We start from the raw sequence: 65,898 nt of genomic DNA on the forward strand, positions 1-65,898 counted from the left end.
TGAAGCCCTCTCTCGGCCTCCATTCGAGCCCATTGAGGAGATTTCAGATCGCTTCCTTACAATTAAGACGGCGCTGCTGTTGGCTCTTACTTCTCTGAGGAGAGTAGGAGACCTTCAGGCCCTCTCAGTGGCCCCTTCATATATCGACTTTGCGCCCGGTTTGGCCAAAGCGTTCCTCTACCCTAGACCAGGGTACGTACCGAAGGTTCCAACAGCAGTACCACAGCCAGTCACCCTACAGGCCTTTTATCCTCCTCCATTCGTGGAGAACGACCATCGGAAGTATAACTGCATGTGTCCAGTGCGAGCACTGGACACATACGTCCACAGAGCTGCCCTGTGGCGAAAGTCAGAGCAATTGCTAGTTTGTTACGCTCCCCCTAAGAGGGGGCTCCCGGCAACTAAGCATACTATCAGTAGATGGATTGTAGATGCAATAACTACTGCTTATGAGTCCTCTGGCCTCCCATCACCGATGGGCGTCAAGGCTCACTCAAGTCGAGGCATGGCTGCCTCCAAAGCTCTGCTAGCAGGTGTCCCCATTCAGGACATCTGCAGTGCGGCGGGTTGGTCCACCCCTTTGACCTTTGTAAAGTTCTATGAACTAGACCTAAGAGCTACAAGCTCGGCTGTCCTGAGCTGACAGCGAAGGCGCTATCCCTCGTGAGCCCGAGGGCCGAGGTAGATGTTCCCTCTTGCGCTGGGTGCTCCCCAGGCAGAGATGTAATTCCACTCACGTCCTGGCGGTTTTCCAGGCGGAGTTAATTTAGTGTTCTGGCCAGAGTTTCCAGACACTTCTCGGGTCCCTGTTGTCCGGGTACGCCCCGACAAAGGGATTACCCTTCCTCGTGTGCCTGAGGGCCGAGGATGCTTCTTAGTCTGGCTGGTCACCAGACGGAGGCCTATCACCTCGGGGCCTGAGGGCCGAGGTGGATAACTCTCCCTCTTCGCTGGGTGCTCCCCAGGCAGAGATGTTATTTCGCTTGCGTCCTGGCAAATTTCCCAGGCGAAGCAACCGAGCGTCCTGGCTTTCTCCCCAGGTGCTACCTGTCCCTCTACGTCTGGCTGGTCCCCAGACTGAGGTAGACACTTTCTCCTCGTGAGCCCGAGGGCCGAGGCAGATCATATCCCTCTTCGCTGGTACTCCCAGGCAGAGATGTAATCCCACTCGCGTCCTGGCAGTTTTCCAGGCGGAGCTAATTCAGTCCCTCTCGTGCTGGCTGTTCCCCAGACAGAGTTTGGACTACTTTCCTCGAGCGCCTGAGGGCCGAGGTTCTTGCTATGATTCCTCGTGCGCTGGGTACTCCCCAGGCAGAGATGTAATTCCACTCGCGTCCTGGCTGTTTCCAGGCGGAGCTATTTCCCGTGCTCTGGCCAGAGTTTCCAGGCACTAATTGCATCCCTCTTGATCCGGGTGCGCCCCGACAAAGGATTGCCCTCTCCTTGTGTGCCCGAGGGCCAAGGAGGACCCCTCTCTGGCTGGTGACCAGACTAGGGTGTATGACCTAACCTCGTGGGCTCAAGAGCCGAGGTTTACTCAATCCCTCTTCGCTGGGTACGTCCCAGGCAGAGATGTAATCCCGCTTGCGTCCTGGCACTCTTCCCAGGCGAAGCAACCTAGCGTTCTGGCATACTCCCCAGACGCTACCTGTCCCTCTACGTCTGGCTGGTCCCCAGACGGAGGTAGACACTTTCCTCGTGAGCCCGAGGGCCGAGGCGGATCATATCCCTCTTCGCTGGGTACTCCCAGGCAGAGATGTAATCCCGCTCGCGTCCTGGCAGTTTTCCAGGCGGAGCTAATTTAGTCCCTCTCGTGCTGGCTGTTCCCCAGACAGAGTTTGGACTACTTTCCTCGAGTGCCTGAGGGCCGAGGTACTTGTTATGTTCCCTCTTGCGCTGGGTGCTCCCCAGGCAGAGATGTCATCCCACTCACGTCCTGGCAGTTTTCCAGGCGGAGTTCTTCTGGTCCCTCTTTTGCTGGTGTCCCCAGACAGAGCGACCACTTTCCTCGTGAGCCCGAGGGCCGAGGTATATGCCACTTCCCTCTCGCTCCGGCACTATTCCCGGACGGAGGTGTAATACTTCTCCTGTCCTGGCAGTTTCCCAGGCGGAGAACCGTCAGTGCTCCTGCAGGTATGTATCAACGAGCACTGCCCTCTGATTCCGGGCTGGTCCCCCGGACAGAGGTGTACTGCCTCTCTTGCCCTGGTAACCCCAGGCAGAGAGCTTTTCCTGGCTTGATCCACCAGAAGCAGCGCTTCCCCTTTTTTCTTCCCAGACAAACACCACTGGGTAGGAATTTGGAATTCTGGAGACGTGGGCATATCGTTCCCCAGAGCGTTGATGACGCAGTGTAGAGTTCCCGAAAGGGAACGTCTCAGGTTACGTATGTAACCCTGGTTCCCTGAGGGAACGAGACACTGCGTCATGGGCCATAATTCCCGCATTCCTACCGCGCATCGCTTCATTCCTGGAAGCTGAAGCCGGTTTGAAACGCACGTGCTTATATACTTCCTGGTCGTATGACGTCATCACGTTGGTGACGTCACTCCCGTCATCCTATTGGTTGCAGACTGATTCAGAGCCGGGTTCGCCAATGGCATTCCCCCAGAGCGTTGATGACGCAGTGTCTCGTTCCCTCAGGGAACCAGGGTTACATACGTAACCTGAGACGGTTTCAGCCATGAATATCTGATTCATTGATTTTTTTTCTTCTGTAAATCATAACAATTTCCTGAGTCCCATCGCAACAGATCCTTATATGATACAGAGCAGTAATGATCTTAATGTCAGTTTTGAACTCTTGAGCAACATCTGGAGTATTTCACTCTGAGACATTCCTTCATGCACATATTTCATGTGCAGTTTAGTTACATGTTTTGTTCTATGTAACGATATTACATAACAACATTGTTAAATTTTAAAATCATGTTAAATGCCACTAAAATCAACAAGATCACCAGCATTATGCCATTCAACAGATTTTTTTTATTCCTTACGTTAAGTATAAATAGTCATACTATACAATTGAATCTCACAAAACCTAATCAGAACATATTTTACTTCAAAGACATTAGAAAGAACAAAAATCATCTTTGCATCAGGAAATTAAACCAAATTTAGTTTTGGTTCTGTTTCATCATCTTTATGCAAAATATGATTCTATTTATTTCTTGAGTTTGGGGAGAAATGTTTCTTGAACATGTTTTGTGAGATCCAAAGCAGGTTAAAAGCAGGTATTTTTTCTTTCATGGTCAGAGTCTTTGGCATTGACATGAGGATCATTGTCCATGAGTGTCTGATATGTTCCTGTGTGCTGGTTTATTTGCTGAGTTTGAGCCAGTCTCTCCAGGGCGTCTGGTTCTGCTTTGGGCTGATCTCTGATATCGTGGAGGGGGAAGAGGATGGTCGTCTGGACTTAGGCAGGAAGACGATCTGCTGATCTATTCTGAGGCTTTTATTTAAAAATAAAGAATGTTTGTCAGCATTTAGGAGTACAAAGTGCGTTGTTTATAATATATCTCAACGACTTAATATTGCAACTTCTGTTGGCTGCTGGATGAGAAGAGGAAGTATGTTTTGAGGACAGACAACATATTCAAGTTGGGTAAACATTTTTTTTTTTTTTTAATATATTTATAGATCATTTTTTAAAAACCAGATAACATTTAAATATAAATAATAGGAAAAATGTCCTGATATATATTCCAAGGGATCACCATTTCCAGGATGCTACCGTATATTTACATTTAGTCATAGTCATCAACATGAAGGATCAGTGAACAAAACTGTGACCAATGAATGAAATGTGAAACATTATTAACTTAAATGAATGATAGACAATAAACAGCAATAATCGTTCACAAATATAATTTGAGGGTTTCACTGATATAAAATGACTCTGAGCTGTTAGAAAAATAAATGTATACTGACATTGCGAAATGACTTAAGGAATCGGTTCATTGAGCCGAACTGTCCAAAAGAATCGTTTTGCAGAAATGAGTCTTTGTATCACTAACACAGATCACAAATAAAGGCTTTGTAACATCACAACAACAGGGAGGGAATGTATACTTCACGAAAAGTGTGGAAATGTGAGTCTTTTTATAGGGTACCTGAGCATGTGTATAATCAGTAGTCCAACGATAGAGTGCCGCCATGTATGTGTATTATGGGTTACAGCCTACACAGCAAAGTCTGTGAGTTTGAAAAAGTTTGAACGTTTGTTTGTGTTTCATGTTTGTGCTTGTGTTTGTGTGAGTGTTTGTGCTTGTGTTGAGACTTGCAACTAAACAACCAAAATTCACTAAAATGAAACAAGTTTTTCACATGCAATAGAAACACTGTGATGACTGTCTTCCAGAAAAGGGGAAAACAAGTGAACCTTTTATGTTAAACAATATTAGAAAAGCGGTGATGTATTTAAAAAAAAAAAAAAGATCAGACACGATCATTAAGCAATAAACAAAAATGTATCAGACACGTCTGTAAAACAAAAGCATAAGATAGTTGTTAAAATGTTGTAGCATTACAGTTTTACAAAGGTAGAGTTTGTTACAAGTAAGAAAATAAAATGAAAAGAGTTGACCATCTCATCCTGGTCTAAAACAAAAAAATATCAGATGAGAAAGTTAGGCAACAGAATAAGATAGGCCTACTTGTCAAAATCTATGTTGTCCTTACAATTTAAAAACTAGATAGAGTTTGTGACAAGTTAGAAAAAAAAAGAAGAAAAAAAGAGATTTTAACTTCAATAAATCATTGTAATGCATGTATTGTACACAATACCAAATTATCTTTCATTTTGCTGTGTAGCATTCATCAAGACCATTTATTCCATATCAAACAAGGGCATATTGCCTGCATGCTAATACATTTGATAACTTCATTTACTAAAGGCATATAATGCATAGATTAAAACTCCAACGATTACAAAAAATGCATCAAGCATATAAAAGACATGAAAACATATGACTCATTGATACTGTTGCTCTAATAGCAATACTAATAAGTTGATTGTCTCTTAAAGATTATCTCTGCAGTGTGTTCTCTGTTGAGAGAGGGGGTGCATTCGGTATGTCAGAGGAGAGGGAACGGGATGTCCACAGGGTCACAAGAGTCATGCTGGATGGATCCTGTGCCCTGCAGGTTCATGCAAATCTGTCTTGTCTCTGTTTATGCAATTATCATTTATGTTGGCAGGTCAGTGTGCCACTGGACATCTGTTTCTTGGGTGCTCTCGGACATAGGGGAGTTTCTCCTCTCTGGTTGCGTAAGTCACCTTATCACTGTTTTAGTGTCCTGTGAATTACTGACTTCCTGTGCTTCTGACATGGATTAATGTTGAAGGGATAGTTCACCCAAAAATGAAAATTTTATGTTTATCTACTTACCCCCAGGGCATCTAAGATGTAGGTGACTTTGTTTCTTCAGCAGAACGCAAACGAAGATTTTTAACGAAAACCGGTGCAGTCTGTCAGCCAAATAATGGAAGTGGGGCACCAGACCATTAAAAGTAAAAAAAAAAAAAACATGCACAGACAAATCCAAATTACACCCTGTGGCTCGTGACGATACATTGATGTCCTAAGACGCAAAAGATCGGTTTTTGCAATTGATACACAGCCACGTCCATCTTTCCTGAGCACGAGCTCAGCATCTGGCACGTTACATGTGTGCTCGCTCTGGTGTAGTATACGCAAACGCCGGAAATGATCTGTCCCATGTATACAACACTCATTGTTTACACAGTGCACAAAGATTGTGGGTATAGCGACTATTCAAAATGGTAATTACTTGCGCTTATCCTGATTGTTCAAACCGATTTAAAGCTAAAAGATTACGTTTGCACAAACTCATCTGGGACTTTTCACTGATTTCCCCTTATGGCGTTTGCGTGTACTACACCAGAGCCAACACGTCTAACGAGCCGGATGATGAGGTCCTGCTCAGGACAGATGGACGTGGCTGTGTATCAAAGGTAAAAAAATTATATAAATACTGTTCAGTTTCTCACAAAAACCGATCGTTTTGCGTCTTAGGACATCAATGTATCATCACGAGTCGCAGGGTGTAATTTAGATTTGTCTATGCATGTTTTTGTTTTTACTTTTAAAGGTCTGGTGCCCATCCACTTGCCTTTTTTGGCTGACAGACTGCACCGGTTTTTGTTAAAAAAAAATCTTTGTTTGTCTTCTGCTGAAGAAACAAAGTCACTTACATCTTTTATGCCCTGGGGGTAAGCAGATAAACATCAAATTTTCTTTTTTGGGTGAACTTTCCCTTTAACCGGGTAGGCTAGTGAACTAGTAGACTATCTGGTGTCATGTGGGTGTCTCGATTGGTTTTTATGACCAGCAACTGTTTGGGAGAGAAAATCTTTTTTAATTCTTCTGACATGTGGTGACTTAAGAGTTTATCTACGGTTCGCATGACTGACACCCTACACCGTTATTCCCATTAATGTTGGTAATGTAGACTAAACCCTTTTCTCCAGGCCTTTATACCAGAGGTGGGACTTTCAAGTCACAAGCAAGTCTCCCAAGTCATAAATCTCAAGTCATCAAAGAGTTAAATTTAATGGGATAATTGACTAATTAAGTGCTGATTGAGCATTAGCGATGAACACCTGCTGTTAACAATCAGCATCACTGAGGAAAAGAGAAACAGGAGAACTACATCTGACTAAAGCCACAGCCTTTAGATGGAATCAGCTGAAAAATAAAAACCACACACAAACAATGCCACCATAATAGTGGTCAAGGTTTGCTTTAGTTAGTCTCTTGACCCTTTTGCTAGATCAAAACAAATTGCTTTTAAGCAATTGTTATATTGTTTGACAGCATGCATTTGTGCTCTGCTGAATCAAATATTTTTATAATAAATTTTTTCACTCTTTTTTTGTTTGTAACTCGTGATGAGTGAACATCATGAAGTGGTTTTTGGTTTATTGACCTATGTTTAGCCATTACTGAACTGCTATTTAAAATTTTTTACTGAACAACTGCCACCATTATGGTTTAAAAAAAAAAAAAACTTGAACAGATTAGGCTTTTAGACATGAACACTTGTCATATGATCCTCAACAGTGGTGACAATAATTACTGCAGTGCATGATGGGAGTTTTTAATAGGAAATGTTGTTACCCAACATGCATTGCAGCATGAAGTGTTTTGTTGATTGTGACCATTATTGAGATTCATATGCTGTTTCTTGATGTTTGCGTGTGCCTGAAGACTGGGGGGTTAATTTTTCTTTTATATGCATTGCATAGTACGTAAAGTTATATACAACAAAACTAACTGAGCATGCTGTATTAAAGAACTAATTATAAATACCGTAAATATATATATTAAATTTTATTAATCATTCAGATTGTTTCCCATTTAGCTCAAGACTATTTCATCAGACAAACACAGCTAACATATCTTCACAACATTACATGCAGTGTTGCAAGAGTCCAACCAAATGCAACACTGATCTTCATGATGGTGGCTTCATTTTAACCAATAAAACATCGACATCTGATCCTCTGTAATTCTCAATAACAGCAGGTGTTCATTACTAAAGCTCAATCATCATTTAATTAGTCAATAATCTCATTAAATTTAACTCTTTGATGACTTGGGTTTAATGACTTGGGAGACTTGCTTGTGACTTGAAAGTCCCACCTCTGCTTTATACACATTATACCCACATGAACACACACTAACATTTGTAATGTAACATTTGTATGTTTGTTTCCTTTTTAAATAAACTATTTCTGCTGCTGATACTTTGTTTAAAAAATGTCTTGCAGTGTCAATAAAGGCAGAATAACCACCATTTTTTTAATGAATAAAAATGGATTTATAAATGTTGGTATTGTTTGTAGCAAAATACTACTGTAATTTACAGACATGTTTACAGTTAGTATCCAGATAAAAGTTTAAAAAATCTCCTGAATGTGCAGTTTAATTATTTATTTCTTTTCCCCACACATTCTTATTTTTACACATCCTGTGGTTCTGACTGGTGTGTACAAATGTTGCCCCTAGTATTCACAAGGTGAGAACTGTGGTGGTGTTAAGAGCTAAATATGTCTTTAGAATTGAAACAAGTGAAACAGTAAACCGTGAAGCACAAGAATAGTGTTAATGGTTTTGAGAAATCTTTTAGACAATGGTCTGTTAATAATAGATAAATAATAAGTGGCTAATATAACATTTTTTTATTGTCTAAACCAATTTTTAAAAAAAAAGTATTTTCTGTCAATTTTCTTCACAAAAATTATATTTTACCCATTAGGAGATATTATAATTTAAGACAAATACTTTGCACACCCCGTGTTTCAAGTCAAGTCACACCAAGTCATTAAATTTATGTATAAAATAGAAATAAAAAAGGTTTCTTTAAAATGAGTCTAGAAGTAATTTTCTCTAAATTGGCAATGTTACCCATCAATAAAAAATACACACTCGATATGACCCTACTGTGTGACTGCCTGCTGATGATAATTATTTGTTTGCCATTTGTGTGTCAGAGGAGACTGTGTCTGTGTGTATGAGCTAATAATGTGTGCAAAACGATTAAATTTAGTTTCTTAAAAAGTACTAAAAGAACTGTTATTTGAATCTTTAAGTAGATTAATATGAGCAGGCAGATATATAACAGGTAGAAATATATCAGAGCCAAATATATCAGAGTTAAATATATCAGAGCAAAACTCAACACATCAGTGTCAGAGAATAGAAACAGACAGAGGTGAGCTCATAGTTGTGGTTTTGAGCTCAGTGGCAGAGGAGCAGTTGATCACTAGTTTCTGCTTCTTAATTTTCACTATAGATAGCAATTAAGACTGTCAATGAATATTTCTTTTTTAATCTTAATAATTACAGTTTATTACTAATTACTAGTTTATCACAAATAATTATTTATCGATATTTGCTGAGAAAAAACAACAACAACTTATTTTAGACAGTGATGTTGAATAGACACCACAAAAAAGTAGACTTTCAAAACGTTGATATTGTATGTTTTAATAGGTTATGTTGTATGTAATAATAATATGTTTTTAGCCTCTGCATCAAATTTTAGTCTTCAAAGGGATAGTTCACCCAAAAATGAAAATTCTCACATCATTTACTCACCCTGATGTCGTCCAAGATGTTTATGACTTTCTTTTTTTATGAACGCAAGCAAAGATTTTTAGTCTGTATATTGGTGACAGGGTCAATTCAGAAAGTGAACGCGACGGTCAAGTTTAAAATATTAGTATTTGTATTTATCGCTTTACTTAAGAGGACACTGATTCATTAACAGGGGTTGTATGAGTCTTATTCATTTGTGGACGTCCTATACACTTGCATAATATGAAGAGATTTATTTTATTTTATTTTTTTAACTCCTCCTTAAAACTGTTAGTATGTTTATTTATTAAATTAAAGTCATAAAATTTAATGGCATGAGGGTGGAAAAGATAGCATTTTTTAATACTTAATTCTACAATTTAAAGTTGTATTTTTTATTATTACTCAAGTATGTTTTTGGCCAGATATACTTATAAACTTTCACTGATTATCTGTACTTTTACTTAGTAAAATTTCTGAGTACTTTTTACACCTCTGGTATCAGGAAGTCTTGAGGCTTTAACACATTCTGTGTCTTTAACCATCTGTCATTATTCGGTCAGGATGGAGCTCAGGCAACTTCCTCTTGTGCTCTGTGAGTATTGCTTTCTCTCGATGTATTTTAGTGAATGTTAATTGCTCATATTTTCAAATATAGTCAGGGTCAGTCTGTTTGTTCAGTCAATCACATTTTTTGTGCTTTGTAATAGAGTTTGTTAAATCAGTTCGGTTGGTTTGTTTTGCGCAGATGCTTTAACTACATATTCACAAGTACGCAGTTAGTAAGAGTTACTTTTATTCCTCTTCTTGTGATCAGACTGAAACAGGTCCCGAAACATGTCTTTCTCTGCTATGATGGTGAAATCCGTAAAATGTGAAGCTGAGAAACATTTAAGAGTAAAATCATGGTGTTTTACCTTCATATGGCTAATGTAATACACAATATCAGCTGAATGCTCACATTTGTGTTTGTGTGTGTGTGTGTGTGTGTGTGTGTGTGTGTGTGTGTGTGTGTGTGTGTGTGTGTGTGTGTGTGTGTGTGTGTGTGTGTGTGTGTGTGTGTGTGTGTGTGTGTGTGTGTGTGTGTGTGCGTGCGTGTGTGCATGTGTGTTTAGCGCTGATTTCAATCATCCACTCTGGACAAACTGAAGGTGAGTGAATTTCATTACATATTCACATATGAGTGATTCTACACTGTTACAAACTAGCTGTGAAAAGGAGTTGTATGATTGTTTTGATTATTAATAAATAATTTTTACCAAGTTGATTGTGTTATGACTAGAAAAACTAATTACAGTGAACCAATAGCATGGATATATATATATTTCCTCACATAATGAACTGCTCTGAGAAATTAGTGAAAATGTTTCATAGAGCCTAAATAAGTGACTATACTGGCTATAGAACAACGCTTCAGTCTAACCTGATATAGCCGGAGTTTTTGCAATAAACTGTTTAAATAATAAAAACAGCAAATTTTTATTATCACATTATTTTCCATTTTGAATTGTTGTCATTTTACAGAAAGACCAAAACCCAAAGTGACCATTAAACCTGCTCAACATGTATTCAGAGGAGAGACAGTCACTCTCAGATGTGACATAAATGGTGAAGGAGTCACTAGTTGGCGCTACTACTGGCATAAAGAAGGTTTAACCAGTGTTATCAGTTATCGACAGGAACAAACATTCACTTCTGTTACTGAGTCTGATGCAGGTGAATACTTCTGTTACGGATTTAAAGGATCATACGGGTCTCACCGCAGTGATGCAGTTACACTGACAGTATCAGGTGAGTTTATTCATCTCTTCATACACACACAAAAACAAGTTCAGTGTGTTATTAACAGTGGTGGAATGTAACGAAGCATTTGTACTTCGTTGCTGTACTTAAGTACATTTTTACGTATCTATACTTTACTTAAGTAAAAAAAATAACGCATACTTATACTTTTACTCAAGTAGATTTTTCAGCAATTATCTGTACTTTGTACTCCACTACATTATTAAAATGCGTGTCGTTACATCTTGCATAAAAAAATTTTGGTCGACTGACAAATGCACGTTGAAACAGATCGGAGATCTGATTGGTCAAAGAACTCAAGCCGAAAATAGTGAGCGCGCGTTTTGAAACAACACAAGCGGAACTGATGTAAATCGAAGAAAAGGACACCAAATATCAAACATGGACGAAGAGCCAACAACTTCGACTGAGCTTGAGCCTGTGCCCTGCAGCTCTGATTCTGAGAGACACCCCTGGCCTTATTTAAGCAAGTTATTTGAATTTAAAGGTCCCATATTGTCAAAATCAAAATTTCCTTTTCATGATAACTGTAGATCTACTCTTTTAACTAAAGATTTAGCCCATTGAATTAAAGGCTTTTTACTTCACGAGTGTCTTGGAGTACTTCATCTTCTTAGTTTGATATGTACCTCTAAATATCCAAAGAGCACCGTTGATTACACAGAGAGACCAGTGCAGCATTCTTGGCCATTTTTGTTTTTGTTTTGAAGGTGGACCAACTGCTAATTTGCTACGGTCCCCCCAGGAGAGGTTGTCCTGCTGCGAAACCTTCCCTTAGCCGGTGGATTGTGGATGCCATCTCGGTAGCCTTTGAGTCCTCTGATCTCCCCTCACCTTTGGGAGTCAAGGCTCACTCTACCCATGGTGTATCTGCCTCGAAAGCCTTTTTCTCGGGTCTTTCCCTCCAAGATGTTTGTAACGCTGCGGGCTGGTCCACGTTCGCTAGGTTCTTCGAGCCTCCCCTGGCTCCTTCGTTCTCTCGCCATAATTCCGGGCAGGGATTTCCTCAGTATGGCAGCGTGGACAATTTTCGTTTCCCTATAGCTTTTAGAGGCAGCTCGAAGTTCCTGGAAGAGAACGTCTCAGGTTATGACGGTAACTCTTGTTCCCTGAAGGGAATGAGACATTGAGTCTCGAGGCCATACTTCCAGCATCCCTTCAGTGCTTGCTTCCGAAGCTGACGCCGTTCTCACCGCACATGCTTTAAAGCTTTCTGGTCAGTGACGTCATGGCGCCCGTGACGTCTCGCGATTGCATTGGACTGATTACACATGATTCAGAGCATGCTCCCACTGAAGGCGTTCCCCTAGCATTTCGATGCAGCGTCTCGTTCCCTTCAGGGAGCAAGGGTTACAGTCGTAACCTGAGACGTTTTCTACAATAATTAAAATGGTGCCGAAGTCACATACCAAGTTTCTTAACGATACGTTAATGCGTTCGTAAAATAGAGCATTTTATGACAAAATTCGAAATGGCTGATGCCCAAAATGGCTGACATGGGAAAATTGGATATGGTTCAACTCGGCATGCTTCTCCGAATCTTTGAGATTTTTTGCTAAACCATTGAGAAGTTATAAGAAAAAATTTACATATATTCTGACCACTAGGTGGCACTGTGACGTAACACTGAAGGTAGCATCAGGTCATGCTTGTTATAACACACACCAAGTTTGGTCAGAATACAAAAAAACTTTTGCAGAGATATGGCACATCCATTTTTGCACGCTTTTCGTAGAATTCATTTGTGCGTTATTCGAGAATGGTTTGCCCAATCAACTTGAATTCCATAACTTTTTGCCAGCATGGTCTGAATTTGATCTGAGCCAATTTTGTGAAAATCAGACAAACCATCTAGGATGAGTTCAAAAAAGTAGGTTTTTACGAACAATTAAAAACAGAAAAAAAAAACTAAACCTTCCAATTCGACTCAGCATGAGCAAAGGATTCAGAGAAAAAAAAGAATTTTGATTTTGTGGCTTACGGTTCAAAAGTTATTAGCAAAAAGTGACTTTGGACAAGTGGTGGCACTAAAGAGTTTGAGTTAGAGACTCCAAATTGGCTATGGTGACATTTCAGACTGTCCTCTATCAGTGTGCCAAATTCTACAACTTTCCCGCAAGCGGTTCTATGGGCTGCCATAGGCTCAAAAGCGGAAGAAGAAGAAGAATTCTAACGGATACAATAGGTGCCTACGCACCTTTGCTGCTTGGCCCCTAAATATAACTGCAAAGCAGTGATTGCGGGACCAAGCACTGGGCAAGAGAAGCATCAGACCAACTGCAGCAAGGCGTAGTTGAAACCATTTTAAGGTGATTTTAGTCAAAATGACAAAAAAATTATTTAGAACTGTTAGTAATATTATTTAATGGCTAATCACTTTTGACCAACAGGTGGTGCTGTTATCAAATTGATGTGTCGTGCTTAGAAGTGGCAAAGGCACAAACAAAGTTCGGTGTTATCACAGATCAATCCTAAAATTTGTAGATACACACAGCAACCAAAGAAAATCTAATGTTAAAAACTTAAGGGTCAAGAGCCCAACTAATGCAAACACTGACCACTATAATGGTTGCTTAAAAATTGTGATTTTCTCCTTTGCTGATTCTGCTTATTAACATCAGGTGTCTTCAATAATTATCAATCAACACTTAATTAATCATGAATTATCTCATTAACTTTAACTCTGATTCAGTGTTAATTTAACATCTTTGTTTTAACACTTTTTCACACTTTTGAGAGTGAACTCAAACAAACTCCCAGAAGAGTTAATTTAACAAAGTGGCCTGGTCTGATTAATCAAGATTCCTGGTGCATCACGCTGACAGCCGAGCACAGATACGCTGATTACTAACAGAGGCTAATATATCGCTAGTCAACAATAGCACAAGCACACCTGCAAGCTAAAGAGTGCACAGCCATTACTTCTTAAATAGAGTAACATATAGTCGTAATGGTGTTTGGCCAATCGTCATCCTAACCACAGGCTCTACCCTTCAGCACAACTGTAACCCCAAAATCTTACTTATACCCGAAAGTCATTTTAAATAATAATAATAAAAAATACAACATTAAATAATAAAAGATCTCCCCATATTAATATTGAGCAAAAACTCATATTTAATTTTTACATTTACTCTCCTTTACCAGTAAGAAGCAAATCATGCTGTGAACTACAAATCTGCTGTACCTCATTCCATGAATGTGTGTGTACATACATTTACATTTATATGTGGATGAACGTGTATATGCAATATTTACACAACAGATTATACCTTTATGAGACAAAAATATACAGATATATTTATTATGTTTTAGAAAACTTAATTAATTGTAATTGCATGGTCAATTGTATTATCTAATTGATAACATTCTATTTTGCAGTGTTTTATATATATTATATATATATTTGTTTCATAAGGGTTAATTGTTCTTGTAATTGATTCTTGCAGATTTATTTCCTAATTTTCCTTTAAAATTAAGATGCAATAATGATTTACCAGTAAGAGGATAAAATCTGCTGAAAAACTTTACTAACTCATAATCCCACTATTTTTTTATTGACAGGTCTCCCTAAACCAACTCTGACTGTTCAGCCACAGAGTTCATTGTTCACTGGAGACTCAGTTACTCTGAGATGTGAGGGGTTTCAGTCACAGAATGGATGGGAGTTTATCTGGAGAAAAGACTCAAACAGTGAATCTATTGAAGCTGCAACTAAAACAATCAATCCTGTGACAGTCTCTGATGGAGGAGAGTATAGCTGCAGAGCACAAAGAGGAGACTATTACTCATATTACAGTGAACCAGTAATAGTAACAATATATGGCAAGTATTTCCCTTTTCTCTCAGATCACAAAAAAAAAATGATTTGGCAGGATACTGATTAAGTGACTATAATGAACAATACTTCAGTCTTGATTTGGTGCTGTTTTACAATTAAGTGTTCATAAAGTAAAAACACGTTTTATTTTTATTTGTTAAATTATTTTTTGCATCATTTTCATTGTGATTTGTTATCATTGTACAGAAAAACCAAAACCCAAAGTAACCATTAAACCTGCTCAACATGTATTCAGAGGAGACACAGTCATTCTCAGATGTGACATATATGGTGAAGGAGTCACTAGCTGGCGCTACAGCTGGTATAAAGATGATTCAAGAAGTGTTTTCAGTGATCAACAGGAACACACATTCAGTTCTGTTACTGAGTCTGATGCAGGTAAATACTCCTGTAAAGGATCAGAGACAGAAGGATCACACTGGTCACAAATAAGTGATGCAGTTAAACTAACAGTATCAGGTGAGTTTGATCGTCTCTTCATACACACACATGTTTAACGTGTTATTAATGAGTGATTTTTCAGTTTCAAATCCCATTGAAGTTTTCAATTGAATTAATTTTAGTTACATTTATTTGTAAAGCACTTTTCATAATACAAATTACTGCAAAGGAACTTTTCAGAGTTAGCATGGTTTTGGTTCAGAAAAGAGCTTCTTTTCTTTATCTTCTTTTTGCTGCAAACATGCAATTTGTATGGCAAGCTTCTTGCAGGCTCCCATTTTTAATAATAAACCTTTCTCACATGAGAACTCCGGTCTTGCACGCGTGACCTTGCGTTGTTTCCATGTCACGTGTCGAGATGTAGTTTGCAGACCAGGACAAAGTTGTCAGTGATTCTTCCTATTGTAAAGTCATGCAGTGTGAAACCCCCTGTCACCGATCCATCTTGCAGTGTAAACACAGCAGCAACGGAATGATACCCCAGATAGTCACGCAGTGTGAAAAGATCTGTGATGCGACTACTTGAAAATCGTGCAGTCTGAACTCGGCAAAAGCGACATCCCAATAGGCTGTATGCACGGCGGTGAATGACGTACTTCCGGTGGAATATAAGGATGCTGGATTACTTCCGTTCCGGCGTGATTGTAGAGTGCTGTGTACTATTTTTTCTAATAACTTGTATTGTCTTCTATACTACGGTAACGTTAGACACAAAAACAGACTCCACTCATATTGTTGATGCTTATTTGCTTTATTATATTAAATAAACATATATCTAAACATCTAAACGTATGAAAGTATCTTTTAAAAGACGGGAGGACAGTCCCTCTAGCCACCACTGCTGTGTGCCGCAGTGTACAGCATCTGCTAAATTTAACACTTTAAGTTTCCACACGTTTCCTAAAGAATGTGGGATTATAAAACCAACTTTGCCGCCTTGTATCTCCATTACCACTGTTTCAGCTATAATTAGCAGTGATAATGCAGTGCTATTCATCTGTCGTAGAACTGCATTACATTTTTTATTCTTATTATTTTGTACAATAATCATCCATACTAGCTAAGATAACAGCTGTGGTTATCCAAGCTGAACAGTGGTAACGTTAGAAAAGTAAAAACTGAACTGGACTGAACATGTCCAACAGAACTTTGAACGTCACTTTTAAGCTACTCTACTCTCAGTTGGTGTGGAGTCTCTGCTTTCCTCATAGAGCGGTAGCAGTGAGCTTTCACTGAGATCTCATTTGTGGCCCTGATTTTACCTGACACTTTCAGACAAAATTACAAACACATTAAATGTCAAACATTTGATAACGTGATTAGCCTGCTGCTGGACGAATCGTAAAAAAATAATAGAAGTTCAGTTCAGGCGGTTCAGGTCAGCTGAATTTACCTTCATAATTGCACAGATACGAAGACACATAAAACTTGAAACCTTTCTCAAGTTTGCTCTGTGGCGTTGTACTGCACATCAGTGATTGTACATTTGGGCAACTCCTGCAAACACCGAGTAAAATTCGTCGACTCTGCCATAATCGCGTTTTTCTCCGCTTCAAACCTCTCCAACCGGAAACGGAATAGCAGCCTTGCGTCAAACGCGGAAGTACGCGTGCATAGAGCCTATTCGTCAGTCTCCGATGTGACGTCGCCATTCACTTCTTCAGGGTACAAGGGTTACATACGTAACTGATACGTTACCTCGGAATGCCTATCCTGTGGCAGAAACAGACAATCAAAACAGACAAAAATGAGCATAGCTGGGTCCGTGTAACGGTTTGCAGTTCTTTGTTTAATTTGCACCATCAAAATTAAATAGTTAAAAAATTGGCTTCAAACTTTAATTTTTTTGTTTTTTTCAAATACTTCAAAAACGTATAATTGTCTCTTTGTTCTTTTTTTATGTTCTACAAGTTTAGGTTGTGGCATGTGTATAAGATTTTTTTAACATGACTTAATATTCTAATTTTAAATTTTTTGTGTGTTTTGCACTTGCGGTTGGTCCGTACCATTAACGCTGAGGGGTGGGGGGGTCATGGTAAAGTTAGTTTCACTATCAAAGATATCACAACTAGTTTTAACAATTGTATAGACGTGAAAAAAATTTTTCACAACTGTTGTATTGTAACAGTGAACTTAAACTGGAGAAAGCTTTGATGCGCTATCGCAGCATTTGGTGTAAGGTTGTAAGGGACCATCTGACAATTCCACCATCTGGGTTAAAACGTCCAATGTATTTTAATTTAAATTACTTTTAACATTGAAAAAACACACTGTTAAACCATAAAGCTTGTAATACCTGTAATGATTTACTAGAGGTACAATTTTGCCAATACCTTCTTACATATATGTACACAACACAATATGTTCATAAAATCTACTGTAAGTACATAGAAGGCTGTTCATAAAGGCTGTAGGTGCCCGACTCCAGAAAGACTTACTACAGGTGAGATTTTGCTCCTTTACTGTATGCGCACAGTATACGCATTTTCATTTTAAAAAATACTGTATTGCACCAGAAGGTTTTTAATGTTCCAAATGTTGTAGTACATTCCTGGTTACAAGACTTATTTACTAATAGTGAAATTTTGCCAAAACCTTCTTTACTGTATGTACAGTAGACATAATTTACCAAAAGTTTTTTACATGTTCCAAAGGTTGTAGTAAGTTACTAGCAGCCAGAATAACTTAGGCTACTACAGTTGAGACTTTACCAATGTCTCCCTTACTGTATGTACAGTATACAAAAATTACAAGGGAATAATTACTGTTATTTACCAAAAAGGTTTTTTCATGTTCAAAAGGTAATTGTGTGCTATATGAAGGGAGGTATTGGCAAAATCTCACTTGTAGTATGTCAGTCGTGTATCTTGGAACACACTACAACATTTGGAACATAAAACAAAAATAATTGGTAAATTACTGTTATTTTTCTTTTAAATATTTGTGTGCTGTACATATAGTAAAGGAGATCTCACCTGCAGTAAGTCAGTCTGGTCACTGAACATACTACATCTATTTTTTACTTATACTTTTTACTTTACTTATATCTACTTTTATTCACTGTGCCTACAGTAATGGAGGTTTCAGCAAAATGTCACCTTACATAAGTCAGTCCTGTAACTGCAAAATATTACAACCTTTGCAACATGAAAAAAAAAAAAAACTGTATATATGAAGGAAGGTATTGGCAAAATTTCACATGTAGTAAGTTAGTCTTGCCACAAGGAACATACTACAACCTAGTACATGAAAAAAAAAAAAAAAAAAAAAATGAGATCCCAAAAAATATTTGGGATTGGATAGTCGTTTTTTTTATGATAATATTTGAACACTGTACATACAGTAAGGAAGCTATTGGCAAAATACCACCTATAGTAAGTCTGTCCAGTCACTATAAAAATACTACAACATTTGGAACATAAAAAACTGGTAAAGTTTTCATAAATTGTGTACTTTACATACAGTAAGAGATAATGAAAAAAATCTCATCTGTAGTAGGTCAGTCATGTAAGTAGGAATATACTATCTTTGGAACATAAAAAAACACTTTGGTAAACTATATATGTTTTCTAAAAATTATTTGTGTACCTACCGTTCACACAGTAATTGGCAAAATCTTCTGGCCACTAGGAACATCCTACAACCGTTGGAACATAAAAACTGTTTGCTGAATTATTGTAATTCTTTCTAAAAAAAAAAAAAATCTGTCTACTGTACAAAAGTAAGGGACATACTGGCAAAAATTTGTCTTGTAACTAGAAGTAGCCTATACTGCAACCTTTGGAACATTAATAAAACCCTGAGCAAAATATGTGTATACTGTGTGCGTAGAGTAAGGAGATATTGGCAAAATCTCACCTGTAGTAAGACAGTCTGGACACCTACAGCCTTTATGAACAGCCTTATACATACAGTAGATTTTATGAACATTTTGTGAAGTGTACATATATGAAAGAATGCATTGGCAAAAACAGTTATAAGTAATACAAGCATTACAGTATAGCAATGTGATTTTTCTATGGTAAAAGTTGTTTTAATTAAAATACATTAGAAGTTTTAACCTAGTCGAAGGAATTGTCAGACGGTCCCTTATACATCAAGAGCTGCGATAGCGAGTCAAAGCTGTCTTCGGTTTAATTTCACTGCTACAATACACGTGGGCAGTTCTGAAATAATTTTTTCATGTTTATATAAAACAATATTGCATATTATCGAAACTAAAACTAACTTTACCACGCTATCATAAATGTGGCTGTTACAGCACAATGCACGTTTCCATTACATATTACATAAATCGCGCAAGTTGAAACGAATTGAAAACAAGCTTAATGAAAACGGGTCTAGTGTAACTGAGTTCTGACCAGTGGGTAGTGTAGAATATATGTGTTCTGTTGCTTTAAATTCTCAGTTCCTAAGCTCGCCTCTTCGTGTTATCATAGAAAAGTCTCATGTGTGTGAACTAACTCCTGCACTTTAAGTAAAGAGACACTTGTTAAACTGTTCCCTTGTCTCTCAGCTCGTCATCCAACATGGTGTCAGAAGTTGTCTGCACAACATTCTGACGACGGCGAAAGAGAAACTCGTCCATCATGCATCAACACAGTAAGCTGTTGAAGAGCGTCGCATGGAAAAAAAAAAAAAAAAAAAAAAAAAAATATATATATATATATATATATATATATATATATATATATATATATATATATATATGGCTGAAGGCTTCCGAGACCAGACCCAATCCGCTTGTCTTTGCTGGCATTATCGCCGAAAATTGAAAATTTTTTGAACAGGAATTCGATATATTCATTGCCGCGGCACACTCAGAGAAAGAGCCTCGCACAAAAGCATTCATACTGCTTAACCTGGCCGGCTCGGAAGCCATTGAACACGAACGAACGTTCATTTATGCACCCGCAGTGTATACGGGTCAGGGTGATGCCGGACGAATAACTACACCAGCTGAATCACGCGAAGACCCGGAGTGTTTAAAACACAAGTTCCACGAACTTTGTAGTCCACAAACAAATATAACGATGGAGAAACACAAATTTAATTCAAGAAACCAAAAGCCAGGTGAGACGATCGAGGCATATGTGAGTGACTTACGAAACAAGGCACAGAGTTGCAGGTTTGGAGATTTACAAGAAGAATTGATAAGGGATCGACTTGTGTGTGGGATACTTAATAATGCAATGAGAAAATTCCTGTTGAGTGACAATGAGTTGACATTAGCAAAGGCTATTGAAATATGTCAGATACATGAACTAACAGATCAGCACACAAAAACACTAGCTGGACCAAAACACAACTTGTCAAATGTGGACAGTGTTCAACAAACGATAAAAAGGAAGTTTTTTCGTACTACCAAGCCCAGGATAGAGAAGTTTGCCCCACAGCAATTTCGTAATTGCAGCAATTGTGGAAGAAACCACAAAGCTAAAAGGGAGAGATGCCCTGCGTATGGCCAGCAATGCAACAGGTGCAACAAATGGAATCACTTCAATCACTTCAAATGTTGCCAATCGACCAAAGTTCATGGAGCAAGAAATCTAAAAAAGACTGTGAATCAAATTGATGTTTCCAAAACCTCTAATAGCAGTGAAGACTCCTTCTTTATAGATGGATGCTTTGAACCATCAAAACGTGAATAGACTAGATTCAAAACAGCCAAAGAAACCTGCAATACAGTATCTTGCACAGTTCAAATCAATGGCAAAACAACTGAACTAAAGATTGACACAGAAGCCTCATGCAACATCATGTCCTTGCAGACATTTGCACAGTAAAGCAACATGAAAATCTTCAGGTGTCAAGCCATGTAAAGCTTATTGCTTATGGTGAAGAGGAGATTCAAACGGATGGATCTACTATGTTACCTTGCCATCTGGTCAGATCTATACTCTACAGTTCTGCGTTGTCCAAAGGGATATACAGCCATTGCTTGGGCTTTCTGATTGTCTTCAGATGGGCCTCATTTCTCTTAATAAAGCAGTACACCAAGTCAGTCTAAAAGTTTTACTCAACAGATCAACACAGAATATGCAGATCTTTTCCAAGAAGAAATAGGGAAACTTCCCGTGATATACTGCATGAAACTTGACAAAGAAGCTCAACCTGTTGTTCGTCCAGCACATAGAATTCCTGCAGCAATGCAAAACAAGGTGAAAGCAGAGCTAGAAAGGATGGTCGCTATGGGGGTTCTCAGTCCTGTATCGGAACCGACCGACTGGGTATCATCCATGGTGGCCACTCACAAGAAAAACTGATGAAATAAGACTGTGCATTGATCCCAGGGACCTCAATAAATTCCTAAAACGTCCACATCACCCCATGCGCACAGTGGAAGAGGTGGCAGCGCAAATGCCGAATTCCACTGTTTTCTCGGTGCTAGATGCCAAGAGCACAAGTCTTCTTTACTGACAATGTTCAGTTCGCCGTTTGGAAGATTCAGATTCCTTCGGATGCCCTTCGGTATTAATTCCGCCAGCGAAGTTTTTCAGCATGCTATGGAACAGATCTTTGCCGTCTATCCATGCACAGTCATAGTGGATGACATAATAGTGAGTGGAAATGGCGAAGTGGAACATGATGCAAATTTAAGAAGAGTGTTGGATCGTGCCCGTGAAGTGAACTTGAGACTGAATCCTCAAAAGTGTAAATTCCGTGAAGGTGAGGTGAGGTGAACTATGTGGGTCACATTTTCACAAATAAGGGACTACGACCGGACCCAGAAAAGACAAAAGCAATAACGGAAATGCAGCCACCAGACAATGTTTCTGCACTGCAACGCTTCCTGGGTATGATTAATTACTTAGGAAAATTCATACTGAACCTCAATGAGCTGTCTGCACCCCTGCGTGAGTTGACCTGTAAAAACACAGAATGGTGCTGGTTTAAACAACATCAAGATGCTTTTGACAATCCGAAGCACAAGATTTCCAGTCCACCTACCTTAAAGTACTATGACGTCCAAAAACGTATCACACTCACCTGTGATGCTTCCCAGTTCGGCCTTGGAGCTGCATGTCTTCAGGAAGGTGCTCCGGTCGCATACGCTTCACAGACACTGACTCAAACAGAAGTGCATTATGCACAGATTGAAAAAGAACTTCTTGCGGTGGTATTTGCATGCACCAAATTCAACGATTACATTTATGGTAAACAAATTCACATCGAAACTGACCACCAGCCATTAGTAACCATCCTCAACAAGCCCATCTACACAGCTCCGGCAAGACTGCAATGCATGATGCTAAGATTGCAGAAATACAACTTCACAATCACATACAAGAAAGGGACACATGTACCTTGCCGACACGCTGTCACATTCCCCTAGAGCCGGTCCAAACGAACTCTGTGACGATTCAGCTGACTTTGAAGTCATGTCAGTCCGGGACATTTCATCTTCCAGACTGAATGAGTTGCAAACTCATACTGCGCAGGACCCAGTAATTCAACGCCTTTGCAATATTCTCAAGTCAGGATGGCCATCTAGCCAGTCAAAACTGCCTGTAGAAATTCGTGAGTATTTTCCATTCAGGGACGAGCTCACAGTTGATGAAGACATAATCATGAAGGGACAGAAAGTAGTTGTTCCTGAATCACTACGCAGTAAAGGCCTTGAGGCAACTAAGCGCCGGGCACGAGGCATTGTTTTCTGGCCTTCTCTTAACAAAGACATTGAAAATCAGGTGCTGTCATGCTCCATCTGTAACAGTCTGAAGTCCCACCAACAAAAAGAGCCTCTTCACGTACACTACATACCAGATCTCCCATGGTCAACAGTGGCTACGGATATCTTTGAGTGGAATGGTCAACATTATCTTGCACTAGTTGACTCATATTCGGGATGGTTTGAAATTGATTTGCTTCGTGACCTGTCCTCCAGCACAGTGATCACAAAACTCAAAGGCACTTTTCTGTTCATGGGAGTCCACACAAAGTCCTTTCAGACAATGGCACCCAATTTACAAGTCAACGGTTTAAAGAATTTGCTGCAGCTTGGGATTTCACACACATCACCAGTAGCCCGGAATATCCACAAGTCAATGGGCTAGCCGAGAGGGCAGTGCAAAGTGCAAAACAGCTAATGGAGAAATCCAAAAGAGACCGATCGGATGTGTTTCAAAACTTGCTTAACATCAGAAACATTCCACGTGACCTGACTCTGGGTTCTCCCGCAGAGAGATTAATGTCTAGGCAGACTCGAACAACTCTACCAATTAGCAAGTCCGTTCTTGTGCCAGCCTCAAAAAACAACATCTCTGTCAAGGAGCAACTCTCAAAGAAGCGGCAATGTCAAAAGACATACTACGACAAATCCAGTAAAGCACTCCGACCGCTCTTGCAAGGTGAAGTAGTGAGACTGGCAACTTCCAAAGGCCATGATCGAAATGGACTTGTTAAAAAACTCTGTGAAGAACCAAGGTCATATCTCCTGCCGAGTCCAAACACAAACAACCTACTCCAGATGAAGATGAACATTGCACCTCACAAGAAACCAAGAAGAAACCATTTACTGAACATTCAACAAAAGCTCTTTCCAAAACTCCATATGTGCGCTTTTGCAAACCAAACCCGAAATACATGGACTGATAAAGGAGAAAGAGACGATATTCATTCACCGAGTAACAGCAATGTGTAAAAGTTGTTTAATTGATGTTTAAAATGTGAGACTTTCTCTCTCTAAGCTCAAGTTTCCTTTAGACACATTTCTCATAAAGGTAAAAAAAAAAAAAAAAAATTGAGTTAGCTTGTAATGTAAGAATCTTTTGTTAAAGGAACACTCCACTTTTTTTGGAAATAGGCTCATTCTCCAACTCCCCCAGAGTTAATAAGTTGATTTTTACCGTTTTGAAATCCATTTAGCCGTTCTCCTGTTCTGGTGATATCACTTTTAGCATAGCTTAGCATAGATCATTGAATCCTATTAGACCAATAGCATCGCGTTCAAAAATGACCAACGAGTTTCCATATTTGTTGTATTTAAAACTTGACTCGGGGTTAAATTGGGATTTGTTATGTGGGGGCGCTCTATGGTGGCAGGCTATATATATATAATTTAGTCTGAAGCAATATTCTCATCGGTTTACTATCAGCTGTGACATAAATCTGCATATTTTTTTATATTTCATTCAAGGGATTTTTTTTAACATTTATATTCCCCCCCTAACTTTATTAATACTTCATGTTTCATTTAAAATTCTTACATTTGATCTATAAATTCTATTACATAATATGAAATATGAACAACTGAATTAAATAATGTAAGAATTGTTTTGAGAGTGTTGCTAAGATTGTTAAATTTTTTTTTTTTTATATAGCCTACACAAGAAATTATGGGGGATTACTTTTAAACCAAATTAAAACACCAGTAGGTGACGGCAAGTGTCTAATGAGTAAGTTGTTCAACAATTCATTATTGTTCGATTCAGTTCGACTGATTTATCAGATGTTTGTGCATTGGATAATGAAACTTTGACTCAACTGATTTGTTCAAGACAAATTACAGAACAAATTATTCAGCAATGAATCGTCTAGTTGCTCTGAAATGCGCTTTGGGTTAGCTGTCTTTGAAATTATTTTTGCTGCTGAAATAGAAATGAACGCTGAATGATTCTCCGCAATCTCTCATGAAATCGGCCGGTTTTTTTTTTTGGTTTTTTTTCTGTAGAGCCGTTTTGAACTTACTGTTTGAATGGGCGTGGGCGCATCTGGCGCAATCATTAAACATATTTAAAAGGAAGCCGAAGCCACGACCGCATCACATTTCCATCCATATGCGCATTTTGGAACATTGCATACAAAATCTCTGGATGGAAACGCGAAAATGCGCATAAATTCTAAAAATGCGCATAAAAAAACGTATGCGCACAACTGAGTAGGATAAACTTTTTATCCGATAAGAATAAATGCGCATAAACTAGGATGGAAACACTTTTACCGAATAAATTCCTCCATGCGTATTAAAAAAAATCATGTGACTCTGCACTGATAGAACAGGATAACTCGACTAACCAGCAGACCCATCTTGTAGCACAGCATCAGAAATATTGTATTGGTCATTCTGAAATGTTTCCTTCACCAGTTTCGTCACTTGCCCACCACGGCGTTTTGATTATTTTATAGTAATAAAAATAATTTAGTTCAGTTAGAGAAACACTGAACTGAACACGGCTGCTCAACAGTCGCATCACAGATCTGCGGCTGGAGTCGAGTATATTTTGGATTTTAAAAAGGCCTGTTGACTGTTGCCGTTTATCTAAAAGGTGATTTTGGAAGCTCATTGGAAGAACATTCGATTCTTATTTATTCCACTGTGTTTGCTGATTTAGGCCTGTTTATATATATATATATATATATATATATATATATATATATATATATATATATACACTTTGTGTAAGTTATTTAACAGCTATTTTATTTTTGTTAATAAATTAATAATTCTGAGTTTAATATAGACTAAGTGAGTTACTCGTACTGTTTTGTTGTCGTCCATTCAATCAACTGACGCCGAATTCGAAAGTAAAAGTAAAATGCTCATGCACCGGCATTTACAAGCTATTCAAAAACGAAGAAAAGCGTGGGAATGTGGGGAAACTCTTACGAACTAACTTACCTCCATCCTTTCCCCTCGGTGATACCGGTATTGCCTGTGTTGCTTTATGCGCACATGTTTGTTGTATTTTGCTTTAATATTAATAAAGAAAACGCAGCAGAAACAAACGAGCAGTAACTCAACACTTTACTTCTCTTCTACCCATCTCTTTTACCACCTCCAGGTCATTAGTGACGCCTAGTGGCCGCATGTTAACACAACAATATTTAGATAACACAACATTTTCCCCACTTTTAACGAATATACTCAGTCGGAGTTAACATATCTTAATCACATTCTAAACAAGATTATAGCCAAAGAACAACTGCTTAACCATACCTTATTTACCACGGTTTACGTGAAAAGAACATTAAGTTCTCGTATTCTATAAAACAAGACATGCATATTTCTTCCTGCACAGCAACAAGTACAAACTCCAGCATAACTCAACAAAACACATATTATCACGAAAGCACCAGAACAATGTAGAACTAATATTCAGCATCAACATGTAACTGTATATGAACATTAACAACTACAGTCCTGTTGTAGCTCTACTATCTTGATGAATGTGCATGTGTGGGTATAGTTCAAGTGACAAAGTCTTTGTGCCAGACAGGTGGACGTCTGGTTCTGGGCTGTCTTTGGGCTTCTGGAGTGACAACCACCTTTGGAACCCCTGTAGGTTCATTATCTGAATGACTTTGTCCAGGACATGGTGACAGGTGTGCTGCGTTCCACACTTTCCCATCATCCAGGATATATGTATCCTGGCTTTTCTGTCCCTCCACTGTAGACGGCGAACTGAATTTAGACCTGCTTTTTTTCACATGAGTTGGTATCCTCACCCGCACTCTGTCACCTGGTCGTAAAGCAGACGGTTTTGCAGCACGTTTGATGTCAGTGTAAGTTTTGACTTGCGACTGTCGAGCATGAACACGAGCCCGCACTGTAGCATCGGTACAAGCAGAGGGCCTGGTAGGTAGAATGTTTAAGTTCGTTCTAAGTTGCCGTCCCAGCAAGAGTTCACTGGGAGCAACACCTGTGGTGGCATGCGGTGTTGTACGGTAAAGCAGCAAGAAGTCCCTCACCGAGGTTTTCCAGGGCTTTCCTTCCAAGCTTGCTGTTTGGACACAATCCTTCAGGACACGGTTCATGCGTTCCACAGCACCATTAGCTTGTGGAAAGTACAAGGAAGTACGAACGTGCTTGATATTCCTGCTTGTGAGGAATTCAGCAAAGGTAAGAGATGTAAATTGCACACCATTATCTGTCACAATTTCCACCGGGTTCCCAAACCGGCTAAACACTGTGGCAAGAAAGTCTGTAACGGTATCCGTAGTGACATTACTAGTGAAAGCTATTTCTGGCCACTTACTGTAATAGTCAACTAACGTAAGTGCATATCTGCAATCCCAGGTCCCTAACTCGAATGGTCCAACAATGTCCAGTCCAACTTTTAGCCAGGGTGCAGCTGGAAGGGGTACTGGCTGAAGGGGAGGCGTATGTGTTTTGGCACTTTTGTCGTGGGCTTGGCAAAGCTGACACGAAGTGATAGCGGACTGGGCTGAGTGGTCCATGCCAGGCCACCAATACAAGTCACGAAGACGCTGTTTGGTCCTGACGATACCCTGGTGACCCTGATGAGCTAAATTAATTAGGGCTCCACGTAGAGATACGGGTGCCACCAAGCGGTAAGAACCTCTAAAGACCAAGTTATCTTGTGCAGCCAGTTCATCTCTGATATGAAAGTATGGTGCCAGCTCCTTTGGTAGGGTTTTCTTATTTTTAGGCCAGCCTGTGAGTAGTTGCTGTCGCAATGCTGACAATTCAGGGCAAGCAGCGCATTCTTTGGAGAACTCCTCCAATGAAAGAGCACGGGGTTCAGTTGAGAGGAATGCCACCATGTCGGGTTCAATGGTAGAGTCAGTATCCACACAGGTGGGCAATGGTAAGCGTGAGAGGCAGTCTGCTGTTACATTTTCGGATCCTGGCTTGTAGGATACTTCATAGTTAAAGCAGAGTAAGCGAGCGGACCATCTTGCAATGCGCATCCCAGCGCGGCCCATACCTTTAGTTGCCAGCAAGGTAGTAAGAGCCTGATGATCCGTTCGAAGTGTGAACTGTCTGCCCCACAAAAATGTTCGCCACCGTTCCACAGCCCAGACGCAGGCTAGGGCCTCTTTCTCCACAATAGAATACTTTCGTTCTGCAGTCGACAGTGAGCGAGAGGCAAATGCAACAGTACGCTCAGAGCCGTCGGCATGAATCTGAGTAAAGACAGCCCCTAATCCGTAAACGGAGGCAACGCAGGTTACCAGTGTATGCAGTGCTGGGTCAAAGATTGCTAGAGCTGGGCTGCAGCCTGCAGATTGCGATCATGTTCGGCTGCAGTGCGTCCATACACAATCACATCATCTAGATAATTCTGGACTCCATGAAGGCCTTTCAGTATTGTCGCCTCTGGCTTGCTTAGTTGGGGACATTTTCCAGCGATATCGTATACTATTTGAACTGAACTGACGATGATATCACTGAATTCATTGATGAACTGCCTTTAACTGAAAATTGATTGTTACAATAATGCGTTACTTACACACTATTGTGCTGTTTAAATACTGTGCAGTTGCTTTGACACAATCTGTATTGTAAAAGGCGCTATATAAATAAAGGTGACTTGACTTGACTAACCATCATTTTTTGAAAAGCCGCAGACGCCGAGGCCAAGCCATAAGGTATCCGACGAAATCGAAACAACCCGTCATGAGTGATGAAAGCCGTCAGATCTCGGCTGTCCTCGTGGAGCATTACTTGGAGGTAGGCGTTGTTCAGATCGATGCTTGAAAACATTGTGGCTCCCTTTAATTCAGTGAATAAGTCCTCCATGTGTGGAAGTGGATGGCTATCGATAATTACTGCTCTGTTCGGCTCCCGCAAATCCACACATAATCGAATTTCCCCATTTTTCTTTGTCGTCACCACAATAGGGGACACTCACGGGGAGGCATCCACCCGCTCAATGATGCCCTCAGCTTGTAAGCGGCAAAGTTCTTTGGAAACTGCATTTCTAACTGATAAAGGAAGTCTACGCAGTTTTTGTTGTACAGGCTGTACTGACTCTCTTACTTTCACCCGATGTACAAAGCCTTTAGCGCAACCGATGCCCTCTGTCGTTGCAGCCGTCACTTGTCGCACAGTGGTCGGAGATGGGGGTGGAATCAATTCATTTCCAGCAATGTGAATGTTCAGGCCAGCTACTAAATCCATGCCCAGTATAGGAGTGCCTTTCTCCACAACATAGATGCTAGTACTGGCCACTGCATCCCCATAATATACATGAGCGGATAGGCATCCGAGTACAGGCAGTACCGCTTTTGAGTAAGTCACCAGTTTCACTTGTGGAGACCGTAAAGGTGATGAACTGAAATGCTGCTTATAAAGGTGAGAAGGAAGGATTGAAACAGCAGAACCTGTGTCCACAGTGAGCTCAATCTGTACAGGGCTCACTTCTTCCGTGTTAATGGTTACAGTGCATTTTATTTTAGCACGCAGCGATTTCCCTTCCACTTCAAGTACATGCACAATTTCAGGGACCTCACTCTCAGCATCAAGTAATTGCACCTTTTTCTCAGAGCGGCAAACCCTTGCGAAATGTCCCAATTTTCCACATTTATTGCATTTAACTTTAGTAGCAGGGCAATTTGTGGCATTGGCCAAGTGAGAGCTAGATCCACAACGAAAGCAAGTACGACTGGGCTGTGCAGTAGACTGTGGTCGTGTTTTACTCACAGATTTTTCATGGAATTTCCGACGACGCTGTGGCATGCCACGGTGAGCAGGTTTAATCTCATGCACGTGGACCGCATCAAGCGTTTGTGCGTGCTCCACTGCGGTCTCTGTTTGGCCAGCCAACAGCATCGCGTCCGTCAGTGTTAACTGAGGCTGCAGCAAGAGACGCTCTCTAATACGTGCAGAGGACGCTTTCTCCACTAATTGATCCCGGATCATCTCGTCCGTGCGATCGCCAAAGTTACAGTGTGTACTGAGCTCACGCAAAGCAACAACATAATCCTTTACCGATTCATCTGGCCGTTGAGCACGTTGTCTGAATTTATGTCGTTCCACTACGACATTTGTAGTCGGCTGGAAGTGTTCTTCTAAAGCTTTAAAGGCATCGGCAACAGTCTGACCTGTATTAGGCAGCGTGTAGAAAACTTTCAATCCCTCGGCTCCCAAGCACTGTAGTAGAACGGCACGCTTCCTCTCCTCCGGCCACCGATCTCCCGTAGCATCGATGGCTACAAGATAGTTTTCAAACATCTTCTTCCAGATGTTAATCGGTACCGAGGGCTGACCCGGGCATGGCAAGAACATAGAAGGCGTAGGTAAACTGAGTGCTGCCATCCTCGTCGCCAAAATGTTGTATTTTGCTTTAATATTAATAAAGAAAACGCAGCAGAAACAAACGAGCAGTAACTCAACACTTTACTTCTCTTCTACCCATCTCTTTTACCACCTCCAGGTCATTAGTGACGCCTAGTGGCCGCATGTTAACACAACAATATTTAGATAACACAACAATGTTTTATGTGATATTCCAGTTTTGCGCATAAGTTAAATTCGCATTTTATGGATGGAAACATAGCTAGTGTCTTTACTGTGTGTTTATAGGGAATATTTGCATTTATTCACGTGCAATTGAATTAGCTGTTTATGTGGTAGAGTGTCGTGATTTTGGTTTGCGTTTTGGTGATTGGCTGGTTATTTTTTGTTATTGACATTGTAATCTGGTTAGGGTACTTGTGTAGCGTTAATGAAGTGTCGAGTCCTGCAATCTATGTGCCGGGGCTCAGCCCCGGACGGCTCCGGCCCAATTTAATCCCTGGTTATATCGTGTACTAAGACCAGCGGAAATGCAAAGCTGCGAGCAGGCGGATTATTATTAGAAATGAGTTCCCAGCTAGTTTAGCATTTGCACATGTGCTGCGTGGTATTACTGCTCCTGCTTCAGCCTTATTACGGCAGATATGAATGCTTCTTTAAAGAGATGTGTTTTTAATTTACACAGAGAGAGTGTGAACTCTAATTAATAAATAATCATATTTGTTATACTAAGCCTCAGTTTTTGGCTGGATGTTTACAACCATTGGCAAAATAAACCAAATTAACGAACGAATTAGTCATGATGTATTCAGGTAGTTTTATTTTTCTCTTTTTGAATACAGTAAATGTTGTGGGTCTCATTGGCCTTTTGTTTGGTGAGAGCACCACTTACTAGTTAGAAATTATGCCATTATTAATTTTGCTTTCGCCATTTTTAATTATTATTAATTTAACAGAAGTTTAATTATTGTAAAGTGCTATACCTTCCTAACACACTGATGTGTGTCTTTAACTGCTGCTATAGATGTAGGTGGTGTGGCACAGTAGGTCAGGATCTGTGCTATTAACCTAAAGTTTGTGGTTTTGAACCACACCAATGGATCTAAAACTGGCATGTTTGTTTGTATTGTATTATTAATCACAATTTTGTTTTATTTATTTTGTTTGTTGTTGTACAGAAAGACCAAAACCCAATGTGATCATTAAACCTGCTCAACATGTATTCAGAGGAGACACAGTCATTCTCAGATGTGAAATATATGGTGAAGGAGTTACTAGCTGGAGCTACAGCTGGTATAAAGAAGATTCAACCAGTGTTTTCAGTGATCAACAGGAACACACATTCAGGTCTGTTACTGAGTCTGACACAGGTAAATACTCCTGTAAAGGATCAGAGACAGAAGGATCACGCTGGTCACAAATGAGTGATGCAGTTACACTGACAGTATCAGGTGAGTTTGATAATCTTCTCATACACACACAAACACACTTTTAACATGTTATTAATAATTGATTTCTCAGTTTCACAATACTAATCACTGCAAAGGAGCTTCACAGAAAATTTTAATTTCTACATTACATTTAGGTGAAGCTTATCAGTAGTTACTATGTTAGGGTGATGTCCATATGGCAGATATGTACAGAAAAAAATCATTCAGTTAGTTAATGACATGTATTCAAACAAAAAGTGAATACTATTAACTGTGGGGTTATTTCTGTGTAACTATAGGCTGGCTCTGGCTATACGATGCCACTAGAGGGAGTGATAACGACACGAAAGGGCCAGCCAGTTGTATGCATGCTATGTTGTTTGGGAGTTTTCAGTAAAAGCACGTAAACACAGTTCGAATCCAGAGTCTTTATTTACAAGACACAACATTAACAACAATGATTATATGTTGCGATTGAAACTTTTAAAACTTTTTTACTTTTTAGTTTTGTATGTCAAGCACCAAATGTGTGTAGCTTCTGTTTTTTGAAAATAACTTTAAACTCTTTGAAATGAAGATCCTTATCCTCTGTGACAAAGAGGATTATCGTTTCCAAAGTGTCACTCATCAGATATTTTCTGCGTTTTCATAATAAAAGTTTTATAATTGTTATACTAAGCCTCAGTTATTGGCTGGATGTTTACAACTATTGACAAATTAAACCCTAATGAATTAGTGTTAATGTATCTTGCAGTGTTGGGAAAGTTTATTTTCTACATGAACTAGTTCAAAGTTCAGTTCACACATTTTAAAATGAACTAGTTCAGTTCATAGTTCATAATTCAAATTTTTTGAACTAAGTTCGCAGGTTCCAAAATGAACTAGTTCATAGTTCTTTTATTTTTACGCGGAGTTGCTTCTTGAGACCCGACGGGCACAGTTTACACAAAAAGGTAAGATTTTTCCCACCTGGATCATCACTGACCTTTTCAAAAAATTATTTTAAGTGGACATATGAAGTTTCATTCATCATTGAGACAGAAGTAGTGCCGCTGCCTTCATCGGATTTTGCCTCTATTCATTTTTCGCAATTTGATGACGCATGCGCGGTGCGACTCTGTGGCGGCTGGTGTTGCCAGATCTGGTCTTTTCCCCTATATAATAAGGCCCGTTGTAGATTGTGTTGTAGCGGTTGTAGCCTAGATATTGTGCAGTCAGTGGTTATAGCCGGGATTTTGCCTGGCTCCATAGAAATCTGGCACTCTTTAGAACAAAATTGAACTACGAGAGAACGACGTTCATAAACGCCAGAATGAGCGCGTTCACGTTCACGTTCATCAGGCAGATATACAGCACGTTCAGTTCACGTTCACCCAGAATATGAACGAGTTCATGAACGATCGTTCAATGAACTCGTTCAGGCACAACACTGGTATCTTGGTAGCATTATTTTTCTCTGTTTAAATAAAGCTGTGGGTTTCATTGGCCTTTTGTTTGCCAAGAGCACCACTAACTGGTTAGAAATTTGACATTTTTAATTATTAATAATTAAACAGCAGTTTAAAGTTATGTTAACAGTTGTAAACTGTTGTACCTGCCTAATACTTCTGTGAAAGATATGTGTCTTTAACTGCTGTTATAGATGTAGGTGGTGAGGAACAGTAGGTCAGTATCTGTGCTATTAACCCAGTTTGTGGGTTTGAACTCCACCAAGGGATGTCTTAAAGTGGCATGTTTTGTATTCTATTATTTATTTATTTTTATTGTTTGTTGTTGTACAGAAAGACCAAAACCTAAAGTGACTGTTAAACCTGCTCAACATGTATTCAGAGGAGACACAGTCACTCTCAGATGTGACATAAATGGTGAAGGAGTCACTGACTGGCGCTACAGCTGGTATAAAGATGATTCAAAAAGTGTTTTTAGTGATCGACAGGAACATGCATTCAATTTGGTTACTGAGTCCGACGCTGGTAAATACTCCTGTGAAGGATCAGAGACCAAAGGATCACGCTGGTCACAAATAAGTGATGCAGTTAAACTAACAGTATCAGGTGAGTTTGATCATCACTTCATACACCGACGTTTAAAATGTTATTAATGAATGATTTGCTTATTTTCACATTATGCAGTTTTTTTCAACCAAAAAATCCTTACATGATCTCCAAACCAAGTCTCACAAAAGTTGGCTGGATAGGTTCTAGATTTAGTGACAGCATCACCTTATGGTCAGAAACAATACCAATTTATCCATCACTATCATTTAAATGTTTATTTAAGCTGCAGTATCAAAGAATCCTTCTTCATGGCCTTGTCGGTCATCTTATCTCACGCTTGTCATGTGATCAGTGAACTTGTATTGAAGACTGTATGATGCACGGATTACTATTACGATACCAATCACTTTAGAAGGCCGAATACCTAATTAATGTCCAGTGACCAAGAGGGAAGTAAAGAGCCAGAGTCATAAATTGGGATTCTCTAAATGTATTGTTCACACAATAGGAATTGTACCAATTATTCACAATTGTAATTCACACATAGAATGCACATTGGTATAAATAAACCCAAAACTGCAGGCCTGCGCAACAATAAACAATCAAATAAGAACAATTTGCACAAACAGGTTTAAAGAAAAGGAGATACTTAGATTATGCAGTGAGGCAGTTCTCAGTTCTGATAAGTCCCAATAGTTTCAGGGAAACTTGAATAAAGGGATAGTTGCAAACAGATGATTGGACTCGTTGTAATCCTCACGTGGAGATTTGAACAGGCAGATGTCCATAGATACGCGTCCTCCTCGATGTAGTCGCGTCCTGGATGTGTGAAGTGCTGACAGTACTTGTATAATTCGTGAGATTCATGAGATATGTGTGTGGTGCTATAATAAAGCAAATAAAGTGAAAATTAGGCGATCGATGTAACAGTCATTATAGCTTCACGTGGCTAAACACGGGAGTAACTACAAACATATAATATACACACACCGAATATCGTAGCCTTTCTTTCATTATTAAAGAAGTCAATAATACAAATCTGATAACAGATCAGGTCACAATACTAAGATGAATAAGAATAAACAACACTTACAATCCTTAATGACGCACACGAAACTCTCAACAGGCAATCCCAACGAACTCTGAAGCAATCTCACAGCATTAGTCGACCATCCGCATTGAAAATCTAAGTCCGCTTGCGATCTGTATGCTTATGACAAATCCCCCGCTCATAATCTTCAATTAAACTCACTTCGATACTTTATAACAGCCATTGCACGTTATCTTTGCTTTTTTACCTCTGCTGCATCTGATCGTTTGTTAATTTCTCTGAACTCGTGAGACTCTCCGTAACCACGCCTACTAGGCTGATGCAATAACTATAATAAACCGAATGCACTAGAACTATTATAATGAAACAAATTAAAGTAAGCATGGCCTTTTGCACAGCCGCCCCCAAATTTGGTATGCAAATTTGCCAGTTGTATGCTCAACTCTCTGTGTCTGGGGGCAACAATGGTAGTGCGATCAACTTAGCTACTGGTCTAGTGTATGTATGATCTTTCACTTTGACCACTGCTGTTCTGATTCTTCCATCTGAACTCGGAATGACAGAAGAGACAGTGCCTACTTTCCAGAGTGTTCTCGGAAGCTGGTCATCAACAATGAGTACAACAGTACCGATTGTAATGTTCTCCTTTTCACGGTACCATTTCTGCCGTGACTGCAAAGTGGGCAAGAAATCACGGACAAAATGTTTCCAAAAGTGATCGCTTAGAACCTGACTATGTCTCCATCTTTTTCTACTGAGTAGCTCAGCATCTGGGTAGATGACCTGAGGTAAGGAGGAGTCAAGCCGCCCCATCAACAAGGAATTTGGCGTTACAGGATCTGGGTCTGCCACATCACTTGAGACATATCCCAAGGGTCGAGAATTAAGCATGTTCTCCACTTCGATCAAGATGGTTCTCAATACCTCCTCAGTAACAGTTTGAGCACCTAAAGTGGTACGTAAGGCGGACTTCACGGATCTCACCTCTCTTTCCCAAGATCCGCCGAAATGAGGCGCACTGGGAGGATTAAACCGGAATCTGATTTGTTCCTTTGCCAGTTGCTCTCTAAGGCCAGGCTGAAGTTGATGGAAAGTGTCTTCCAGCTCTTTGCTTCCACCTTTAAAATTTGTTCCTTGATCGGAAAGGAGCTCATAGGGTTTCCCTCTCCGGGCGATAAACCGCCTGAGAGACAGCAGGAATGAATCTCCATCCATGTGATCCAGCAAGTCAAGATGTACAGCTCGAGTTGTGAGGCATTTATATACTATACCCCACCTCTTCTCCGTGCGGCGGCCAACCTTCACTACCAGTGGTCCAAAGCAGTCTACTCCCGTAGAATAAAAGGGAGGTCGGAAAAGCCGCAGGTTCGATGGAGGTAAGTCTGACATCTTTGGAATCATTGGTTTGCCTCTCCACTTTCTACAGTCGAGACAATTGTGCTGATGCTTCTTTATCGCTTCTCTTCCCCGTAAAATCCAGAATCTGCGCCTCAGCTCGGCATACACTCTTCCAGCTCCTGGATGGTGTAGTTGGGCATCGTAATGCTTAATTAAGAGCTTCACTACTGGATTGGTCGGAGATAGGACTATAGGATGTAGGACATCATCACTCAAGTTATCGCACCTACGAAGTCGTCCTCCTACTCTTATTAAATCCAATTTTCTGTCATACTCAGGAGCAAGCTTAATAAGTCGGCTGTGAATAGGAATGTCTTTCCCTCCCTTGAGCGAAGCGAATTCTTCGGGAAAGTCCTGCTTCTGACATTGTCTCAGGATTGTCAACTCGGCTTTCTCATAATCATCTGCACTTGGCGAATCTGTTCTATCGGCCGCCCCATCGAGGGATCGCACTGTAGACTCTAGGAATTCACGATAGCTATTGAATTGAAGGGGATCAGGTACGACAATTTCAGTTTCACTTAATGATCCGCAAAATGTGGATTTCTTGAGCTCTTCAGGAGCTTCATCAGCAACTTGACCTTCTGGTGTCTTCGGCCAACAGCTACTAGACTGCATCAAGAAGGCGGGACCTCCTTTCCATCGCGTGTCTCCAGCTAGCTGAGCCAATGACAATCCACGCGTGATATCATCGGCAGGATTGGATGCAGAGTCAATATAACGCCACGATCCAGGGTCAGACAATTCCTGAATTTCAGTGACTCTGACTCCTACAAACACCCTGTACCTGCAAGAATCAGAATGCAACCAAGCAAGAACTGTGGTCGAGTCAGACCAATACACAAATTGATGGATATCCAGAGTCAGTTCTTTCTTTAAGACATCTCCTAGCTGCGCTCCTGTTAATGCAGCACAGAGCTCCAAACGAGCAATGGAGATCTGTTTCCTTGGAGCAACTCTTGACCTTGCAGCTACAAAGGCTATCTGAGTATTACCCTGATCGTCTTCAGAACACAGGTATGCTACCGAACCGTAAGCTCTTTCGGAAGCATCACAAAACACATGGATACTTCGAGTCTTGACAGGGTGCTGCAAGCTGGAACTGTAGCATCTTGGCAGACAAATCTGCGACAATTGTGGAAGCTCGCTCTCCCATTGTTGCCAACTGGCTAGCAAATTCGCCGGTAGATTGGGATCATCCCATTCTCGTCTTTTGTCCCACAACAACTGAACAATGATTTTCGCTCTTGTTGTATACGGAATGAGATACCCAAAGGGATCGTAAAGCTTGGCTAAGGTGCGATAGATCTTTCGCATGGTGACGTGACCCTCCTCTTTTTGGTAGGGTTTGTACACCAAGGTGTCGGATCCACATTGCCATTTCAATCCGAGGGCGTTCTCCTGAGGGTTGACTGTTTCTTGAGTGAGCCAAATTTCACCACTGTTAGACTTTAACTCAGCAGGAAAGTGGTGAATAACTTCAGTGATGTTACTGGCCCACTGACGCAACTCAAATCCACCCTCCATAAGATGAGATTGCAGCCTGTTAACCAGCTTTGTAGCTTGAGCTTTAGTTGGGACACTCTTCAGACAATTGTCTACATAGAAGCTGCGCTCGACTGTTTGTCGTACTTCATCTGTAACCTCAAGATTCCTTTGTGCATGAACCTGCAGTGCGTAAGTAGCACAACAGGGGCTACACGTAGTACCAAATGGTAAAACTTCCCACTGGTACACTACTGCTGGTTCATCTATTTTCCCATGACGCCAAAGAAATCGGAGAAAGGGTTTGTCTTCATCAAGGAGGCGGACTTGATGAAACATGCCCTTCACGTCACTGCAAAAGGCCACGGGATATTCTCTAAACCGGATGAGAACTCCCAAAAGACTTGAGCCTAAGGTAGGGCCTGGCAAAAGATGCTCATTCAGGGATTGACCCTGATACTCGAAAGAGCAGTTGAACACGATACGGTCCTTGTGGTTGTGGTGAACCATATGATGTGGTATGTACCACGATCTGGAACTCAAATCACTCTCTGCTGTTGTCAATGGAGTGACATAACCGGCTTGCAGCAGTTTCTGAATCTCTGACTCATAAGATGCAGCTCTCTTAGGATCTTTCGCTAGTCTGTGTTCTGTACTGCGTAATAGGGCCATTACTGCTTCTTTGGGGGCATTCAAGGGAGGAAGTGTCTCTTTCCAGAGTAGGGGCGTGGCGTACCGCTTTACACCATGCGCATCAATCCTGATGGTCTTCTCTTCTAGGATACGTATAGCCTCAGCATCTAGTCGTGAGCGACTGACCACCTTTTCAGATCGATAAGGAAGGGTATCGAGCTGCCAAAGCTTTTCAACCTGTCCGAACAGCTCAGCCTCCGGAGAAGTACAAGAGATGAAGAGACATTCCTGAGGCTGCAAGTGAGGCTTTAGAAGCCTCGATGGACCTTGTAAAGTCCATCCAAGCTTTGTGTGAACCGCTGCTGGGCCTCCAGGGGGTCCCAATCTGACAGGCTCCACAGGCGTAATCAAGTGTGGATAGTCGGATCCAATAAGTATCAAGGGCTGTGCTTTATGGATGTCATGTAAAGGTAAATCTTGAAGATGGCGGTATCTCTGTTGTAAGTCTGAGATAGGATAAGTATGCTCTACCAGATTTAGCTCTTTAGCTGTGAATGCACCCTTAATCTGGTACAATCTGTCAGGGTATGAGACAGAAGCAATGGAGAATGATACAGATCGTCCATGAATGGTGTGCACCTCCTGTCTTACTGTGCGAAGGGCGAGATCCTCAATTTCACCTTGAAGCCCCAGACGTTGAGCGGCTTCATTCAACAAGATAGTTCGCTCAGATCCATCGTCTAGCACAGCAAAGGTTTCTACCGACTTATCACCATTCTGAAGAATGACTCGACTTAATTTAAGCAGCACTTGTTTGCTACTTGTGGGCCGATCCAAGTACAAGGTCTGAGATGCAGGGCTAACCGTTGTTGTGGTTCTCTCTGACGTCTTAACGTTGCTTTTATTCTGTGTATCTGAGCTGGCATTAACATCATGCAGAACATCAAGATGCCTTCTCTCACATCTTTTGCACTTTGCTTTCAGTGTGCACTTGGAAGCCGAATGCTCCCGTGCACAGCGCCAACATCTGTTGCCTGCCCTGATCCAACTTTCAATCTGCTCCTTATTTAAGAGTTTAAAGTTGGAGCACTGATTCATGTAGTGCTGAACTGTGTCACAGAATGGACAATACTTCTTTGGCTTCTCCTGTGCCCTTTCTGAGTCTGCATGTCCAGCCTTTGGATACTCTACTGATCCTACTTTCTGCTCTCTGCCATGAAGAACAGTAGTCATTTTCCGAGGCACAAAGCCAGTTCTCTTGTCTTTGCGAACACTGTGCTTATCATGATCGTGATAAGTGCTGTACTGGATTCCTTCTACCTGCACTCGAACCTCATATTCCAGCCAGTCTGCGAAATCTAACAGTGTTGGGATAGGAGTCTGAAGAGGATTAATGAATCTCTTAAAATTAGCTCTTAGGTCATGTGGCAACTTAGCTAAGAGACGAGAAACATGTGAGCCACACTTCAGTTCAGTCCAACCTGGGCTCCCTAACTGATTTAACATTCCAACCAGCGCTCGGACACGAAGAGCAAATCCCTTGAAAGACCTCACATCCCCACTCCTGATATTGGGCCCATCCAAAAGGTTAGTAATTCTTTGCAATGCCAACTGATGTGGCTGCCCATACATATCAGTGAGTGCTCTCATTGTATCACTGAATGGAGAACGACTGTGACTATAGGAGTCAGCGACCAGCAAGGCATCTTCCAACTTAAGATGATCCAAAAGTATTTGGAACTTAAATGACTCGGAAGCATCCTCAGGAAGAACATTGTCTAGTGCAAGCTTAAGCCGAGTGAATTCTCTGGGATCATCATGACTGAAATCAGGGATTGTAGGAGTGGGCCCTCGATATTGCATCGGCTGAGAATGTAAAGGGCGATAACTCTCAGAATGACCCAGTGAATAGTAAGAACGATCAGGTGTTCGAAACTGTCCATTATCTCGACCGTACACTTGCCTCCAATCACCTGAAGAACGAGCAAAGCGATCGATCAAAGCATCCTCTTGTAAGGAACGCACTCTGTCGTTTGAGTGGCGATAGTAAGGATCTGTTGTAGGTGGATAAGAAACATCATGAGACGGCATACCGGGCCGCAACAAAGAAGCATCATCTGTATGACGATGAGAGAGATCAGACGCACCATGTGCTCGTAAAGGAACATCAGTATCGTAGTCAAGAACATGCTGTGGAATGTCCTTCTTGCTATCATGAGGGGAGGTATATGAAGGAGTTGACATACCTGAACTAGGCTGACTATTGTTCCACCTGCCTACTTTCTTTAGACTGTCGGTCAGTTCCTCAATGAGATCTTGTTCGCGACCATGAGCTGCAAGGAGGGATTCATCTCTAGGTGGCACCAAAGGAGTATGTTCCGTCCGGCTAGGATTTCCTTCATCCTGATATGACGCCTGCATACTAGTAGACTTTGGTGTAGATGACACCCCAGCTCTTTCAGCCAAAAGCTGCTGTACAGATCCTGAAGCCTGAGAAGCTAGCACAGGAGAGTTAGCAATTATATCAGAGAGGCGTTGCATGTCTTGTCTCATTTTCCTATTTTCCTCCCTCATTTCCTGAATACAAGCACGCATATCAGACTGCTCATCTTCAAACGTTAGCTGTTTTCGTGGATAACTAACTTCATAGTCATGCAAATGCAATGGCTGTCTAGTTGTTCTACGCGGGCGGACAGTATCTGGCTTTAACACCTCCTCTCTAGGTCTGGACATCATAGCTAAAGTGGTTAAAGATCCGGCTCGAAGGACCATAAAATGTATTGAAGACTGTATGATGCACGGATTACTATTACGATACCAATCACTTTAGAAGGCCGAATACCTAATTAATGTCCAGTGACCAAGAGGGAAGTAAAGAGCCAGAGTCATAAATTGGGATTCTCTAAATGTATTGTTCACACAATAGGAATTGTACCAATTATTCACAATTGTAATTCACACATAGAATGCACATTGGTATAAATAAACCCAAAACTGCAGGCCTGCGCAACAATAAACAATCAAATAAGAACAATTTGCACAAACAGGTTTAAAGAAAAGGAGATACTTAGATTATGCAGTGAGGCAGTTCTCAGTTCTGATAAGTCCCAATAGTTTCAGGGAAACTTGAATAAAGGGATAGTTGCAAACAGATGATTGGACTCGTTGTAATCCTCACGTGGAGATTTGAACAGGCAGATGTCCATAGATACGCGTCCTCCTCGATGTAGTCGCGTCCTGGATGTGTGAAGTGCTGACAGTACTTGTATAATTCGTGAGATTCATGAGATATGTGTGTGGTGCTATAATAAAGCAAATAAAGTGAAAATTAGGCGATCGATGTAACAGTCATTATAGCTTCACGTGGCTAAACACGGGAGTAACTACAAACATATAATATACACACACCGAATATCGTAGCCTTTCTTTCATTATTAAAGAAGTCAATAATACAAATCTGATAACAGATCAGGTCACAATACTAAGATGAATAAGAATAAACAACACTTACAATCCTTAATGACGCACACGAAACTCTCAACAGGCAATCCCAACGAACTCTGAAGCAATCTCACAGCATTAGTCGACCATCCGCATTGAAAATCTAAGTCCGCTTGCGATCTGTATGCTTATGACAAATCCCCCGCTCATAATCTTCAATTAAACTCACTTCGATACTTTATAACAGCCATTGCACGTTATCTTTGCTTTTTTACCTCTGCTGCATCTGATCGTTTGTTAATTTCTCTGAACTCGTGAGACTCTCCGTAACCACGCCTACTAGGCTGATGCAATAACTATAATAAACCGAATGCACTAGAACTATTATAATGAAACAAATTAAAGTAAGCATGGCCTTTTGCACAGAACTCTAATTCCTGCTGCACTGTGTGCAACTCTGCAGCTTGTGCTGGATGAGCAGAGCAGACACTTTCAGTTTAGAATTGAAGTGACCGTTATTCAAGCCCATCAAACCCACATCTCCAAAATATCCACATCTACCTCTGCTCAAACTGTTTTTCCTTCTGTCCAGCCCTCATTTGCTCAGCTTTGCTAATACGTCACCAATAACTGTTCATTTCCATCTTCCTCCTGCTTTCTTTCCAGCAATTTCTGGAGCTGGAGCAGTAAATTTACTCCACTGCCTCAGTAGTGATCTTCAATATTATATCTCTGAATTATTTGCAGTTGGTTGCTGTCCTCAATAAGCCTTTTTAGGAGGTTCTAACATGGAACTTGAGCCAAGCCTCGGGTTTGAGCCTCCTTCAGGGACAGCAAGCCAAGTTTGTTTGCCATTATCTAGCAGAACTGAATGTGCAGGCAAACTCGTGAATTGAATGGTGTGTCTCTTTGACTGCTGGTTTAGATGTAAACTATGTGATACAATGGAATGAGCTCCAAGCTCTAAGTTTGTGTCTTTTTATTGTGTTTAATGAGAATGTTAAGCTGGCTTGTTCTTGTAATTGCTACTTTAAGCTTTATTTCTTGCATTGTCTGTGAAATTAATATACTGCAAGTCTAAATAGTGTTTTATGTTCTGTTTAGGTGTGATCTGAGTGCATGCATGTTCTGTTCTTGTCTTATGGATTCTTTTTGTGTAGGTTTTAAGGGGTGGGTGTTCTTTTGCTTAGCAAGCCTGTGCATTTAGGTTAGGGGTGGTCTGGGGAGAAAGTGCCAGAAGTTTTCAGTTTTAGATAAAAAAAACCTGGAGCATCAGCTATGTGGGTGCCGACAATAATAAAAAGCCTCAAAACAGTCACGTCATTTACCAGAGAACTGCTGAAAACTTTTATAACTTATAATCCAACACTGAAGAAGTACTATAGGGAACAACATTTCTGTCTAACGGATTTGTTTTACAATCAATTAACTGGGTTCATACAATAAAAACAGCACTTTTTTTTTTTATTGTGAATTGTTGTCATTGTACAGAAAGACCAAATTCCAAAGTGACCATTAAACCTGCTCAACATGTATTCAGAGGAGACACAGTCACTCTCAGATGTGACATAAATGGTGAAGGAGTCACTAACTGGCGCTACTACTGGTATAAAGATGATTCAGAAAGTGCTTTCAGTGTTCGACAGAAACACACATTCAGTTCTGTTGCTGAGTCTGACGCAGGTAAATACACCTGTGATGGATTTAAAAGATCACGCAGGTCACAAATGAGTGATGCAGTTACACTGACAGTATCAGGTGAGTTTTATCATCTTTTCATACACACACAAACACACATTTAACATATTATTAATGAGTGATTTCTCTATTTCAGCTCCCACAACAGTTTTAAGAGTTTCTCCACAGAATTGGTTGACTGAAGGAGATCCAGTGACTCTGATCTGTGAGGTTTACAGCTTCTCTACAGGCTGGACATTCAGCTGGTTCACTTTAACTGTCTCACCAGGTAAGTTGTAATGTGCTTCATGTGGTCTAAATAAGCTGATTTTATTTAAGTCCAAAATACAGTTTAATATTAAATACATTGTCTTGTTTCCCAGAGAACAGTCATCAGTATAATCTGCTCTCAGACAGCAGCAGAGGAGCAGGAGGAAACTACACTGTCAGTTCTGCTGCTTTAAATCACACAGGAGATTATGCGTGCAGAGCAGAGAGAGAGAACCCAGCCTTTACAACACAGTACAGCAACACACAGCCACTATGGGTCACTGGTGAGGTCAAACAGAACTTAAACGATTGGTTCATATTTAATAAAGAGAGTTCCCATGCTCAAATCTGAAACTCTAAAGCTGTAATTGTCATCTCAGGTGTTTCTCCTCCAGTCTCTCTGATCGTCAGTCCCAATAGAACTCAACACTTCACATCTGTCTCTCTCACTCTGAGCTGTGAGGACCAGAGTAATTCTACTGTATGGAGAGTAAGAAGATACACAGACAGTGAACAGCTAAAAGATTGTTCATCATTACGTCGAGGATCTACATGTACAATCAGCTCCACCAACACATCAGACACTGGAGTGTACTGGTGTGAGTCTGAATCTGGAGGGAAATATTATCCTGTTAATATCACTGTACACTGTGAGTCTGTGTTTCTGTATTATTCATTTGTTTAAATTATCATATTGTTTATATAATTATACTGTTTATGAAATCAGTGTATGTTTGCTCTGTTTCTGTAGCTGGAGTGATTCTGGAGAGTCCTGTTCATCCTGTGACTGAAGGAGATAATCTGATTCTACACTGTTTATATCAATATACAACCTCACCAAACCTCAGAGCTGATTTCTATAAAGATGGATCACTCATCCAGAATCAAACCACAGAGATGGCCCTCATTACTGTCTCAAAGTCACATGATGGTTTCTACTACTGCAAACACCCAGAGAGAGGAGAGTCACCCAAGAGCTGGATCTCAGTCAGAGGTGAGACTAAGAACTATAAACACTATTGAGACATTTCTGTCCCCTTTACAGCACTAATCTAAATGTAAAAAATATATCTCAGCTTCTGCAGACTCAAGAACGTATGCTGTCAAACTCATGATAATTGGAGTGATGGCAGGACTGACTGTCACATTTTTGATCATTGTCTTCTTGATCCTGCTGTGGCGCCACAGAAACAACGAAGGTTAAATTAATTTGCCCAAATTATTTTACTTAGTGCGAAAAACATTTAAAGGGGTCATCGGATGCACATTTTCCACAAGTTCATATGATTCTTTAGGGTATTAATGAAAAGTCTATAATATACTTTGCTTAAAAATTCTCAATAGTATTGTAATAAAACACCCTATTACCTTGTCAAAATCAGCTCTGCAAAAAATCACCCCGCCCCTTTCTGATTTGGGATTATGAGCCATAATGTTTACTTTAGCCACATTTAAAACTTGCCAACAAGCACATTATTAAGAAAGGCCGTTTGCAAAGATGCATAAAAAACATCTTGGATTACGTATGTAACAATGAATCCCTGAGAGGGAATGAGACACTGCTTCCTCAAAAGGGCGCTTTGGGGAACATCATCTTGGTGACCCGTGTCTGAAACTTATTTTTACAAAAACTCCAAGTATTGGCCGGCAACAGCATATGACGTCACTGCCGGCACGACTCGTCACAGCCGGTGCGTCATTGCCGATGCGACCGCAAGCATGGTTACATACGCAACCTGAGATGTTCCCTTTCAAGGGAATATCGCACTGCGTCCTTTAGAGGGCGCTTTGGGGAACGGTATACCCACGCTGCCATGCTGAGAGGAGTGCAGGCTAAATGTAAGGGCGAGCACTAAGTACCAGCTCTCCTCACCATTCAAGGTGAAGGAGCTGCCCCAATGACGTCTTGGTGGCTTTCAATGACTTGATCCATTAGGCTCAAGTCTAAGGTATCTGAGCCTGAGTAGACTTACCTGAAAGGTTAAGTTACTCAAAGCTTGACCTAAAGGCAGGGCTCAGGATAGAATAAGAAAGTAATTCCTTAAAGGGATGTAGTCAGACCCTTGCTCGTAACTAGGGGTTGCTACAGACCTGTGTAACCTCAGTCAGTAGCTGGTCATGTAGGCTATTGGATCTCCGATAGAAGCGAGAGTTGCCCAAGGATCCGGGGCCTAACATCTCAAAAAAGGGTCCGAAGCAGAACACGTGATCCCCACCATACAGAATTTGAAGAAGAACACAGGAAACTAGTGTACGTTCTTACCACAACATGGATTTATAGGACATGCCCACATTTAAACGCCGTTTAAGAAGGAGACTCTGAGCGCAAAGAACAAATCCCCCTCTTGAGGGAGGTTCTAAGTCTTCAGGGAGCAGGCCCATGCTCAAGGTGACCCTCCGGTTAGGGGAGCACGTAATGCTCTAGTAGAGCACCGCCAGGGTGGAACGCCTTGAAGCAACGAGATCTAACCTCGGAGAATGCTTGACAGGGGACAGCATGCTCAAGGGAGACCTTCAATCTTGAGGGGAGCAGGTAGGCTGAAGAAAAAGGTCCACCAGAGGCTACAACCTGGTAAATGTCAGAGCCATAGGGCACAAAAGACGTACCCTTGAACCAATGAGGTATTGTGCGATCCTTCCAGGAGTGCAAAGACCCCTGGTATGGGGATCTTGGGATATGCAAAGTCAGAGAAAAATCACAGGGGCAGAAAGAGGCTAGGCTGCTTGTCATATGGAGCTCCAGAAGACTAAGAGGTCTGTACAACTTCCACACAGCCTGTGTGGCAGAAGGTGAACACATCGGGTGGTAGCAATTGGCCAACTAATCCGATGAGACCATTAGAGCTCAGACAAATACTAGCAGCTGCAGGGTAGATACTTAACTCTCACATGGAGAGGAAGTCTATCCATTCTGCCCAAGGGCGGTGTACTTAGCAACCCTGCTTTGACAGGGGAAGCGCACCAACGGGGTGGAGCACCACAGGGTCATCCAATATTAAATGACAATACATAGGCAGAGAGAGAGAGGCCTGAAGGCCTAGGCTGTTGTCTTATGAAGCTCCAATAGACCAAAAAGGTCAGGGCAACTCCCGCACAGGCTAGCCTGATGGAAGTTGAAACACATCGGGTGGCAGTAAGCAGCCAAATAATCCGATGAGGTTGGGAGCTCAGACGAATGCTATCAGCTGATGGGTAGATACCTAGTTTCTCACGTAGAAGGAAAGGTTTATCCACCCAGCCCAAGGATGGTGTGCTTAACGATCCCGCCTCGGTAAGGAAAGCACTACTAGTGATGTATAGCACTATCAGGCTCATCTGACGTTAGAGACATAGCAAGGGCTGAAGAAGGTCACAGACCTGGGCTGCTGAAGGTAGGAGCCCCCGAGGTTCAGAGCCTAGATACCCAAAAGGGTAAGACAACCTCTGTATATACCAAAGAAATGGCAGGAAGCTCATCAGGCGGCAGCAAGCAGCCGGCAAGTCCAATAGGGTCCTGAAGGATCGATCATCAGCCATAGGGTAGGAGTCTAGCCCTCTGTGGAGGGAAGAACCTACCCAAACAGCATCAGCAAGAAGCTGAGAAATGTTACTCCTCAGTGTCAACATTCAAGAAGTTTTCGCAAAACCCTTCACAATGAAGCCCACTCCACAGAGGAGGATTACAAGTTTTATAAACTTAGTACAACAAACAGATCCCAAATAACAGCCAATAGCTAGACATGAAGTACATGGATCATACTCACGCATTCCACGCCTGACTCCAGTTAGCCCAGGAAAGCCCTCCTGTGATGCTGCCCAGACCACCATAGTGGGCCATCTACTTATAACCCTAGCAGGGGAGATAGCACTGTCTAGGCAGGGCTCAGGGAGGCCACTGCTTAAAAACCCGAAAAAGGGGAGCAGTCACTGAGCCAGTACATAGACATCCTCAGATATCTATGTGTGTAGGAAGTGCTACCAGAGGTAGAACTGACTAAAAGCATTCAGACACAAAGAGAAGGAGGAAGGGGAAAGTTAACACACAGCTAGCCTCAGATAGCTGTAGTTAAATAAGTCCATCCCGCCATAACCATGGCTGAACTATAGCCACCCTCAGATGGCTATATTAAGTAGGGCCCCTTTTTGTAGATAGTTAACTCTCAATCGCAACGCGCAGCATATATTCAGCTTTCGCGGGAGCTAAACATGCTCTGCCCACTTGTTCCACATTCCCCTGGGAACGAGAAAAGAATCGCCACGGATGCATTGTTAATGCCACGAGAGGCGAATACACTCATGCAAGATCGGGAAACAGTGAAGACTCACCTCCCTCCTTGAGTCGCTGGACGCGCTGCTATTCACCACACACACATAGCCCGCGAGCTTGTGAAAGCGGTTATTATAGCGTGCCTCTCGTAAGAAACAAGCAATGAATGCAAAGACTGTATTCCACTCCCTCGAGAGCTGATCTTGCTTATTCCTCACCATACACACACAGCTTGTGAGCCGTATGAAAGCTGCCAAATATCCGAGCGTTTACGCTCGTGCCAAAACTTTCTCGGAAGCTGAAAGTGCTTGCTCTTTACCACACACGTCATAAGCGATTACGGTGAAATAATTTCATGCACTCAGACAAAGAGTCAATGAAGACGAAGAGGAGGATGATGTGTTGGTCCAGCACAGGTTCATACTATGCGGTCGCATCGGCAATGAAGCACTGGCTGCGACAAGTTGCACCGGCAGTGACGTCATAGGCTGTCACCGGCCAATACTTGTAGTTTTTGTATAATTAGCTTCAGACACGGGTCACCAAGACGATGTTCCCCAAAGCGCCCTCTAGAGAACGCAGTGCAATGTTCCCTTGAAAGGGAACCCTTATACTCACTTTTGCTGTGGGTGAAGCTGCATTAGGAATGATTCGCATGAACTAGATGCATGTAGATCGGGATCAGTGTTTTCCTCTTTAAAAACGAAAATAACATGATCCTCTGCGTCTTCAGCAGCTCAGATGTCGGGAGTAAATGACTACTGCTATGATCCAAGAACAGAGCACCTCAATCGCTCAATCAGAGACATTCTTGTCTTCCCCTGACCTGAGTCACACAATGGCGCTCGGAGTCGGACTGTTTCAGCTCGGTTAGGGCAGGTCTGAGGTAAGGCGCTCATGTCGATCAACTATCATGGGAGCAGCCTCACACCGACAAGAAGCTAAGAATGACCTGATTTTAAAAAGGGGATATTACTTTTAAAGATTAAAAAAATACCACTGGATGGATTTTTATCATTGTAGGGTGGTTGTGTACACTAACTGCCAACACACAATAATGTTCAAGCAATGTAAAAGTGAGTTTTGCATCCGATGACCCCTTTTGAAAATTGATTGAATATAAAAAAGCTTTTTCTGGATTGGTGGAAGGTTCCTTTAAAGTTAAAGTTTATTCCTGGATCCACAAATGCTAACAGTTTGTTTTCACGTAGATGGAAGATCTCAGTCTCCCTCTGCTGTCAGTCAACAGCAGAACAACAGCCAGACATCAGACCAGAACAAGAGTGAAGCAGGAAACAGGACACTGCTGTCTGGTCAGTCTTTACACATTACCCATAAAATAAAATCCACTAAATTTTTACAAGCTCAGTTGGAAGACACTTAGATATAACGTGTAACTAGCAGAAATATTTCTAATACATTTAAAATACACATTATATTAAATAAATGTATTACAGGAACTGCTCATATTTATGAATCTGTTGATACAACTATTAATAATGACGAGAACAGTACTTTATTTCTAGAGAAATTGGAAATCAAATCTATCTTTATCACTGTGATATTTGCAGAGCAAACCAAGTGTCTTTTTCCTCATTGTAGACAGTGTAAGTGGGTCTACTGAACACATATATGATGAGATTGAACTGAAATCTACAAAGAAACTGAAGAAAGAGAAAGTAAACAAAGGTAACCTAAAACAAAAGCTCTTATGATTTTATGATCATAGCAAAGTAAGTAGCAAAAATCATGACAGTATTTTCCTAAAAAATCTATTTGTGGTTATCATGTTATCATTTTTAAACATATATATATATATATATATATATATATATATATATATATATATATATTAGGGGTGGTCATAGATTTTTTTTTTTTAATCTAGATTAATCTAGATTAAATCTTGGAATTAATCTAGATTAAAATGGCTAATTTAAATTCTGCTGAAGGCATTTTCAGAATATGTGTGCTACCCAAATAATGACTAAAAGTAAGTCTTCGAGAACTGGCCAGGTGGCGCATTAGACCAGGCGCTCACCTGTTTCCAAAATGCATCACAAACTGCTTGACAATTGCATTTACAACATAATTAATTACCTATACAAACTTGTGTAACCAAGTACTTCTGCGCAAAAGGCTGTACGACGTGCGCGTTGCCGTTAAATACACAGACGCGCACGGGCATGGATAGCCTATCTGCGGGCATAGTCTTCGATTAAACTGCGTTGCTTTTAGAAGCGTCAATTCAGTTGTTGCATATAGATTAATGTCTTTATTTCGGCATTATCAAAGTAAATTATAACTCAAATTTGAGATTTTACTGGGGCACAGCAGATTTTCACTGGGGCACGTGCCCCAGTAAAAAGGGTCTAGCAACGCACCTGCCCTGAAGCGGCTTCATAACTGCATCCATGTCTGCACGTCTCATTTGATGTGGTAATTTCACAGAAGTTGAAGACTCGTTCTCGCCCCCCTACAGTGCAATTCGACTAGGTATACGTCATCCGCGCTAAAATACCAAGGTGAAAGTCATCATAGCTTATGTAGTTTAGACCCAGCTCCCAACCCAACTTTGAGAATAGATTAACGGTGATATTTTTTTTTTATCGCCCGATAAGAGTCTCACGTTAACGCAGCACGTTAACGCCGATAACGGCCCACCACTAATATATATATATATATTTATATATATATATAGAATTAAAATAAACCTTTGAATAGCACCTTCGCTGTAGAGATTTTCTAATTATACTGATATTTCACATGACTGATGGACATTAGGCACTAATGATATTAACTGTTGTCATCTTTTAGAGAGTAAAACTGAGGGTTCTGTCTGCTTTTACTCTAAACTCACACTGAAAAAAGATCAAGGTGAGTCAAAATAAAAACATCACAATTCACCAAAAAAAAAAAAAAAAAAAAAAACCTGCATCTAAAAGCCTCAATGACAATTTGAAGAATAAAATGAAATACTGTTTATAAAAATGAAGCATGCATTTTGATTTAGTTTATGTATTTTCAGGTGCTGGATCTAGTGATGTGGCATTTGCTCAGGTTAAAAAAAATGATAAGAGGAGAAACTTTTAAACCCAGGATACTGATGAGTTTCTGTTGAGAATGGGAGGAAAACTAAGGTGAAAATTTGATCCATGGTTTCCAGGCTGCCTAGCAGCGTGAATAAAATCGCGCTGTGCGCAAGGCAGCATGGGGAAACCCAGGCTAAGCAAAGGATTAAACTGTTTAATAACAATGAAACAGAATATTTAATGTAAGTCCGTTTCTTTTCTGATTGTTGAGTAAGTAAACAGTTATCCTTTTCCTGGAAAACCTGGGCATAAAAGGAATTTTGATTAAGAAAATTGTGATTACCAGGTCTGAAAAAAAAAAAAAAAAAAATATATATATATATATATATATATATATATATATATAATTTTTTTTATTATTACTATTTTTTAATAATAGATTAGTTATAAAGTTATACAGTAGCTTGGTTGTTTGTCTTAGCCTATTTATGTTGTCAGATGTTTTTTTTTTTTTCTATACCATTCAAATAGTTGGGCTCAGTAAATTTTGTAACAATTCATTATTATTATTAAATAAATTAATACTTTTGTTCAACAAGGAAGCATTAAATTGACAAAAGATAACAAATAAACAAGTCTAAGTGTCAGGGCTTCCACAGAAATATGAACCACTTACTGACCTCAAACTTTTGAATGGTTATAAAATGTTATTTTTGCTAAATAATAATTTACTTAAACATGCTTTGTTAAGATAAATAATATAAAACTAACAAATGTTCTTTATAAAAAATTACTTCTGTATTCTTTATTATATTGAAAGTATATTTTGAAGTATATAAGAGCTTTTGTTTTATTTTTAAAAGTATTTGTTATCCTGTGGCTCCCTCTGGAGGACAATACTACTGTTACAGCCTTCCTCAAGGAGGGGGTTAAAATTGTAAGTTTATCGAAAAGCTTGAAATAGCGGAATAATTTATTAATGGCAAAGGTAAGATAAAAAAGGTTAGACTGACTTAAGTCACATGAAATCAAGACCCCACCTTTTTAAATAATGACTCCTCTTTGCCTTTATATCAACAATGGTTTTTGGATATTTTATTACAAAATTCTTACATATTGTACCTTTAAAATAAATGGATAAATGTACAAAAAGTACAAGGTTCTGCCATCTTACTCCTCATTTCTTTCTTGTTTGATATATCATTTCTCATTTAGAAATTAGGCACAATACTGAAGTCAGTGGCAATTTCTATTTTATTCTATTTTGTATTTTTAAGAAGAAAATATCTGTTGCTTGAAAAGTTAGTCAGGAATACAGTGCCTTTATGTTTAAATGTAATAACACATCTGATCTGGTTTTAGTGCGGACCTTTTACATTGAGGAGTGTATCTTATGTTTGATTGACTGCATTTCAGTTTGATTACTGGCTGAAATGTTATGTTAGCAATGCTGAAATGTTGTGTGTGTGAGGCACCTGCGCAATCAGTTACATTTAATAAAGCAAAGATATAAAGAAAGTCTAACTAGTGAAATATGTAAAAGTTTTGTCATTTCAAGTGACAAAACTTGACCTATACTGATTTTTTTTTTTCTTTTGTTAAAATGCGGACAGTGGTAAGTAGGGTTACCACCCTTGTCAAAAAATCCTATTGGAATTTCAGTTTATCCTTTAGGATCTTAGTGGATTCTTAGAATCCTATTGGACTTTACGATTTATTTTAATGGAATTTCACTTTGTCCTGTAGGATTTTAGTGGATTTTTAGAATCCTATTGGACATTGCGATTTATTTTAATGGAATTTCACTTTGTCCTGTAGGATTTTAGTGGATTTTTAGAATCCTATTGGACATAACGATTTATTTTAATGGAATTTCACTTTGTCCTGTAGGATTTTAGTGGATTTTTAGAATCCTATTGGACATTACGATTTATTTTAATGGAATTTCACTTTGTCCTGTAGGATTTTAGTGGATTTTTAGAATCCTATTGGACATTGCAATTTATTTTAATGGAATTTCACTTTGTCCTGTAGGGTTTTATTGGATTCTTAGAATCCTATTAAACATTACGATTTATTTTGGTAGAACTTCACTTTGTCCTGTAGGATTTTCCTTGATTTTTAGAATCTTATTGGACAGTGTTTTATTTAATGGGATTTCACTTTGTCCTGTATTTTATTGATTCATAGAAACTTAATGGGCATTGTCATTTTTAAACGAAATTTCACTTTGTCTTGTATGATCTTAGTTGATTCTGTTGATTAATTACTTTTTTAATTTTACTTTTTTAGAGTAACACTGCATGTTTGTGTGCACCTGTAACCCACAATAAATTGCAGCCTATATGAATACACACAAATATAAACACATAATATGTATTTATTGAAATTTATAATATTAAAGAAAGGCAAAGATAATATATATGATATTTCATAATGTTCGAATGAGTTAAATGTATTACATGTGATTAAGAATTCACAGAAATACGAACATCTACATACGGTATTGTCCTGACGCGGCCCCTTTAAGAAATCCGAATGTAGCGCGCCTGCAACTGTAGCGCTCATCATTTGAAAATAACGGTCGAAGAGGAAAAGCAGCGAGTGATTAACGGTGTTTAACTTGTCAAACTTTGATTTCAAATACGCCAAAAAGGTAGAAATAGTAACATTTATCTGGTCTGCATCCTAAACCAACAATATTTGGTGATCTTGGTGAGTTGTTGAGCTCGTGTTTGATTGTATCTGCTGATTAGCACAGGAGTCTGCCGCTTTGTGTCAAAAGCTATGAATCTGTGGTATTAGTTATGATAGTCACATATGTTTATGCTACTAATTTTCATTGTATAAGACATTGGAGTAGTGACTGTTCTGCCACCATTTGTAGCTGTTTTAATTAATGTTGTGCTTTACGGGTTTGTAGCGTCACTATACTTTAAGTGCAAATAGCACACGTTGTTGGCGAAGACTATTAACACTAACTCCATCCACCAATGTGTGATTTGGATAGTGAACACTATAAAAGACAGCAGTCTTAATTTCTCCCTTTTCAAATATTTTAATAAAAATGAAGGAAATAATGTTGTGATGTGTATTTGCTTTGTCTTAAGAACAACAAAGTTGTTATTTTTCTTGTGAAGAAAAAAGGGTTACTACAGAAAAAAAGACATTAAGATTTAGATTTAATCCTAACTATTATTAACTTAATCATTCAGCCCAGGATTTGCTGAATTAAACTACTACTAATTTAGAAAAGACTGTTTAACCTTTTGTTATGTTATTTATTTATTTATTGTCACAGTAAAGAGTTATTTTTCTTTCCAACTTCTGGTGTCCTCTAAGTTTTATATCTACCTCCCTCACTCAAGTCTAGAACTGCTCCAGTATTTGCATTGGAGGACAATTGCTACATACTGTGTGTGTGTGTGTGTGTGTGTGTGTGTGTGTGTGTGTGTGTGTGTGTGTGTGTGTTTCACTAAAGCTGTGTGCTGCACAAATCACCTCACGTGTTGTTTACAATGTTATTGAACAAGGTGATGTAAACAGCAAACTGCAAATACTATTTGATAGTAAAACAAAAACAGTGGAAAAGTGCACTTTAGATTACAAAAAGAACAGGCATCCAATTTGATCCCATAAAAATCCCATAGAAACCATCCTACAGAATATTTATGTCTTGTCAAAAAATCCTAAAGGATTCCAATAAGAATTTTGTACAGGATTCTTATTGGAATTTCTATCATATTTTGGAACCATTCCTATAGGATTTTGATAGGAATATTCTTATAAGATTCTTATATATTCTGTAGGATCATTCCTAAAGGATTTTTATGGGATCAAATTGGATGCTTGTTCATGTCTTTATGGGAACTTTTTTTATCTAAAGGTGAACTTTTCCACTGTTCTTGTTTTACTAACAAATAGTACTTGCAGTTTGCTGTTTACATCACCCTGATGTAGACGTTGTTCATTGTATGTTGCTTATCAAAAAATCCTAAAGGATTCTGATAAGTAACTTGTACTGGATCTTATGTTGGAACTGTTTTTATAGGATTTCAATAGGAATAGTCTTAGGATTATTCTTGAAAGATGCTTTAAAATAAAACAGGATCCCATTAAAATCCTGTAGAAATTATCCTACAGGATGTTTATGTCTTGTCCTATAGGAAAATCCTATAAAATAATTCCTAATGGAATCCTTTAAGAATGGTTCCAAAATATGATAGAAATTCTGATTTTAATCCTGTAGAAGATTCCTAGTGGAATCCTTTAGGATTTGTAGAGGATTCCTATTGGAATGTATATTAAGGTGAGTTAAAGTAAACTGCAAGACACTAAACTAATATAAACAATTAAAAAAGCGTATCGTTAGGATTCTTCAAAATTCTTGAAAGATGCTTTAAAATAAATCCCATTAAAATCCAGTAGAAATTATCCTACAGGATATTTATGTCTTTTCCTATAAGAAAATCCTATAAGATAATTCCTAATGGAATCCTTTAGGAACGGTTCCAAAATATGATAGAAATTCTAACTGGAATCCTGTAGAGAAATCCTATTGGAATCCTATGGGATTTTTTGACAAGGGCACTTTTAATACCCAAAATTAAGGGGGAGGGGGGGGGGGGTTCATCTCAAAAATGCTGCAGTAAAATGGTTTCATATGAGTTGCAGTGGCGGCCGGCCCATAGGGGGCGCTGGGGCACCGCCCTCCCTGATAAAAGGGGCTAAAAATGTAAAATGTATTTTTACAAATTAAGTTTTTTAATTCGGTTTTACTCACCAGTATGTGCCTACATGCGATATGAAAACATATACAACATTTCCCACCTAGTGACATTCATTCACCTGTGAATTTCCACAGACAGACTTGTATCGTTTCTGTCATGGGGCGCTGAGAAAAAGCGCCCCTGCAGTTCAGCCAAATAGCCAGTCATGTGCTGTTGCTAGGGTAAATTAATAAATATGCGGCCAATCAGTCTCTCAGAATTTTATGGTCTTGGGGCGCTGAAAATTCTGCCCCAAGCAGCAGAAAATACCGCGAGATTTAAGTTTGTTTGTTTTTTCTTTTGAGGCGCGGTCAATCAGAGTAATGATGGCGAACTTAACGAGCGAAGAGCGATTTCCACCAAATTCGGTGAGATCACAAGCCGTTCAAATGAAGCAAAAAATAAAACAATCTTACGAATCATGGAGCTTGGATAAAGTCATGTAAAGTCATGCCTTTTATCGTTTTCCCTGTTTGTTATTTCAAAGTCCTGTCACCAAAGCGTTGTGGACAACTACACAGAGAGTAACTGAAACAATGCAGTTTAACTCGATCGTCGGGGTACAAGCACAATGATTTGTGTAGATGATGCAGTTACACAATAGACGTCTTTTTTCAAGTAAATTGTGAGTATTTATGTTAGTATTATTATAAGCACAATATTATTTATATATATTCATATACACACACACACACACACACACATAGATAGATAGTGTTCCTTCTTTAATTGGACATACATTCAATTATGTCTACCAACTTGACAAATATATTGTCAATACCATTATAATTAGGTCAAAACAATTAATGGTCTACACGTATTTACAGTTTTTGCATAACAGTTACTTATTATATCGGACTATATATAACTTTATGAAAATTAATTTATATGCAATGTTTTACCACAAATCAATTTATTTTCACTGTCTTTAAACTGAGAATTATCCTGTGGCTCCCTCGTGTGGATAATATTAGTATTATGGCCTTCATCTCTGAATCACATTAATATAAATGGCTAATATTTTTTTGGATGATTACAAATGTTTAATGATTACTTTACTGATAATAAAGCCTGTATTAACAATGTGATTTATTTTGTGTGTGCCCCCCTAAAATTTTTTAGCACCAGCCGCCACTGATGAGTTGTGCATATAATATGGGCCGTCCTGAATAAGAACTGATCATTGTTTTTTCTACTTTTTAGAAATGGGGTCTATACCCCGTTAAAATGTAATAATGTCCCATATCTCAAAAATGCTGCAGTAAAAAGATTTCATATGAGTTTTGCATATCTAATATGGGCCGTCTTGAATAAGAACTGATCATTGTTTTTTTTTTTTTCTATTTATTAGACTCTAAAGTCTAATAATGTCCCATTTCTCAGAAAAGAACTGTCAAGTACACCAATAAATAAAACGGATATTAAAGCAGAAATGCAAATAAATAAGTAAGTAAAAATTCACGAGCATTTTGTAGTACTATCTCTCAGTCCTGGGCGTCTAAATGAAAAGCGCTCTGCAAGCGCGTTCTCGTTGTGTTGTTTCTGAAACTAACGTAATCACTGTAATATGCGCGCACACTTAAAATCAATCGCGCTTGACCGTGTTTTTCTGAACCGCGGCTGGCTTAACCGCAGTGATTATTTGCATGAGACTCTGCTTTAAAAAAATGTATAAAAAATACGGGACAAAACCCGTCCCGTATTGATTCAAAACGGGACGCGCAATTTCATTCTCAAATTAAGGGATGGGTGGCAACCCTAAGCGCCAATGCAAGCAGTCATGGCCTGGGTGCGATGCGCGGGTCGTCTCATAACCCGCGGGCCCCGCGGGTAACCCGCGGGTCGGGTTGGGGCGGGTAAAGAAATTGTCACTTTATTTGCGGGGCGGGTTGGGGCGGGTCATTAAAAAAAAAAAAATGTATATTGCGTGCAATTCCCTATAGCCTATATTACATATTTGGGAATATCTATTTTCATATTTTATTAAGTTCTTTAATAAGGTTATCAACACGTCACGTCACGAAAGCGCCAAGCAGCTCCCGCTGCCAGCCACAAGCGCATCAAGCGAACGCTCATTCGGCTCTGCAGGCCTGGTGCTATGCGTATTTAAATCTCCTCGGATGCGCATTATCCTGCATTAGCCAAAATCATGACAGTCAACCACATCCAGTCATATGTGAATGAATGTAAATATTCGCTAAAAACACACAATAAAGACAGCAATGATACAGTCAGGACCGTGGCGCCGGCTTGCTTTGATGGTGATTGCGCGTGATGCGTGCGCGCCCTAGTCATTTTAAACAGTTCATAATAACGAAAACAATACCTTACAAATAAAAAGAAGCAGATTTTTATGATCAGAACTTCCAAGGATCCAGTAAACGAATGCGTTCAAATGGAAAGTTCAAAACGATATTCATATATAAGCGTATACCCACTTTTTTCCGGCACCACTAACGTGACACCACCGATTATCTTGTTATTAATATGATTTGATTTATGGTTCATATCCATAATCTTACAGTATGTTGTTGCCAGTTTAAAGGGCGATGTTTGTGATTGTTTCCAAGCAAAAAAAAGCTGTATTCATTTGCATTACAATGCATAGTATGTCTATTTAATGGTTGCGGGTGCGGGGCGGGGCGGGGCGGGTTGTAAAAATAGACACAGTGGTGCGGGGCGGGCTGGGGCGGGCCAAATAATTTCATAATTGCGGGACCCGCGGGTTGAAAAAAACCTCGACCCGCGCATCACTACTGGGTGGAGTTCTCCTGCAGGAGTAGGAAGGGGTTCTCAGGCCTGTTGCCTTTTGATCATGCACTCTGACTGAGGCAGAAAAAAAACAATACTCTCAAATTCAAAAGGAGTTTCTGTCGAGCGTATGGGCCTCTGAGCGATTTTATCAGTACCTGTGTGGTCTGGAGACATACAAACTGATTACAGATCACAAGCCACTGGTCACCATGATAAATGGTATGGATCTGGATAAAGTATCCGTTTAATGAAGTTCAACCCTATGGCTGAATGCATGCCTGGCAAGAACCTAGTGGTCCTGGATGCTCTATCAAGACAAAGATGAAATAGAGCTGAAAGCTGATATCCAAACTCACATCAGCATCCTGCAGGAAACGGAAAAGAAACCAGTGTTCTAACAAATTAAATCAGAGAAGCTAAGGATCATACTCTCCAGCTAGTTAAGGGCTATGTAGAAAGAGGGTGGCCAGCTTATGTTAACCCTTTGGGGTCAACAAACGTGCCAACATGTTTTTTTTTTTTTTTTTGGTATTCTCTGATAGAGAGAAGTAGGGCACTATGTGTCAAGATGTTTGATTGATTGCATGTCATAAAAATTCCACCCCCCTCCCCAACTGGACACCTGTTTTTGGACACCCCCTACCCCTCCCAAAACTGGACATCTGTTTATCCGGACCACCAACTCAATGGAATTTATGGTTGTTTTCCTATTGTTTTTGGGGGATGTGTATTTGAAACAGGACCACGGAAAACTGTTCAAAACTATGTGCTTTTCAACTTTAATTGTGAAATAGTGTATATGTTTGGGAAACAGGGCTTAAGGGGTAGTTTTTATTAAAGTTGTGTTTTTCTTCACATATACAATAGAAACACAGAGAGGTTTGTATTTTCCAGAAAACTGTGAAAACAAAATCTATGTTGTAGTTTGTAGCATTGCACCTTTTTAAAAATGTTTAAAAGTTTAAATAGTTTTTTTTAGTGATAAAAGAGTTAAAGTAAAATAAAACAAATCTTGTAGCATTACAATTTTAAAAGGTAGAGTTTTGTTACTGATACATGTGTTAAAGTAAAATAAACCAAATGTTGTAGTCTATAGAATAACAAAACTTTAAAAAGTTTTTTACTGATACAAGTGTTAAAGTGAAACAAAACCTATGTTGTAGTCTAAAGCATTACAACTTTTAAAAACGTTTAAAAAGTTTTTTACTGATACAAGATCAAGGAAAAGTCCTGTGCATCTCACACTGATCTAAAAAACTACAAAATATCAGATGCAAACATTAAGCAACAGCATAAGATACTTGACAAAAATCTATGTTGTAGTCTACCATTACAATGTAAAAATGGTAGAGTTTTTACTGATACAAGAGTTAAACTAAAATAAACAAAATCTATGTTGTAGTCTAAAGCAATACAATTTTAAAAATGTTTAAAAGTTTAAATAGTTTTTTTTACTGAGAGTTAAACTAAAATAAACAAAATCTATTTTGTAGTCTAAAGCAATACAATTTTAAAAATGTTTAAAAGTTTAAATAGTTTTACTGATACATGAGTTAAAGTAAAATAAACAAAACCTATGCTGTAGTCTTAGCATTACAATGTAAAAAAGGTAGAGTTTATACTGATACAAGATAAAGTAAAGGAGAGAGACCAGTGCATCTCACACTGATCTAAAAAACTAAAAAATATCAGATGCAATCGTTAAGCAACAGCATAAGATACTTGACAAAAAAAATCTATGTTGTAGTCTACCATTACAATGTAAAAAAACTAGGTAGAGTTTGTTACGAAGTTAATAAAATTTAAGAATCAAACACCTTACACCGTTTAGCGACAATGCATCCTTTCTCCTCGCTGTCTGACTCAGAATGAACTTACGGGCGCTGCGGACAAACCCCACCCACAACAACCCCCCTAACACACGCAGTAAAGCAGAGACCAAAGGTTTAAATGTATGGTAAAATAATTAAACAAATTAATACTTTTAAAAATCGAAGAAGACTTCTTATTTGAATAAATCGATGACATTTCATAATTGATGAAATCATTCCTCTGTTTAACATTAAACATTCCTCAGTTTTTTGTTTGTTTGTTTGTTTCATTTTAAAGCGCATGTCAGATTCCTTTCAAACAAACGCCGCCTAAGCCACAGGAAAATATTTATTTATTTATTTTATTTAGTTAATCACAGATACTCCTTTAATCTATCTTTTCATTTTTGACAATCTTAGAACTCACGACCACCAATTCAAAGGAGTTTATGGTCTTTCTCTTATTGTTTTAGGGAATGTGTATTTGAAACGGGTCCATAGAAAACTTTAATTGTGAAATAGTGTTTTGTAAAACTGGTCTCAAGGGCAGTTTTTAGCGGATGTCAGTTTCCTTTTAAACAAACGCCACAGGAAAATATTTATTTATTTCATTTAGTTAATACAAGTTACTATCTTTTTATTTTTGACAATCTTAGAACTTATACGGTCTGTTAGGCTACACCAGCTGAGCCGTTTGTATGCATGTACATTAAAATATCCGAATGAAAGCAAATGCTTTGTTCCACGCTGCACAATAAAGGCAAGAGAGGATTCCGCAATTTTATTCCCGTACGTAAGACTTGCGGAGTGGTAGTTAAAACACATACACGCGTGTGTATTTAATAGTCTAAACTTAACAACATCATATAAATGTAAATATCTTGAATCACACAGCCCAATAAACCAGAGAGGTTGGTGAGCGCAGTCTACGATCGCTGATGCATTCTTATCAGATCAGCCTACGTTGTAAAAACTCTTCTGGGGTTGCGACTCGTCACCTAGGGGGGTGTAGATGGGTCTACTGGCGCTGTGAACTTTGTTAAAAGTTTATGCCAACGTTAATTAAGAGGTCAAAGGATGTGCAGTGGACTTTTTTTTTTTTTTTTTACAATACGCACCTGCGAGTGTGTTTTCTTGTGAACTCTGCCAGAAGTTTAGGTAAAAGTTCAGTAGGTCAAAAGATGTGTAATTAGCCTTTTAACAACACAGCTGGATTTGCGTGGGGCATCTGGTGGATTGTAACATTTAGGAAGAACACATCTTTCCTAATAAAAACAGGTTTACAATGTGGATGTGGTGAATGTGTCTTTAAACTGATGTTCAGAATGAATAACAACAAGCTAAAATTAGCTGGAGGGCCACGAAGTTTGTTTTTAACAAACCAATCTATGCTAGTGGAAAATCTTGTTTCATTTTTACTTGTTTTTAGTTCCAGTTGTTTTTTCTTTATATTCAGTCTTAGCTCTTTCAAGTCTCAACACAAGCACAAACACTCACACAAACACAATGCACACATGCAAACTAAAACACAAACATACATGCAACTTGCGACTAAAACACAAAAAAGCAAACACTTGATGCAAAACACAAACACAAATAGCAAACATACATGCAACTAAAACAAAAAACGCAAACACATGATACAAACTTAAACACAAAACACAAACATACATGCAACTAAAACAAACGCAAACACATGATGCAAACTTAAACACAACACACAAACATACATGTAAACTAAAACACAAAAAGTAAACATACGTGCAGCTAAACACAAACACAAAGCAATCATACATGCGACTAAAACACAAACAATCCGTGTTAAAATGATGGCTTACACAAACCTTTTACAAATAAAAACGTTTAGCACCACATGATTATGGGAAGCAGTATGATTAAACAATGATGTAACTTTTGTTTTGAGATTTTTCTTTATGAATTAGACCTGAATTAGACTGAGATTTAGTTGTCATAAGTTTGTTTTGCAACAAAAGTATGTCTTAAACAAGGTGCTAAAAATGTCTCACAGAATTATACAGACTTTTCTTTCTTTCTTTAAAAATGGTATTATTATTATTTATTTTTACACTATGGTGTTTTATTTTTTGTAAATGCAAATAACTGTCTTTATAGTTTTATTTAATAAAGATTTGGACAAATGATTTATAGAAGAAATAATCAAATATTCGATAAGTCCATCTTGTAACACCCCAGGCTGATGTGTCTTATGGTTTGTGATGACATTAATATCTTACTGATACAGATGTGTTAAGTTTCTATAGTTATAAGGCTTATAGTTTGCAGTAAAATCACAACTTTTACCTGAAACATGTTTCTTTCAAACTCTCTCACGCATGTACACACCTTTCACAGACACCCACAAACAACCAACAACATCCTTAAGTTTGTTTTATCATTTCCGAGGCCCGAGACCCTGATGGAAATATTTTACACCCAGTGTTAGGAAGTTTACTTTGGAAATGTAGTAGGTTATAGATTACAAGTTACCCTATTTTAAATCTAATAAGTATTTATAACTATTTCAATTACTCTTAAAAAAGTAATGTAACTGATTACATTTGATTGCTTTTTGTTACTTTTCTAAGTATGTAATGTCTTCAACTGTTAATGTTTTGAAACCAGGCAGGGTTAACAGGTCTCAAGGATTTTCACTTGAATCGCGATTATAATAATTTAGTTTTATATAGCACATCCACCACTAAATCAGACTTACTTTGAGATTGTTCTGAGCTTTAAATACACATTTAAACCATAACAAGATAGTTTAATAGCTATGATACTGTTTTGAAATCAAATCTGTACATAGCTATGACAGGAAACATTGGCATCTAACAACAGGCTGGAAAAACAGTTAAACTTATAAAATAAATATACATCAACCCAAATAGTGCATGTTCTAAACTCGGAAACATCGGTGTCTCATATTTTAAACCAGTCAATGCAATTTATGCAAGATAGTATTACTCTTGAATATATTTGTTTAGTCTAAATATGTTTCAACAATTCTTTTTTGTTTACTGATTTTTTATTTTTACAAAGCTGTTAAACTGAACACGTGTAACTAATACCTCATTCAAACGCTGTAGATTTTCAGGTCAGGGAACTACAATACCCAGCATACACCTCAGACTTCAAACATGGGGATCCATTTCCCATACTCATACATGACACCGCTCTAAACCGTTGGACTTCTGATTATAGACACAATCAGATACCTTATTTAAAATGACTCATATTTCCACACTTTTTGTGAAGTATACGCTCATCCAGTGTTGTTATAAACCCTCTTTTTGTGATCTGTGTTAGTAATGCAAAGTCTAAGTCTAATTCGTTTCTGCAAAATGACCCCTTTGGACAGTTCGGATCAATGAGCCGGTTCAAAGAATCGATGCCACCACACACTTCTGTACTAACAACTCAGGGTCATTTTATATAAGTGAAACATTTAAATAAAGTTAACTGTGTGAACGCGTATAGTCTTTTATTCCTTTAAGTTAATGATGTCTGTGTCCGAAGTTTCATGCACAGATCCTTCATTGTTTGTTTGTTTAGCTTAAATATTAGCTTTTTGTCAGTTTCAAAAGTGTCTGGCATGAAATGTATTTGTATTTTTAAATAATTACGGTAGTGTTAAAGGTTTAGGGCAGATGTATGTAAGCGGTGAAAACCTAAATGTGGCAGTAACAGATGATAGCATTACTCAAACACCTCACCACGTCAGCTTTTAATAAAATATACCATCGAATGTCGCTAAAACAAATGATGTGACAGTGTTCATCAAAACTTTGAAATGAATAAGCGTACAAATAGAAATACATGGTCTGACAAAGATTCTCAGTGAAGAGGAAGATTTCGTGAAACAAGATTCCCAGTGTCTGATGATTGTGTTGGAAGATATGTGTTTGACAAAGAGTTGCAGACTGTAAAACTCCCTATGTTTTGGAATCTTAAAAAGAAAATGCATCCAAAAGTGACTATCTGCTTTTGACGGTCATAGACTGGGCCTATTTCTACAATCAACTTTGGAGAGAATTTAATTTTGGTGACAAAACCTGGTACTTCAGCCAGTTTAATGGATCAACACCTGGTATGTGGTACCGTGCAACAAAGTCACCATACCACATATCCATTTCATCCTGTTGGAACAAAATGCCTCACGACCAAAATTACCTTATGTTGCTAAAAAAATTAAAATAAATGCAACACCTTTTGAAATCCAAAAATTGTACTCGGAGAAAAGGATAAAGAGTGATTCAACCTTTTATTTCAGCAATATATTGTTGAATTTACATTCATACATTGAAGTAGTCAAGAAAATGATACAATTGCCCTTACAAACAATGGTCTAGCCACAAAAGAAAGTCTCTGAAGGCCAATATGTTTTTGCCAAGTATAAAATCGACAAAAGAATCAACGATTTCACATTTCATGGATTCATAATGTTTTGAAACCAGTGAAACACATAATTCTGTTATACACGTAAACAGATAGAGAACTTCATCAATTCCAATCTCATCTTTACGCGCAGTCATCATACCCAGAATTTCTCTGGCGGTTACGCTGATTGTCTCTTTGCTGTTAATACAGAGGTTAACACAGATGTCTGTCACATCGGGCCCTGCTTCATTTTTCAGGCTTCTTACAATTTTCATTTCGTTCTTGAGGTTTGTTATACGTTTACTATCCCCAGTAGAATCATGATTCGGATCACACTCATCGTCGATGACCGTGTTCATCAGTTTGATCATTTGTCCTCTGTAATACGGTTTAAACATAGAGTCTATGACAACTTTTACACCGCACATTTTTCCTGCGGCACAGCTGCACTCCGATTGATCATCTGCAGCAGCGCCGGAACTACAGTTGTGCTCCATCAGGTTTTGTGTAGTCTCAGACGGTCTTTTCAGAATTCAGTTTTCTCCAAGACGTCGCCGTTTCCTAGAATCCGGATTAACTGTTTCATTCACGACAGTCCAGGCCTTGTGCATTAACACTTAAAATTTTTGCTTTATGGGTCAGAACCCCCGAAGCATTAATAGTAGAAAAAATTGCAGCAGAGCTGTGGTTCAGTCAAACTTGGTTGCTGAAGCAGGTTCTATTGGTCCATGTAGATGTCGCAGTAGGGCCGTCATCCGCACTTTTAAACCTGGTTATGCTCAAAGCGACAGGTCAATTCACGATTACTGAAGAGTTGATGAGGACCGCCGTTGTTGGTTTTTAACTGTAGGATCCGCCCCGTTTGGTGTAAGAGGGTTGTGGCCAGAAGTCATAAACATTGGTCATGCCCCCCTTGTTTATTAAAACAAGTAAACATACAGCAAGGAACAGGAAAGGACTCAGTACTTTACAATATTGTTGTGCAAACAGAGAACAGAGATTTTCACGCTACTATACATCCAATACATATTAATGCATATCCCAATCGATTTAACACTCATCATCAGCAATGCTTAAATTCAACTCAACTTAAACAACATGTCTATCGTTGAGAAAATGATGTTTAACACATGTAAATCGCTATGCTCAAAATGTAGCCTTGTTTTGCAGCATTCAAAGGGATTGTCCTCTGGAGTAGGCCAGTCGCAATCATACTCATCAGAGTCAGACTCATCGCTGCTTTGAGACAAAAGTTTTGTTTCAGAGTGCTCGTTGCATTATTATTATTTTATTTTATTTTAATTTTTTTAGCAACATAAGGTAATTTTGGT

The 65,898-nt window shown here is 39.3% G+C and overlaps 1 protein-coding gene and 2 long non-coding RNA genes across 3 annotated transcripts; 1 reads left to right on the forward strand and 2 right to left on the reverse strand.

Moving 5' to 3' along the window:
* Positions 1-9,671: 9,671 nt before the first annotated feature.
* Positions 9,672-49,090, forward strand: LOC141284218 (Fc receptor-like protein 5). Its single transcript, XM_073817222.1, has 11 exons — positions 9,672-9,702; positions 10,223-10,258; positions 14,938-15,210; positions 33,387-33,659; positions 43,363-43,368; positions 43,445-43,576; positions 43,671-43,841; positions 43,938-44,207; positions 44,309-44,538; positions 44,698-44,756; positions 49,015-49,090. Exons 1-11 carry the CDS (start codon positions 9,672-9,674, stop codon positions 49,088-49,090), a joined length of 1,557 nt encoding a protein of 518 aa, XP_073673323.1.
* On the reverse strand, positions 34,077-34,935 carry LOC141284221 (uncharacterized). The gene is made up of 2 exons (XR_012338379.1): positions 34,696-34,935; positions 34,077-34,486 (listed from the first exon to the last, which is right to left on the reverse strand). It is a non-coding gene; the product is annotated as an uncharacterized lncRNA (long non-coding RNA).
* On the reverse strand, positions 41,062-41,911 carry LOC141284222 (uncharacterized). The gene is made up of 2 exons (XR_012338380.1): positions 41,681-41,911; positions 41,062-41,471 (listed from the first exon to the last, which is right to left on the reverse strand). It is a non-coding gene; the product is annotated as an uncharacterized lncRNA (long non-coding RNA).
* Positions 49,091-65,898: the final 16,808 nt, after the last annotated feature.

Source organism: Garra rufa, chromosome 14 (assembly GCF_049309525.1).
Source record: "Garra rufa chromosome 14, GarRuf1.0, whole genome shotgun sequence".
In the NCBI taxonomy this organism is placed as follows: domain Eukaryota; kingdom Metazoa; phylum Chordata; class Actinopteri; order Cypriniformes; family Cyprinidae; genus Garra; species Garra rufa.

Coding starts and splice junctions, on each gene's coding strand:
- LOC141284218 (XM_073817222.1), top strand. CDS start 9,672: ATGGAGCTCAGGCAACTTCCTCTTGTGCTCT. Junction 43,577..43,670: donor CACTTTAACTGTCTCACCAG/GTAAGTTGTAAT, acceptor CTTGTTTCCCAG/AGAACAGTCATCAGTATAAT. Junction 44,539..44,697: donor GAGAGTCACCCAAGAGCTGG/ATCTCAGTCAGA, acceptor GGCAGGACTGAC/TGTCACATTTTTGATCATTG.